General features: G+C 36.0%; 1 protein-coding gene across 1 annotated transcript; it reads right to left on the reverse strand.

Annotated features, from left to right (window-relative positions):
* Positions 1 to 5,816: 5,816 nt before the first annotated feature.
* LOC121418541 (tetratricopeptide repeat protein 13-like) lies at positions 5,817 to 46,804 on the reverse strand. The gene is made up of 18 exons (XM_041612463.1): positions 46,324 to 46,804; positions 36,724 to 36,851; positions 34,538 to 34,613; positions 33,834 to 33,970; positions 28,967 to 29,059; positions 28,300 to 28,416; positions 26,410 to 26,520; positions 24,265 to 24,347; positions 23,376 to 23,517; positions 22,290 to 22,458; positions 20,224 to 20,380; positions 19,650 to 19,913; positions 18,781 to 18,954; positions 16,137 to 16,340; positions 15,501 to 15,645; positions 13,128 to 13,207; positions 12,487 to 12,645; positions 5,817 to 6,884 (listed from the first exon to the last, which is right to left on the reverse strand). Exons 1-18 carry the CDS (start codon positions 46,793 to 46,795, stop codon positions 6,770 to 6,772), a joined length of 2,826 nt encoding a protein of 941 aa, XP_041468397.1. The 5' UTR covers positions 46,796 to 46,804; the 3' UTR covers positions 5,817 to 6,769.
* Between the last annotated feature and the right edge of the window lie 15,125 nt (positions 46,805 to 61,929).

Consider the following 61,929-nt stretch of genomic DNA (forward strand, 5'->3'; position numbering starts at 1 on the left):
CTTCCCTGGATGGATAGTACAGGGAGGTATGGGAAGAGAGCACAATCAGTGGATTAACAGCTTTTCTTGTAGAAGGGAGGGGTAGAGGGGAGGGTAGCTGGTTGGAAGGAATGGTGGTTTTGTTCAAGGGTGAATGTTTTCATTTACAAAAATGGCAAGAGGGAGGGGGGTAAAGGAAATTTCTGTGAGCATGGTCCCCCTCCCCCTCAGAAAAAAGGTAAATGTTGCCCCTAGCAACATAATCACTTGGAAAGTCGATGCATTGTCTCATACTATTTGGCTACACAAAATATCATTATTAAAGCACTTTCGTTGTGGCAAGTTGTATACCATGCACAACAGTGTCCAGTGCCCTTCTCTTCACACTGAAAAATAGGTCTCTCAGAAGTGATGTCATATTTTGTGTGATTTTATCAAGAAGAGCCCAGCTCAGACTAGGCTGCTGGCCATTTTGTGAGGGGTGGGGTTTGCTCCATTGAATTAAGGTCATGGTATGGTATCTTGTATACTTGAATGTATCTTTCTAGCTGCTGGTCATTTTTTTTTTGGGGGGGAGTCACTTTTCTTTGATAATCCATGAAAAATTGCTTTCCAGTTCTGCTTATTTGTGTACATTCAGTATCCATATTCTGTGAAACATGGTATGACCCCCTATTTTTTAAATCCCTTGACCAAAGTTGAACTGAATACTGAAGTATTAAAAGCAATTATTTTAAACTGATTTTCATTGTGTGAGTGTTATTTTCCTTTGCCTCTATTCCAAAGCTAGAATAAAAAAAAACACAAGTCAACAAATACCTTCCTTTTCATTTTATTGTGCTTCGAACAAAATATTATTCAAAGTAAACATTCTGATGCAAAGGAATGGAAGTGCATGAAAGACGTAACCAAAACAAAACCCTTTGATACCACATCAATAAATAGATTTTACACTGTCAATGCTGAAAGCACATTAGATGGAATGCTAAAACAAAAATACAGAGAAATGTAGCTTATATTCTAATCATTACTCAACACAAATGTGAAATTCTAAGATTTGAAGTCCCAACGTCTCTACTGAAAGGGTTGAAAATTGAAGGTTCGGGTGCAAAAACCATGTCACATGAAAATTCAGACATTTTATTTCAAAAAATAAAATGTGCATTAGTACTGTGTTAACATAATAAATTCTTATCAGACTGACTCAAATCTCTATTCTGACCTCTCATTAAATTGGCTTAATGTGGTTAAATTTCAATCAAGTACAAGACTGCTTTGAAATTTTGAATGATTTTTCTTTGCTGTTTTGTATTTTGTAATTTGTATTTTACATCCTCCACATTTTAACTGTTTCAAGGAATACACATTCATACAATCTAGTAAGGATTTAGAATAGTAGCATATACTATTTGAGGGATTTACCAAAACTTATTTTAAGCTTAGACCAGACTTTAGATTACAGAAATAATTTTCAAATGCATTTCTTAAGGCCCCCATTCCAAGGTGAGAAATTTGAAGGTTCTTTCAAAGAACAAAAATTGGCAAGGTCTTACAGCAGTCTCCAAGATCACTTATATTTGTCATCTCTGTGGAATGGCCCAGAAAGACCCCTCAGAGAACTCCAAAAAATAGATCGGTACTTCTGGCTAGTCTTTTTATGCAACAAGTGATCTTTTAGAATTCTGTCCATGGACTTTCCCTGGTCTTTCAATGATCTCTCATGAGTCTTACAGTGATCTCCGCAAAAATATTGAGACTGCCGAAAGATCATGGATAGACTAATAAGAACTAAAAGAATGCTGAAAGACCATCAAAAGGCCATTTTCCTGTAAGACCGCTGAAAGACGGTTTTGAAATGTTTAAAAAAGTTGTGGAGATCACGGAATCCATGAAGACCACTGAAAGATTCATCAGGAATTGTGAAAGACCTCAGAGATCTTTGAAAGTTCATTGAAAGACCTTTGAAAGATCAAGCAACTTTCATGGTTCTACAGCAGTCTTTCAGAGCAAGAGGGCTTGCTCTCTGTGGAATGGGGGTTTAAGAATGTTGATTACAAACATGTGCAAGTAGATCTCTCAAAACATCTAAGGATTATAATACTTATACTTCATAGGTACATGCATGTGCAAATACTTGTGCAAGGAAGAGAGTAATTGAATATGGCAAGAAGTTTCTCATAACCCATCGATACATGTACATACAAGCAAAATTTTAGTACTGGATTTATTAGATTGAGGGTTTGCATTTGAGCTGACAACGTAAATGCTTGCTTGAGATTGAATTGCAGAAAAAAATTGGTCTTTGAGATGTTTCCATCCTGTTATTCTCTACATTTATGAAAATTATACATTCTTTCTTGTTGTCTAGAAAGGTACAACGAAAATAAATTACAAATTATTCTGAAGTAGAGTTTAATTTAAACTCTAGCTTCAAGTTATGGTTCAAGTATGGATAGCCAATAGTGGCATAAATTTCAATGAATCAGTTCATTTCTTCTCTCAAATCATTCTTTTAACTGTTTCAGAAGGATCAATAAGGAGGATCATAAAAGTGTAATATCCCTCCCTAGTGTTATTTAATAAAATAAAAGGGAATTACTTTGAAAGGGTACAGTATCATTACAGGGCAAGAATTGCAGTCTTTAGATAACTCTGTATTATAAAAATAATGATGGCACCAATGTAAGTTGAGCATTTCAGCTTAGGGCAAAGTAAAATTTGAAGAAAAAAAAATTAACACAAGTTTCCCAAATTATCTTCAAAGGAACATTTGTGATTATCTAAGTCCCTCTGAGTTTAAATGACATACTGTAACCAATCAATAGTTCATTTGTGATTGGATGAATCAGTCACATAGATCCATTGAACATGTATTCAAAACATTTTTTAAAAGCAATGGAAACCAGCGGCCCCGTGTAGCACACCAGCTTGAGCCTGGTTGGGTTCCTGACCCAAAATGCAACATTGATCTGTGTAGTCTTGTGATACAGACCCACTAATTCTCTATTCAATACTTTCATATTGCAATGATTATGGCAACGAGTTGCAGCCAGGAGAGAGAAAACTTCTTGGCCCAAATTCACAAAGGTGGCTTTGAAAACCCACGGTTGAATCCATGGTTTATGCAGATTTCCTGTATAAATTAAACTTATATTACCACGTATATTTAAAAATGTCCAATGCTGATGCGTGCTTTTGTCACAGTGCACCAAATTGATGCCTGTTGCCATGGTTATCCATGCTATTTCATTCGAGAGTCCACTGTTTTGAATTAATGATTCTACTCTTCTAACAGTGCACTCGTGAATCAAATAGCATATCTAACCATGGCGCACTGTGACAAAAGCGTGCATCAGCATTTAAATTTGTTTTTATACACGCGCCCGATACGCACTAAATTGAGCATTCCATGAAATTTCCAAGAAATTCTGCATGAACCATAGATTCAACCGTTTTCAAAACCACCTTTGTGAATTCTGGCCCTTGTATTTTAACCTCATTGTTATACAAGTATATTCCATTGATTTTGTACACTCCATCGCACAACTAATGTTTGGTTGGTAATCACTGTTGTTCCATATATGCACCAGTTCCATTGGAAGCAGATTATATATCAAAACACATACAAGTCACTTGAAAGATCAGTTGAAGGAGTTGATTATAACATCATAAATATAAATAAATGAAATATAGACAAATAAAAAACAGTAATAAATAACCTTTGCCAGTCTTGCAAAAGGAGAAACAAATTCTTTTCCAAAGTGACCTCTAGGCTTAACCCTGTAACCTGATGTCATTCTCATCTAATCTCTGAAGCATGTTAAATATAGATTACATCCATATTATCTTAACCTCAAGTCTTTTCAAAGTGATATCATCCATTTATATGAAAAAAAAAAGTGAGATAAAGCAATTATATAGCAAACCTACATGAATCCGAGTCCTGATCTTGTTCGACTTAAATCTAATTAGCATAAATTGCTTTTGAGTTGAAAACGCAGCCCACTAGCATAAAAAATAAGGCCAGCATGCAGCATAAAGATTAGCTATCGGATAACCAATAATAAAGTTATTGAAGTTTAAATTGTAGCAATATTTTGTAAAAACAGTCTTAATGAATATTCATTAGGTGGGCTGATGATGTCACATCCCCACTTTCCGATCATTATTTCATACTTGTGTGAATAATATGTCTCCCTTATAACAAAATAATTTGCAGCAATAAATATTTAATGCAGTAAATCAGCTGTAAATCCAATTTTTCTAGTTCTTGTAGGAAAAAAATTGAATAAACCTAATTTCATATCATAAAATAAAAAAGAGCAAGTGGGGATGTGACATCATCAGCCCACCTAATGAATATTCATTACCACTGTTTTTACAAAACATTGCTAAACTTTAAAGTTCAATAACTTTGTTATTTGTTATCCGATTTTGATGAAATTTTCGTCATTTTGCTCAGTGAAATCTAAGCTATAAATACTTTCAGCCCGGACAATCCCTTTAATGTCAAGTAATATTAATCAAGCCCAAATAAACTAAGTCATGATTCCTGAAAAGCAGCACCTAAAGTCACTTTCTGCTATGCTGGGAGACAAAATTATGAATCAAACATGATGGATATTGCAATTTAGCGTAATTACAAAAGATTTATCTTGACATGATAGTACTTAATTTTGAAAAAGCATGGAAGCATTTACAATTTGAACAAGAAATAGTCACATTTTTTTGCAATAAGACTATAACTATTAAGGGACAAGTATCTTAAAAGATTAAACATCTCGAAGTATAACACATTCTCATATGAGATGACAGCTGGGTGAAATAATACTCACATTTTCTTTCTTGTGCTTCAAATATGTTTTTACAAAATCAATCTTGCATGATTTTTCCAGATCAATATTAAACACTAACTTGCCATAAATATAGACCCTGTAAAGATTTTATTGTAATAATACAATGTATATCTGTGATTTGAAAGTACAGAATAGTACATACATGGAATGTATGGAATAGAACATTATTTCAAATATAAGTTCATGAAATTCTTACTTCTGAATTGAATTCTTATATTTAGGAATAAACCATTTCAAGGTTTTGAAAGCAAAAGGTATCCGACATATTCTAAAAAATTCCTTTACAAATGAGAATGAGAGATGACAAATATTGACAAAGGAATATCCTACGATACTACGATTTGAATTTTGCTATAGCATACTAAAAATAACATTCCTGTCTGTTTTACATTCTTAACGTTAAATTTATTATTTCCAGATATATTTCAATAATCTACAGCCAAATAACCAGAGTGATGTTTAAAGGACAAGTCCACCCCAACAAAAACTTGACTGGAATAAAAAGAGAAAAATCTAAAAAGCATAACACTGAAAATTTCATCAAAATCGAATGTAAAATAAGAAACTTATGACATTTTTTAAAGTTTCGCTTCATTTCACAAAACAATTATACCGGTATGCACATCACGGTCGGTATGCAAATGAGGGAATTGATGACATCACTCACTATTTCTTTTGTATTTTATCATATGAAATATGAAATATTTTGATTTTCTCGTCACTGTCATGTGGAATAAAGTTTCATTCCCTGAACACTTGGAATTCCATTATTTTAACATTTGTGGTTCAGGCAACGAGGTCAAATTGTCAAATTCATAAAAATTGAAATATTGTATAATTCAAACAATAAAAAACAAAATAAATAGTGACATCATCAACTCTCTCATTTGGATGTAACTGACTCTTTCATATAACTATTTTGTGAAATGTCATAACTTTCTTATTTTACATCCGATTTTGATGAAATTTTCAGCATTGTGCTTGTCTGATTTTCTTCTATTGATTCAAATCAACAATTTTCTGAGGTGGACTTGACCTTTAAGTGAATGGTATGTTTCAGTGATTAGATATGTGACATTTCACACTTCACATGTTAACACCTCTTCAAATAATTTGTTAGAAACCATGATGATATGGCAAGTATATTAGGAACCAATAGCAACAAATAGAAATAGCACCTCTAGTACCCTTCAAGTTTTCAGGAAAGACGCAGACAACTTCAAAAAGGATTTCTAAAATAGAACCCTCCACCTTATGCTAGGCTAAAAGCACAAAATAAATAATGCAAAAATATACACAGTATAAAATCAAGGCCTTCGGACTTGACAATTTCAGAATTTAAAATATATTCAGGAAAAAACACATGCCCCACTCTCTCTCTCGGAGCAAGGAAATTGCACTTCTTGGTATTGATTTCTTAAACATATTCCATTATTCAAAAAAGTGATTCTAATTCATTTAAATACTTTTTAAAAAGTTCAAATATAGTTTGATATTTATATCAAGGTCCTATTATTAAGTCAAACTAGTCACATGTATTTCAATGCAAGTATCTTGATTCATAAAAACACAGATTAAGAATATCTTTGATGAAAGGTGTTTGTTTGGAAAGAGTAATACACTAAATTCCCAAACTCGGATACAATAAATGATTTGTTACAAAATAAGTAACTCAAGGACACATTCATTATGAAAAAACAATGCTGATAGATATACTTTTAATGATGATCTAATGAGTTGTGCATTCGAGAGACAATCTGCCCCATATATAAATAAGGTTGCAAAGACTTGATTCCTGCCGGTATTAAAACCTTATGGATGGTATCCTTATAATCTATCCACTCCCAAGAATAGCTGACGACCATCTGACTTTAACTTGATGCATGCTTCGTGAATACCACCCCTAAGAGCTTGGCAGGTCCGACACCTGCAGTTTATTGCCCACCGGCAGTGCAAAATGACGCTCCCACGTTGAGAGCTTCTAACATAGAACGTAGAGTAGGAAACGCTTCTGAGACCTGAGGTACGTCTGCTAGGTTGAAGGAAGACCTGATAATGATGAAGGATATTAAAAGAGATAGAGAAAGAGAAGTATGGTGATGGAGTGAGAGAGGGAGAGAGGGGTGGTGAAAGGATACGATATGGGGGTGAGAGAGAGGGGGAGAATAAGAGAAGGAAAAAGATGGGATAGTGAGTGACAGATAGAAGGGGTGAGAAGAGAGGGAGAAAGGGAAAGAGAAGGTGGATAGATGGAGGGAGGGGGGGAGAGAAATTTTAAAAAAGATAGGAAGATACAGGCAGAGATAGAGCAGGAGGAAAGTAAACAATTTATTATTCATTTTCATGCAATAGCAGTTCATGAGTACAATCCGAAATTCAAATTGATTCTAATATAACTATTCTGAAATAACGGCACAATTCATATAATCAAAGTTTCATTTCAACCTAGAGTAAAAAAAATGATTGCGTCAAAGTTCTAGTTAAACATATGTCCAATGTACATCCATTGATATTATTGAAATTGTTTCAGGAATTGATATGTAATGTATTGGTTCCCTCTCAACTTTTTATTTAACGGTCTTTAGAAACTGTCTCCCCTTTAACAGCAAATATTGTGTGATGTTGTCAACCGGGCTGATACTAAAGCGATCATCAGCTGCAGCAACTATATTCTGCTATAAATAAATTTCATTGACAATATTGTTAACCCTACCCAGCACTGCCAATGTGACTCAAAATAACTAAATGACTGATCAGAATGCTCAGTAGTGAGCATATTATTTACTAACAAGCTATACTTACCTATACCATCTCATCAAATTGCTATTCGTTACCCTGACTCGAATAGCCACCGGTTAAAAAACTCCCCGAAAGAGGCTAACTGCAATCAGGTAGCCTGGGAAACCCGTCACAGGACGAGACCCATAAAACCCCCTCGCCACATATAAGCCTCCTCTTTCGTTGCCAAGGAGGGGCGAGGTCTGCTGGGGAGGACGGGTGGGGAGCTATAGGTAAGTATAGCTTGTTAGTAAATAATATGCTCACTACTGAGCATTCTGATTTACTACACTGCGCTATACTTACCTATACCATCTCATCAAATTGCTAGAATAGCCCGGAAAAACTGGAGGAGGGGCAGAAACGAGACCCTTTCCAGACAAGTTAGCATAACAAAGATAAAGAAACTGATTTACTATAAAAATGGAGTAGTCTCCCAACTGGAGAAGCTACTCTTGGAATAAAGGGATAAGAATCATCAACCACGTTAATGAAATGTTTATCAACTGGAAAAAGCCTAGGAAAAATTAGGACAAGACAAGAACCGCCAAGACAAAACCTGTGTCTTGGCTATTACATCAAATAAGTAATAAGATACAAAGGTATTGAATAGGTCCAATAGGATGCCTGGAGGATCTCCTCCAAAGAGGTACCCTGAAAAAGCGCCCAAGATGCTGCTATGCCCCGTGAATCGTGGGCTCTAAAGGATCCTGATAAAATGGCATTTTCTCCATCTGACCTGATCCCCTGCACTAACCATCGAGAAATTGTAATTGGATTAACAGGGCTGTGAGGTTCTATTGAACTAATGAACAGTTGGTGGGAAGTGAGAATTTAAGGCACGTACGGGACAACATAACCTATCTTCGGAAACTGACGAGAGATTTTAAAATCACATTGTTCACCCCAGGACTTGAACCTGGGACTCCAAGGACGCTAGTCAAGTGCGTTATCCATTCAGCCACGATATCCCCCTAATGGCTGGAAGAACAACATCACAGGATTTAGGTGTTTCTTTTTCTTAGCTAGGAAATCAGGTCTAGGGATCAAGCGGACTCTGTCCTCCCAACGAATATGACCCGGTCTCACCGTGAGTGCATGAAGCAAACTACGTCTTTGACCTGAAGCTATAGTCAACAAGAAGGCTGTCTTAATGGAAAGATCAAGAAGGGAGCAATTATGTATGGGTTTAAAGGGGGATTTGGCTAGGGCACCGAAGGACTCTTGGCAGGTTCCAATTGGGGAAGAGTCTTCGGCTGGGAGGAATCTGTTAAGAAGAAGGATCTTGTTAGTCTGGTAAGGACAGCTGAATTGAGGTAGTCTCCCTATTATAGAAGCCCGAATGAATGGCTGCTATGGCCGACCGGTAACCCCTTATAAAAGAGACTGATAAACCTTCGTCAAATAATAAAGGAAATAAATCTGCTATCTGACTTAAAGAGGCAGAAATTGGATCAATTTGTAAACTGCCACACCATCCGAAGTATCTCTGGAGTCTAGAATCATGAGTGTTCTAATTATGATGTATATTCATGCATTCATTGTTTTCTTAAAATTTCAGTGAGCTTCTCTTGTTTACAAATGACATTATGCAAATTTCCTGTAGAAAAAATTTATGACACTGATGGATTTCAATATAGTTACGATTAATTGGACGATTGATTGGATCAATCGTAACTCTTTGTAAGACAGGGCCCTGGTTTGAGAACAAACCTGTCATATCATAAGATATAACCTTTCTGGTGGAATCCCCAACAAATCTAGAATTGTCTTTTCTATCCTTTTCAAATAGTTATTTTGGATGGAAACCTCTTTACACAGCACTTGCTCAACCCTTTTGATAGTTGTTGGATTGCTGCAAGGTCCATAGCGACTTTTTGATATCATACAAAGGACTTCTAGATCCAAACATCGAGGGCTTCATGATCAAACCAATGACATTTGCAGAGTAATGAATATCGTACAGATGATGTGGAGCATGTGGCCCTGTGGATTAATCTTCCAACTTTGTAACAGAGGGTCGTGGGCTCGTATCCCAGTCATGGCATAATTACCTTCAGCAAAATTTTTTTTTCTTTTTTTATCCACATTGCACAGCACTCAATCCAAGAGAGATGAATGGGTACCTGGCAGGACTTTATTCCTCGAAAACCCAGGGTAATAATATCCAGGTCTTTGGACATAATGTGATATGTGCTAAACAAGAACTGCATTATTATCATTAACCAATTCCTAATGAAAGTTGAAGGCAAAATATATGAGATACCATATTGGCCTTCAATTTAATGTAGGAAAAAAATTGACCACCCCTTGTACACTTTCAGAACCAGTTAGTTGGATCAGTTGGTAGAATGTACTTCTCGCAAACAGGTGTGGGGGGGTATTTGCTACCACCCTGTTCGGCGTTCAACATTTAGAGTATAGAGCCTCATCGGTCTGGAGCTGCACAGTGGCTGCCAGGCTCACGATAAATTGGGTAAAAAGAATTTTGGAATATTTCTAAACTCAGATTTCTATTACAAACAATAAAATATTATCTTAATCACAATCCCTGATTGAGAACTCTGGGATTGTATGGGGAATCTTTATCATTGGAACACACAGTAGATTTATGTCATAAACATTTCCAAGGAGAAGCTGATATCATTGTGGCAAGTGGTAGAAACTGATGGACAATAGCAGCAATTCTTAAGGGTTCACCACCCTCAGGCCTTGGTTTGAGATCTCAAGACTGTCTGAGCATCCAAAGACCACTCCATAAACACCTCAGTCCTCAATATCACATATTGCTGTGGACTTGGAACAGATTTCAAATAATGAAATGCAAAGAAATAGTCTTCTCCCTACTGGGAAGGTGGGGATGGGCTAGTGTTAGATTGTCATAAGTCCCGGTTATGAGTGGGGGCCCTGAAGGGATGCACAAAAAAAGTCTTGAGCGGCAAACCGATAATAGTTCGAGACTTCTTTACTGATGGATATAAGCCGAGAGTGTTGCTTATCTAGGAGCGGACGTCCCGAAAGCAGGATCTATATACGGAGCGTCCATCTTGATCGCAGACGGACAAGTTCAGGCTAGGCGGCTGCGCTGGAACATTGACTTCTCTAGCTTGCTCTCGCTACTGGTATACTGTTTTCGGCCCGAAGATGAGGGCAGTATTTAGAATGCCTGTTCCCACTAGTCGGAGTATCGCGTTTGAGTAAGCCAGAACTCTCTCGTACCCCTAATGGTGATTCTCTTCGATCGAATCCCATTTGCTGGGCAGCTTTCAGGGAATGCAAGGAGCTGCTATAACTTGAATTTGATGGGGGGAAATCGCCCCCAATCTCTTCTGATGAATTGGGTCGGTGGTAAACGAATTCCGAATCAGATTCTCCCACGATGGAAAACTCCTTTTATCTACAGCTAGTACGAGGCGAGTTATCATTAGCCCCAACTCCGCGATCTGTATGAGGCGATCTAGGCCTCTCTCTACGTCTAGAACATAGAATTATGGTCTAGAATGAGTCGAGTTTTCATAAGCCCATTGTCTCGGGCGGCTCGGGGTCGGGATGGGTCGATTGCAGCGCCCGATGGGGAGGATCGCCTGCAAGGCTTCCAAGATCCAACTACTACAATTGTTAATTCCTTTTTAATATTATTATTATTTTTTTAAACCGCATGTACGTAGAATAGATCTTAATTCCACAGCACTGTATAAACTCCTGCACAATTCTACAAGTACGATGATACACCAACCTGGTGGACTGTACTATAGATAACGGATGATGATGACCCGTCTCGGCGGGGTCTGGCAATGAATGGACTGACCGGTCACAATCCCGGGCCAGTCGAATCTTCTTATAAAATATAGGGGTTGTAGTGGGTCGTTAATTCGAGCCTGATTGTCATTAGAGCACGAGTGGTCATCGCGAGGCTTCTTCTTGCCCGCCCTACTCTTTGATGAGGAGCTACCCCGATCGGAAGGAGTGTAAACAGCCTCTTCCGATTTATCCGTACCCTTGTCTACCTCCCGCCTAAGGGGCTGGGTGTCTGATTGTGTAGTGTCATTAGCCGGCGTTGTCTTGGCCGGGTTATAAGTGTTAGACTTCTTATTCTTTGGCTTTATCTTGGCCGCCTTATCTTATTATTTCTCGGCTTTGTCTTGACCGAGATAATGGCCCTCGGCTTTGTCTTGACCGAGTTGATCTCCCCTTTATTGAGATCTTTTGGGTTGGGGGAGGCTTGGGAATTAATAATGTTTATGTCAGTTATTTCTTCAGACATCGTGATTCATAAAAAAATTGCGCGGTGGCTAAACGTTTCGAGTGTACTCAACGACGTCGCGGTAACGAAAGAGGCTTATATGTGGCGAGGGGGTTTTATGGGTCTTGTCCCGTGACGGGTTTCCCAGGCTACCTGATTGCAGTTAGCCTCTTTCGGGGAGTTTTTTACCGGTGGCTATTCGAGTCAGGGTAACGAATAGCAATTTGATGAGATGGTATAGGTAAGTATAGCGCAGTGTAGTAAATTAAATTTGACAATTTTGTGACACTTAAAATTGTACATCTATATCTATACTTTCAACCCTCAACCGAGAGTGGCATAGACAAATTAAACCTGAATATCATTGACAAGTTTAAATGTCGATTCTTATCGCAGGGATTGGAATAATCCAAGGTCATTGAAGGCCATGGCCTTGTTGCCCATCTCGTTGGCATTGGAGATTAATTGTGCCTTTTTTTTATTCTTCCCATTTGTTCTTTTATATAGATATGTGCCTTATTGAAAAGTGGCCTTGCCTTGAAAAAATCTAATTTTAGGCCTTCACATCAGCAATTCCCTTCAGTTGTCATTTTGATATTGATAGTATAGATTTCATTTTGGTATTCTTACCTTTTGATATTCATCCAACTTTGACCCCACGAAGCGAAGGTCTGAGGGGTACCGGACAGCAAAGCCTCCATCTCAACCAGCTTGCCCTTCGGTATCTGACTTGTGACCTCTCGACCCAACGCCATCACCAAACCAAGCACAATGGTGTATGCTACAGAACTGTATTAATGAATGTCAAAAAAGAAGTGTTAGAATTGTCGGAGAGCACATCTTCCATCATTTTCATGCCACTGATTTCCTACAACTGAATTGCACCATTAAATTGTGATAACCTGCTCATACGTTGCACCTAGGATGAAAAAGAAACATGTACATGTATCTCAAAAAGAGAAAACATTTTTCAAAGATATAATAATATTATATAATATCATGATGGTTTTATTTGCAAAAAAAATACTGAATTTTGATGAACATTCACATGAATGGGGGAAAAAACACCCAGGAAGAAAGATAATCAAATTAATGCAAAGACTTTCAAGATGTATGTGACTGAAAAATCATCATTTACTTAATCTCCTAGGAATGTATTCTGCAGGGCCACGGTCTTACAAAGAGTTGCCCATAAGCAAAGTTTGAAATTTGTTTTATCAAGTGAATCTTCAGGTGTCATAACCAGTTTTCATTTTATGTGAATAGTATACCTTGTTCCTCTTGATATAGGCATGAGGTTATACACATAGTAGATCATAGAGAGCACCAGATTGACGATAGACTCGTGATCCTGAAAAATATATAATCAAGAAATAATACATGATGGAACATTCTCTGAACTCTAGTTTAACATAGGCCATGGTTTACATCTCTGCTAAAATTATGGAAAGCTTAATGTGTCAAAATTTTGTTTCATTACATGTTTCATCATGCTATAATGGCAAAGAAAACTAATTTAGCCACCATTCCTTGACAGCATGGGCGGAAATCCCAAGGGGGACAGGGAAACGTGTCCCCCCTACCAAAAAAAGTAGGGGGGAAATAAAATCAAATGTCCCCCCTACTATTTTTGGTATTGTATGATGGAAAGAAATACACCATTGAAAACCGAAATAAAGCGTGTATTTTGGTCGAAATGACCCCACAATTGACGTGATAAGTTTTTTTTTTGCTTGTCAAATCTTCCAGCCCCTTGTGCCCCCTACCTTTGGAGAGAGATTTCCGCCATAGCTTGACAGTTCTGAATGATCTGAGTAACAGCTGAGTGTCACAATTGGCTATCCATAACTGAACCACAATTTTAGACAAGCCGCAAACTTAAAATAGATGTAATACATTTCAAACGTAAAATAGCCACAATGTATTGAATATACAACTTTATGATAACATAAATTTCATATAAAATTTAGGGGAAAATAGAAGAGGAAAAAAAGATCCCAAAATAAGAGTAGAACAAATTTTATTTGCTTTTATAATGCCAACACTTACATAATCCGGCATCTTCAAGTCAACCAATAATTACCTTGACTTTAGCAGAGCATGGTCAACATTTCAGGGCAGAGATTCTTCATCCTTTTAATAAATAATTCCAAGATAACCAGATCGTTTTCATACTACGGCAAAAATTCCCTTTATCTGCAATTTCAAAGGGCCTTTAAGATAGCAATGATGGGCTTCATTACATGTTTTTAATAGATTTAATCAGGCTTGTTCCCTGGGAGATCCAGCAAGCAAGAAACACAACAAGTGGAATGCCTCTGGCCGTCTCACCTGCATCACGCGGTTCAATATAGCAGCAGTGCTGACTTTGAATACTACTCTAACTCGCACAAGATGTTCAGTGATACATGGTTACTCTTATGTCCACTTTTTATGAACTAGACCAATAAACTAACAGAGATATGATGGTTATTCAACAAAAAACCCCAACATGGCCAAAGTTCATTGACCTTACATGACCTTTGACCTTGATCATGTGACCTGAAACTCGAACAGGATGTTCAGTGATACTTGATTACTCTTGTGTACAAGTTTCATGAATCAGATCCATAAACTTTCATTTAGGATGGTAATTCAACAGATACACCCAATTCGGCCAAAGTTCATTGACCTTTGACCTTGGTCATGTGACCTGAAACGCGCACAGGATGTTCAGTGATACTTGATTACTCTAATGTCCAAGTTTAATGAACTAGACCAATAAACTATCAAAGTTATGATGGTAATTCAACAGATACCCCCGATTCGGCCAAAGTTCATTGACCCTAAATGACCTTTGACCTTAATCATGAGACCTGAAACTGGCACAAAGTTTTCAGTGATGCTTGATTACTATTATGTCCAAGTTTCATGAATCAGATCCATAAACTTTCAAAGTTATGATGGGAATTCAACAGATATCCCCAATTCGGCCAAAGTTCATTGACCCTAAATGACCTTTGACCTTGGTCATGTGACGTGAAACTCATGCAGGATGTTCAGTGATACTTGATTAACCTTATGTCCAAGTTTCATGAACTAGGTCCATATATTTTCTAAGTTATGATGACATTTCAAAAACTTAACCTCAGGTTAAGATTTCAATGTTGATTCCTCCAACATGGTCTAAGTTCATTGACCCTAAATGACCTTTGACCTTGGTCATGTGACATGAAACTCTAGTAGGACGTTCAGTAATACTTGATTAACCTTATGGCCAAGTTTTATTAACTAGGTCCATATACTTTCTAAGTTATGACGTCATTTCAAAAACTTAACCTCAGGTTAAGATTTGATGTTGACGCCGCTGCTGCCGTCGCCGCCGCCGGAAAAGCGGCGCCTATAGTCTCACTTTGCTTCGCAGGTGACACAAAAACTGCTGAGAAAACCTGAATTGACTGCCATAACCTAAACTGGGTACCAGAACAGCAAGAGGCAAATTTATAAAAATAGTCTTCCCCGAAAATGCTTGTGAATTCCAACCGTAAACCTTTTGGTTTCTATCATTCTGGGAATGTTTCCTGAAACTACCCAATATGCTCTGATCCAATCAGAAGCAAGGATTTCAGTAGCTTATAACATTCATCAGTGAAAGGTATCCTTACCATTTCTTTAGAGGTGACAGGCCCCCCTCTCTTGCTATGCATCTCTTCAGACAAGAGAGCCCAGATGTAATCTATTTCTGTATGGTAATGCTCTGTCCGACGTTTGGTCGTCATTGTGTCAATAGAAAATATTACATTAGCAGCACTGCAAAGAAAGAATGAAAAGAATCTTGTTTTTTTATTGACCAAAATTGACCTGTGACCTTGACACGGCGAATTTTATTTCATCTGACTTTACTGTAGAAACTTGATAGAATTATATCCACTTCGGAAAAAGAACTTATAATCAGAAAACAAAAAATAACAAACTTTGGGACATGTGTTGAGACAACATAGGCTTAGTTTGTTGACTCTGAATAACCTTTGACCTTAATTTTAGGAATACGAAACTGATGTCGAATAATTTTAGCAAGATTTTATTACCCTAATATCCAAGTTTAACCTCATAATCTGGCTTGAAAAACAATGTCAACAATGTAACATAAGTTGAAATTTTCACTGACAACCCCACCACTATTAACACAAATGTAGGAAAAGTAGCACCAATCTATCACCTGCAGTGCAGTTAAGAGAAGACAATATATTAAAAAATCATTTTATAACAAAAGAATATAGGAGCAGAATATGCAAACTTACACTTCCCCACTGAGAGAAAATACGGCACCCTCAAGTTTGGCATTTCTATTTTGAAAGCTGTCTAGCCGTGTTGAAATCATAAACCCTGGTAATCTGTCGTTGGACATCTTGAGTTTGTTTACCAGGAAGACCAGACCCTCGCATGAAGCAACTTTATCTAGGTTTGCCAGCAATCTTTCCTCTCCCCGATCTGCTTTGGTCATACTTTATAGAGGAAAAGAAAAGAAAAAGGCAAAGTGGGAGCCATATTTAGGATTTTAGCTCTTTTTGACCAATCACAGAAGAAGAAGAACAGGAATGAGACATCATGCTAGCTTGAAGTCCAGTGCTCTACTGCCTGATCTGGACAGGGCATCATTCATTACTCAAAAGGACACTTGGTTGTCTTTGCACAAGGAACTAATACACAGAATATTCAAATGAGTTCAGAGTAACAATACAAAGTAATATATGCATGAAGAAGGTCCAATCAGAGAGAGCCTTACTTTCATGACCTAGCCAACCAGGGAAGAGGACAGTAATTAAAACAGCTGAAGAGGAGATCAAAAGATGAGGAATTCCATAACAAAAGGAAAGGTCATGCAAGGTACGAAAGGAATGGAGAATAGATGAGGATAACAAAAGGAATGAGGATAAAAAAGGCAAGAAGGATGATGGGGGCTGGTGGCAAAGGAAAGAGGAATGTAAATGAAGGTTATTTGGGGGAGCAATGTTCTATAAATGTGAAAAGGACTTATAAAGACTGAAGAGGTTAACTCTGGCCTAGTGTTCAATGCACAAATCAAAGGATCATTAACCCTGATCTAATTAACATAAATACTACAAATACAAACAAGTTCCCCACAGCAGTATATAAGAATACAGGATCTTTGATATGAATATTTTTTAAAGGTTTTATTGCAAAACATAAACATTTTGTACATGTATATTGGTTTATGGGTTATATATGGGAACTGTCAATGAATATTATGTCTTTGGGACTTAGCTTGGCAAGAATTCAACTGAAAATGAGGAAAAAGACCTTAAACACCCTGACCGGTGTAAAAACAATCATATATCAAAGGAAAGGTAATGATTCATAGAATACAAATATACCAAAAATATTACACATATCTCCTTCCATTTCTTAAAAATATTAAATAAAAATCAAAGAAGTTGCTCCTCCAAAGTACGCTTCGATTGAGCGCCCCACGTCGCCTGGAAATGATGATGTCATGTTGTGTCTGGAGGGTTGCGATTCCATAGGTTTGTGTACAAAAGCATGGGTATGTTCTTCCATTTCTATGTTATGAATCCATTTTTTTTTTCGTTTTCAGATGAAAATGGCACTCACAATTATTCACTGTTCAAATGGATGGAAACCTACAACTATTCACTACCTTATTTGTGATTTCTTTGTTTGACTCTTATTGGGCCTAAATTGCTATGTCAGGAAAAGTTGTTATACATAATCTGAATGCAGATAGAATTGAAATCTACGCCAAATAAGCAGGAAATAAAACATGGCAAAAACTAGTTCAAAACTGTAGATTTCATAATTTAAGCGTGTAGGAAAAAATATATGTGATATCACTCTGTGATGGAAGTGAAGAAAATGAAATGCGTAATCTGGAAAGCAAAAAAATAACCCATTTTTTCTGTGTACAAACCTATGGAATCACTACGCTTCTTACACAAAGTGACATCACGGTCTCGAGGCATTTGAAAAGCACAATAAAGCCTTTTTTCTAATCCGGGTTCGAAGCCCGATAATTGGAATATTTTTAAGCAAAATACTCAGCTGGGAAGGGGTGAAAATGAATAAAGCTCACATTGCTGTATTTAGTAGCTTATAAGCTTTCGATTGGTATATAATTTTTCAATTTCATTTTGGGGTCCAGTCTGGGTCTTTAAAGCATATTTACAAGTAAACCAATTGCTAGCCACATATGCTTGGATAGCTATTGCTCTACCATGAATTCTTACACTTAAGTGCTACATCTAGCTTACACAAATTCTAAACACTTTCCAGTTCTTAACATACACAAGGCAAAAGCAATTTTGTGTCTCGCAAACTTATGAAAATAACCAGAAGTATCGTGATTTGCGAGGGCATGCAAGAGAATTATATCAAAACTTCATTGTGAAATGACTGGGATGGAATAACACTTGTCATAAGAGCCTTCATGTTGACCTGAAAATGACCTTTGACCTCCAACTGCAGCATAATAGGCAGGTCGCCTAAGTACATCTACCATCTAAGTTTTGTTGAAAAGTAACTTACAGTTGCGGAGTTAGGTGTCATAAGAGAGTCTTGCATGTAAACTTTAACATTGACCTGAAAATGACCTTTGAACTTACCATGTGACCTCAGACTGCAGCATTACATGCAGGTCCCCAAAGTCCATCTACCATCCAAGTTTGGTTGAAAAGCAACTTACGGTTGTGGAGTTAGGGGTCATTAAAGGTTTGTGACGGATGGACGACGGATGACATTTGGATTCCTAAGTCTCGCCTTCACCTCTGGTGGGCGAGACAAAAATCACATTTTTGTCTATTCTCAAGACTTTCGGACCAAAATTGAAATCTTCCCTTCATTAAATCAAGTCTGGGAGGTAATGTTACATGATAAAATATTTGATGAGCGTGACAATATAATTCTTACCCATGTTGATATATCATTCTTTTAGTGAGGTTGAAGACAGTATCGAAATAGTTGGCAAAACGTATATTGAGAAGTTGACCTCGGACTATGTTTATATGACTGTTATATCCAGCTTGGTAGCTTGATGAAGGCATCTGATCCAACCATAAAACTGGTTGGTCAGGATCAACATACCTAATAAAAGAAAGGAGAAAGAGAGGAAAGGAAGGCAAGATGGAAAACAGAAAGAAATATAGAATTGAGCGATGGGTGACTCTTAAAAGGATCAAATCATTTTCACACATAAAGGGGAGGAAAGAAGATCAAAGATTCATAAATAAACTATTACCTACAACAACATGAATTTATCAACCTTTGAATATGAAAAAATAATTGCTGTCATGGAAACGTTTTCATATATATACTTCGAACCCTGATTAACCTGTTGAAAAGAAAATAGTGAATCATAAAATCTACCACTGAAACATGAATGAATCAATATCTTCTTTCATGTATTCCGCATTTACATTTTTGAATTTCTTTACAACCAGATTTATCTGACCATGCATGTATGAAATAGTTGATGACATTACCCATGACAACTATTTCATTCATGATACTCTAACCTTTCCTGGTGCCTGTTTCATAAAGACTTATTATAATAACAAATGCACAATTTTTATAACAAGTCTACTGTAAGCCAATCAAAATGAATGATTTCATTAGCTTTAAACTGTTATTGCAAATTTGTTATGATAACCAGTTTTATGAAACAGGGCCCTGGTAGAGGACTTCAAGGAAAAGGATAAGTGAGCTTGCATAGCAACCTCTCATGCAGCAATCATCTTTTAACTATGAACGTTTATCATGGTAATGTGAACAACCCTCACCTTCTCCATTTGATAGCCACATCCATCATATCCTTCCATCCAAACCTATTCCCATTGCCGTTTCTAAAGCTTCGCCCCTGTCTCCAGTAAAGCTGCATAGTCTGTGCTACCTCAAGAGATCCTAGACCAATGGCAAGCTGCATGCGTTCGTTGGGCAGGAAGCCATCTGCATCGTATTGTGACAGTCGCCCGATGATCGATGCACGGCAGATCAGGTCGCGTGCAGCGGGTGAGAGGTCATGGGATTCTAGTTCATCAATATCGCTGTAAAAAAAAAGATAAACAGGAGATAAGATTTCGCCTAAAAGGAGAGATTGAATCAATTTAAAATTGATGAATTTCCCCTCTACGCCAATCTAAAATCAAAATCATATCATTAAAACACATATCATGTTGACATTCTTTGATAAAAAGAGAGCCATTAGCCTTCATTCAAGTCTGAGAAGGCAGCATCGTCAAAGTTTCAACCAATTTTATATTTAAGAAATGTAATTATATCCTGTTAACATTTAGCAGAGAGACTAGCAATCAATTTAGAGTTGCCATCTCAGAAGTCTTGGAACTTTTACTCTACCTTATATCTGGGCTCAAACCAGGCATTTCTTTGTACCCCTCCGACTGGAATGGAAGATTCTTGACCCATCTGTCTTTCATTGTACCATCTAGATCCTGGTCCATACTATATTCACTGAAAGGGGTGTCCAAATGAGCATGCAGGTATCTGGACAACTCTAGCAAATGATGCAAGATGGTAAGATGCATTCAATTCAAAAGGAAAATAAAGTCATCTATCAAGGCCCATACTTCAAGTAATTGCCATTGCTTTCAAGTATTGACCAATAGTACATTCATTATAATGGAAATAATTAAATAGATTACGTGTGGTCGTGTGGTCCAGTGCATTGGACTCATAATCGCAAGGTTGTGAGTTCGAATCCCAACTCTGCCATTGTCTCCACTTTGATAAAAAGGCTCAAGAGTGATATCTGTCGTATATTACGTCAGCCACTATGACTGATTAACCTAGACGTTAAATGTTTCCAAGTTAATTGGTTATATATCAGCTTGGCGTTTACCAGCAAAAAATGCTGTCCTGCCGAGTTCCTACGGGAGTTACCACAAACAGAAACAGAAACAGTAAGCTACTATATAAGTGTTCATCATTCTGTTCATTCCATTATATAAATAATTAATGTGTATGAGTGCAATGGATAGAATACTTAATGAGGTGAAAGATGAAACGATCCATTTAACTCGGCTACGCCTTGTTGAATGGATCGTTCAATTCATCTTTCGCCAAATGAAGTATTCTGTCCATTGCACGAATGAAAAGAACGTTCATTAATTGGTTTATATGACACCTAAAAATGATATTCGTTTCCATATGAAATTCATTAATTTCAATGCAAAATGTGCTCATGCAGTGCAAGCTCGGTGTATTGGTCATCGCGTACATACAGCAATGGCGCTGTAAACACGGGTGGTGCCTGCAATGGACAATATCGTATGGATCCAATATTGCATGGTTGGTGACGTCATTGTAAAATGGGCTGAATGACTGATATCAAACAACCAATCAAATGACCCTAAGGATCTATCTAGGTGTCATATAATCAATATTAATATTACTGAAGTGCAAATTGTCATGCATGAAAGTGATATGATCAGCTTTAGCAATATCTATAACATTCACAGATATGCTACATTCCATTCTTATGATCTTGCTACAGGATTAGTCAAAAGTCAATCACTTAACAAAGCTGAGTTTCTCCATAATCATCGCTCATGGTGATGGCACTTTTGCGCAACACTAATAATATATGCAACAATTTGAACAATGGGCAATAGCGGCTGCAAAAGCATATCTTTATCAGCAATCATTTAAATATCAGTCTTTCTACTGATTAAAAAGCACAGTTTGTTATATTTCATATCATTCTATTTCAAATGAAGAAGACACAATACTTTACATCTCTTCCTTTGATCAGCTTTCTTAAGGACATGATGAATTGTATATGGTTTTAATCTTTTGAAAATCTGCTCAAAACCTTTCTATTTAAATCTCTATGTACCTTGAGCACCCTTAAGGGTGGATTTGGCGCTTTATAAGTTACATCCTCATCAACATGATCATCATCATCATCAACATCATCATCATCAACATCACCACAATCACCAGCCTCATCATCATCATCACCATCACCATCATCACCTTCACCATCACCATCACAATCATTATCATCATCACCATCACCATCATCATCATCATCCCCATCATCATCATCCCCATCATCATCATCACCATCATCACCTTCACCATCACCATCACAATCATTATCATCATCACCATCACCATCATCATCATCATCCCCATCATCATCATCCCCATCATCATCATCACCATCATCACCTTCACCATCACCATCACAGTCATTATCATCATCACCATCACCATCATCATCATCATCCCCATCATCATCATCACCATCACCATCATCATCAAAATTATCATCATCATTGTTGGTGCTTCTGCTGCTGCTGTTGTTGTTGGTGGTGGTGGTGGTGTTATTATTCTTATCATCATCATCATCATTCAGATTACATAACACCCATGCAGAAATGATCATCTCTCCTACTCACCTCTGATATATTTGACCTGTTCATACTCCAGGAAATCAGCCGTGATGTGTTTCTGTATCATGAGCTTGGTGATGGTTCTCACAGCATCGTAATACTTCCCTATGGAAACCAGGCAAAGACCTTTCATGTACCGGCATACCTCGTTGGTTGGATACACTTTCAAGCAATACTTCAAAGTCAAAGAGAAAGGATGGGAAAATTAATCATATGATATATGTGGTAGACTATGATGGTTATTAAGAGGAATTTTGAATAGATAAAATAGTAATAGAAAGATCATGGGCCTATTGCATACAAATTACTATTGTGGTAACTTTTTCTTCCAATGGCAACTACCGTGGCAACAATGCTCAACAGCTAATCGAATTTAGGAATTCCATGCAACTTTAATTTGATGGAAAAGAGAGGTAAAGATACCACAATAGTAATTTTAATGCAACATGGCCCTCCATTAATTCTGATGTCATGAAGGACATACATGTATCTTTCCATAAGTCGGCAAATGCATAGCCAAACAAATAATAACAATCAATCCAATATGATATCGACCCAATGGAAATTTACCAATCGGTGGAGCTCAAACGACTGAAACAAAAATAAATTGCTCCCAATAAAAATTTTCTCATTTCATCACTGATAGAGAAACATCTCTTTAATACACCATATAAGATTATAGTATCTCAATATCTTAGGCATCCTAGTAACCAATCAAAGTATCAACACGTTACAGCGCAAACTGATATAGATGCATCTTACATGTTCTCTTACATCTTCACAAACCTTACACCCTGGAACATCAACATCCTCCTTACCTTTTACACTCAGCATATGAACACCTTACTCCACAATGACCATTACCTTACACACACCAAACATAGAAACACCTTACTCTATAAAGCATCAAAATCTTACACACACCTGCATTTAACATACAAAGCACCGGTATCTTAATACACACACCTAAATGTAACATGTTACACCTTACTCCACAAAGCACCATTATCTTACACACACCTAGCATATAAACACCTTATTCTACAAAGCACCAATTCTGACATAGACCTAACAAATGAACGTGTTCAATACCTGGAAGTCTTTGAGTGCTTCCTTGGGTTTTCCTGCATGATAGTGCAATGACCCTCTCTGCTGTATAGACTGTACATGATGTGGACTGTAGTGGAGAGCCTTGTTAAAGCTATCCAAGGCATTGTCATAATCACCTAGCTCCCTGAGTCAATTAAATAACATCAAAATAAAACAGATCAAATTGCAATCTCCTCAACTTATTTATTTCCTTAACCAAATGACATCCACACAAAACAGATAGAATAGCACTCTCCCTAATTTATCTTACTAAATGAGAAGATGAATGGCAGATAATCCAGAATTGAAATTTGACAACAAAATCAGATACTGAATTTACCTATGTTTAATGAAAAGACAGATAACAAAGAACAACAGTTCAAAAACTCTTATCAGAAACAATTTATTCAGAAAAGAGCATATAAACTATTTGATAGTAATAGAAACAAAATTGAAGTTCAAAATGTGGTTTAATCCCTGCAAACCAGGAAGGGGGATTCATAATTAGTTATGAAATTGATTGAATCCATTTAATTCATTTTGCTAAAAAGATATTTACAAAGTATAACACACACAATTATCACATAATATGCCAATATAAAAATACATGAAAATATGAAATGAAATAAGAGAACTTAAAGAAAGGCCTTTAAGGCTTTGTGGATAAAAGTTCCCTCAAATACATTAACTAAATTCTACATTGCATAACAGGCATATCAAAATCTTTTGCATTTTGAAAATCATAAACAAAAATAATAATTAATACAAATTTTAAAAGGAGAATACAAATTTTGCGGAGAACACCACTATGCCAGGTAGAAAGGCACTATAGCCCCCTTCTTCAAACAGGAACAATTTCATTTCATCATTCAAGGTCATATATTGTTCTTACCTGTACGCACGAGCTAAACTTCTTAATACTTCAACATAATCAGGTTTTAATTCTAAGGCTTTCTTGAATATTCTCACAGCTTCCTAATAAAAGAACAGAAAAGAGATATATATACAAATTAATTGATAATTCAGACAATAAACTAGCTCGAGTGTTGCACATCGCTATGTAAACGGAATGATCACTTTTTCATGTACACAGTCTATGGGGAAACAGAATTTCCATTTTCAGACATGCTGAAACAGAATTTAAGATTTTCTGAAACAGAAAAGGCAATTTTTTTAAACAGAAAATCGCTGTCCCTACATTACCTACTGTATATAACCTCCACATTTCCAGTATAGAGAAATAAAAAGATAAAAATAAATAGGAAGAGAAAGAAAAAGATAACAACAGAGATAGACAGGCAAACAGACAGACAGACAGACAGACAGACATAGAAAGGCTGAGAGAGAAAAAGAGACAGACATATAAATGCAGACAGACATAATGAAGGATAGATATATGGGGTGGTATTCTGATAGCCATGGTTCAGTTATACACAACACTATTATGAAGTGCCAATTGTCAACTTATTCGCCAATGAAAAATTATTCTTATCCTGCTGCAAAGAGTTTTCAAATAATTAATTGAGTTGTAAAATGGGAAGAATATGAAATACAAAAGTATAATGAGTTTCAATGAATTAATTGGTATATCATAATTGCCATGAATATGAAGAAATATAATGAAGCCAGTCTACAATAGAAGTGTGGTTTTGAAATTCTAGTTTAGACTAGGGTTAAACCTAGGCTTAATTAGCAGAATACCTGCTGGGTGGTATAAATAATTCATACAGAGGAATAATGAATAACCATAGACTTACAAATTAATAGATAATACTAGACATACATGTACAGTTCAGATGCACACTTCATACATTGTGTGTCCTTGTTCTAGATATAAAACCATCAACAGGCCTTTCAAATTGGCATAACCTTCAGCACTTTTCATCTTTATATTTCCATCTTTTCATCATAATGGAAAGCGCATATACCAGGGACCACATATTCATAAAACCGTTAATGAGTCTACTAATCACCTAATTGTGTATTGTGGTCGATACCATTGGCTGCTAGACTAGACTCATTCAGGATTTATGAATAGGGCCCCCGGTGATTACTAGGTTTGATTCCCGATAGAGTTCATAATGTCATGTATAAAACAGGAAGAGGAATATCCCTTACACAATAGAAACTTCAGCATACTCCTTTCAGTATTAACAAAATAATTTGTGATCATGAACATCAACACACACATTTATTCTATTCTTAAAACTGAAACCTTGGTAAACAAGAAAAAATAATGAAATAAACACTAAGACTGTACATGAAAGAAAAATCAATTCTGTACTAAACATTGAACATAGGAAAATTGCAATGTATGTGCATTTCCTCTTTTCTTGAAATTAAAATCCTATCTATTGAATAGTGTTATTTTGCTAATAATATACAAAGGATTAGAGCTCTCATATCTTTATCATTTCAGCCACATTTCCATAGAATATCTCTTCATGTAATTTTTATTTCTCTCATGTCTATTTCATCTCTTACAGTATACCGATCTCTAATTTCCTGCACAAGAAAAAAATAAAAATAGGGTATTCCTGAAACTTGGGAAATCCGGATCATTTTCAGGTAATTTTTGGGAAATGAAAAAATTCCAGGAAAAGTACAATTAAATGTAACAACTTTCAATATTCATGTTATATTCAAAGAATCGTTTGCCACATACGTAGTACTCATACTCAAAACTCAAAATTTTCTGCTCGCATTTTGTAATTTTGTCGCTATTTTGAAAACAGAAAAGGTTGAATTCCATGATTTTGGTCACTTGGACCAAGTTTGGGCTCGCTTTGATAATATCTGATTTTAGTTGAAAAATAAAAATTGAAGAATTCCAGGAAATGTCTATGAATTTCAGGAAATTTGAGATTCAGTTTTGGGAAATTTGTTTTGGATCTGTGGAAACACTGCTCTAAAGTGCTAATGGCATTGCTAATCATTATTACTCTGCAAGGCTTTATAAACACATCATCCCATTACAAAGTCTTCTCCTAATTAATAAAAGACATGGCACAATGAATGTAATACTCCCGATACATACATGTAATTTTCCTTGATGATATAAAGATATTGCCAGTAGATGAACAACGTCTATCTGTGTCTGATCTTTTTGAACTGATTCCATCAAATCCTTGGTTGCTGCAACATATTTCTATGAGGAAGTTGGAAACAAAACATAAAATATTGAAAAATAATAAAAGACTGCAATAATTTTTTTTCTGCAAATTGATAAGAATGCAATGATTGTTTCAGTAGGCAGATATAACTAAAATGGTAGGGATTTTTAACAGAAGTCTTTTTGATAAAAGCTGTAATAATAATAACGCAGTCCTTGTATAGCGCATATCACATTATGTCATAACGTCCCTATGCGCTTCCAAAGGACTTATTACCCTGGCTGTAGCCTCGCAGCCTTTACAGCATGGTGGCATTTCAAGGAATAAATTCCTGCCAGGTACCCATTCATCTCACCTGGGTTGAGTGCAGCACAACATGGATGAATTCCTTGCTGAATGTTGAGATTTGAACCCATGACCCTTTTAAAGTCAGAAAACTAATACACTAGGCCATAACACTCTACATGTGTAAATCCCCAGGGAGGGGATATTGTGCATACAATGAATGTGGGTGTTGTATTGTGCATACTATGTATAAGGGCATATCTGTAAAGCATTTTAGAGATATTATAGGTCTACTGATATAATAACTGCTATATAAAAGGGGAATATTACTATAGGCCCTATCATTAATGAAGGCAAGGACTTTGGCAGAGATTTCTGAGATGTTCAATGATATAGAAGACTGCAAAAATTTTTGTTTGCTCAAAACAACCACTATAAGAGTCCACTATAAATGGGCAATACATGTTTGTTTTGAGTAGGAATCATCAACATTTAAATAAGAAGGTTAGTACTGGGAGAGAGGGCTCTTGGGCTATTTAAGAACTTCGAAAGCTGAAATGAAATTGAGTTCATAATACAATCTTGACATTACTTAATTAGAATATATTCAGTTTATTAGAGAAAATTTGATCCCCAAATGCATGACATATCATAAAAGCAAACCTTGTCTCTTTAACAACAGCCCCATCCAATTACCAGGGCAATCATATAAATTATATTTCCCACATTATTAATGAAAGCATTATTTTTCGCTGAGCTTGTTGGCAACAAAACATCTTTCTATCCTTTTTTCACATTACCAATGTTCCATTCAAATTGCCATCTTACAATACCCTGTAACATAGTCCTTCATCTCATAATTAAATGTAATTTACATCATTACTTTCCACAAGACCTGGAGAATAACTAAACTTCCTATACATGAATACCAATCAAAGAAATTTTGCCAATTGGAAGAAAATGTAGCCTCTATCAAATTTTTTGATAGGTACACTAAAAGTATGACTCCATCTCACCAATCACCCAGTCCCTACATTGGCTGCCTGTTGATAAAAGAATCAACTTCAAAATTCTTTTACTAATACATCTTTCAATTTATTCTCTCTTCCCCACATATCTTATTATTATTATTATTATCTCCACAGCTCTATCTCAAAATATCAGCTTTTAGTCTCCGCTCTTCATCTGATTGCTCCAGACACCTAGAACATAACACAAATGGGGGGACCATGCATTCTCTGTTATAGGACAAAAGTTATGGAATCAATTGCATATCCAATAACGCCAAATTTCATCAACAGAAAAATTCAAGTCCCAGTTGAAAACTTGTTTGATCTCCAATTAACAGTTTAATAGTGTGTTTATTCAGGAGAATTCATATTCTATTCTTTTTGTTTTCTATTGTTGTTGTGTGCTGTGTTTATTTTTCTTGAAGCGCCATGAGCACCGAAAGGTGGACCTGTGCGCAATATAAGTAGCCACCATTATTATTATTATCATTATTATTATTAATATCAAATACGACATACCTCCTCTTTGAACATCATGTAACCTCGGTACTTGTATAGTTTGGCTGTAGGCCGTAAGTCAAGTGCTTTTGATATATCGCCATATGCTTCTCGATTCCTTCCTTGTGTTGAAAAGACCTGCCCAGAGACAGAATAAAATATCATTTATCATTATCATTATTACATGTACATTACACTTGCACTGTTATCATATTGCTATTATCATTGCATGCTCTGGTAAATATTTTGTGCATACATGTTTAAAGAATTACATATCTGCCAACGCTGACAGCCAAGAAGTATAAAGAGCCAATTGCTTTAGAAACTACTAGAAATAGGAACATCCTTCTATTTTTTTTTCTAGATCACTTCACAGAAATTATAACAGAGTAGCAACATTCAGGTTGAAATAGCAATTTTCCCTCCCCAAAATAGAAATGTTCCCACTCAATAGGAACACAAGGTAAGTACGCAGTAATATGTCTGGCAATAATTTGACAAAGGAAGCAAATGATGCTGACTTCTAACAAGAAATACTGCACAATCTCAAGGAGACTTCCTAACTACATGTTCTGTGTACAACAGTTGAAAAACAGCTTTCATAACTATTGCCGAGCCAAATCAATGTCGCTATTATTAGGTTTTATAAAGTGGAAATAAGAAATGAGGTTCCAATCACGTCGCTTACCTCCGCTCTCTTTTCCCATCCGATTGGATCTTTAGGACTGAGTTCAATTACCCTGGTGTAGTCTTGTAAAGCCAGTGCAGCATTCATGGGGTGCTGAGAATCAAAATCATAAAGAAATAGTATTCAACATATCATGGATAATTTGATTCATTTTATTCAAACACATTAAGAAGCCCTTTGATCAGCCCCTTCACTGGTTTTCAGAGAGGTCATGCAATATACAAACATACAAAGAATAACAAATCGTAACAAAGTACCAAAGAGGGTGGATGAAACAAAACAGAAACAAAATCAAAACAGAAAAACAAAAACACAATTGTAACAAAAATACAAGGTTTTCAATTTCAATAATACAAATTAAAAAAAAATGTGGGAAATGAAATTATAGTTTTGATGAGCAAATGGGGTCAAAAATCAATCACAATAGGTTGCAAGACCTATGATTGACTATAGGACCTAAAATTGAATTAATTGAAACAGGAGTACAATTATAACCATCACAGAAGCAAACTTATGTCCCTACCCACCTTCCCACTCCTACATCTCTCAATCTTGGGTATCTTAATTCCTCGTTCGTTTCCCATTTTTCTCTCTTTGCTTTTATTTGGGGGGGGTGAGAGGGAGAGGGTATTTCCCTTTTTATTCACATCCTGTTTTGTGCTTGTATTCTATCTCTCTCATCTCCTTTCTTCCCCTCTCACTGTCTCTTGTCCTTGTTCTGCATGACTTGTGTACCTCCCATACCGTAACTGTATCCTTTGGGGTTGTCTTCCTTTCAGTAATACGCTTTCGTGCGTTCATTTTTCCCCAATTATGGCATTTTTTATTCGTTCAGCATCTACATCATAGAATACACATCTTTGTAGCTCATTTAAGTAGATCATTGAGCACTTAATCAAAATGAAAAAGATGCTATACTAATTCTATGTATATGTATATCATTATTATTATTATCATTATTATTATTATCATTATCATTATCAGTAGTAGTAGTAGTAGTAGCAGCAGAAGCAGTAGAAGTAGTAGTAGCAGTAGTAGCAGTAGCAGTAGTAGTAGTAGTAGCAGTAGTAGTAGTAGTAGCAGTAGCAGTAGTAGTAGCAGTAGCAGTAGCAGTAGCAGTAGCAGTAGCAGTAGCAGTAGCAGTAGCAGTAGCAGTAGCAGTAGCAGTAGCAGTAGCAGTAGCAGCAGCAGCAGCAGCAGCAGCAGCAGCAGCAGCAGCAGCAGTAGCAGTAGCAGTAGCAGTAGCAGTAGCAGTAGCAGTAGCAGTAGCAGTAGCAGTAGCAGTAGCAGTAGCAGTAGCAGTAGCAGTAGCAGTAGTAGTAGTAGTAGTAGTAGTAGTAGTAGTAGTAGTAGTATCATCTATTATCATTATTTGTGTGTAGTAAAATGAATGAATACCATACACAGTATAATGTATGGCTACATTAAATAAATTCATCATCGCCTTCACCCCTGGCAAGTGACCTGCAAATGCCCTGCACTAAAGTAATATTGAGTAAGATCAGCACATGGATGAATGAAGCACCCCCCCCCCCCTTTCTTCACTTTTATGTATTCAAATATAAAGGGGAAGAGGAATCAGTAAAATATTGAATGCTCACTAGGATTTTGTGTTCTTTCTTTTTACCACTTGAATGTATTGTATTTTCCAGACAGCTTTGTCCCTTGTTCTTTATATAGATTGTTAATGCAACATATTAAGAGCACATACAACACTCTAAAGCCAGGGTAATAATGGTAATGAGTGCCCTGAGCGTGGGAAGTGGGAATCGAGTGCTTAATGAATTGCATTCTCGTTATTACTATTATACTCTCAATATCCAATCACTTTTCAGGTCATTATGCCTGACTGTTTCCACAAAATATTGCTAAACTTTACGGCCCATATTCTAAAATTAGGTTTAACATTAATAAACCATGGTCTAACTCTGTGCTAAAATTATGGGAGCCAAAAACTCAATTTCTGCTTATATTGCATATTTCTTATATTTACTATTTTGCTTCCCTTTTCTTTTTTAACGAAGATATTTCAGTCATCATTCTGAGACTATTATAAATGATTTGAGTGTCATAAGAATTGATAAATGATACATGTACTATTTCTCGAGATTTGTGGCCCAATGGCTCTTCATAGTTAAACCACAACTTTACACCAGGGTTTGATTTAAACCAGAGTCATTAACTATATTTGTTATTAGATTTGGATTAAACTTTCAGAATTTTATTTGGTTAATTTCACTCTATTTACATGTAATTAGATATACAAGTAATTATTTTCAGCCCAGAGTATCCCTTTCACAGAGTATCAAGGCAATAGCCTTGGATTTATTCAAGCCCTGTACATTAATTTTCCTTCTACCAGACAGTCACACACATTGTGATGCATTCATGACCCAGGGGTAGTAAATGGGTGGCTTACATGAATATTTCTTAAGATGCTTGCGCAATGTGCTATTACCAGACTAAGGACGGCTATTACAAGTAGCAACTTCAGGACTCTTTACAGTGGATAACAGTGCTTAATACATTACTTTGTTAATCAATTATACTTTGAATGAAATAAATCAATCTTAATATATGCAAAAAAATGATGAACAAGATTGAGTTTGAACAACACACACTATGTCATTTTCAATTAAGTTTTAATAGGTCTGTGTGGTAAAATTTTAATTTTTATTTCATTGAATTTTTAGCATCACCATCCGCAATCTGATCAAAACATGTGATGGTGGTGATTTTTACCTAATTGCTAAGAAAGCAAGAATGCTTGTAAGCAAGCAACCAGAGGCTCGACGGCTTAAGGTCCTCTCCGAAGGACCTGGTACTGAGGATTAATGCCTTACCAAAGGGCACTAGCGCACCAAATGGGAATCGAACCCGGGTCACCGGAATACGAATCCCCCGCTCTACCGACTGAGCTATCTTTTTACAGATCGGTGTCAGGGGGTATAAAACTTGCTCGAATTGCTTGCTTCTAACAAAATTTCCATCAGCAAACAAATTAATAAAAACATTAGAAAAATTGTATTAACCCAATACAGTACTCTTGTTGATAAAAAATTAGATACAATACTCATTCGCATGCCAGGTGTTTTTGTTAAGTAATATTAACATATAGTGGTGAACAGCTGGACTCTTTCTCACAGCTGTGCACGGTGAATCATGGTAAACAATAGTAATCATAAACCTATCTAGTAGTATACATGTACTTGTTGACTGGTGATTCACCTATTCATTCAAACAATACTACTGTTTACAAATGTTGGGATACATGTATCTAGAATTCTATTTACTAGGGCTTTTTTAATATTATTATATAAATGAATACATAGATAGGAATGCACATTAAAGACAGTTAACCTAATAAAATTAACAACATAATGGTTCAGAAGCACTGTCCATGAGTTGATATTTGGATAAAAATTCCTAACTGTGAAACGGAAATAAGTGTAGAAATTAAAATTCCTGTTGTGAGGACCGCTTAAAAAGTCTATTGTGTACAGAGTTTAATGCATTATGACCCATGGGCAGAAAAATCATTTGATATGGTTCTTTATTTTGTTCCTGATGGCTATTTAAAAAATTTCAAGGTCTAATCGCCCTTCGCACCCACCTATCTTTTTTTTTCACTGCAGGAAAATCATTAGGCCTAGGAAACAAAGCAAATTCCTTGTGACATTCTGTGTACCTGGGGCCCGTTTCATAAAGGACTTGCAACTGTTGTAACTTTGCCATTATGACAACTATCATGGAAAACTTCATTCTGATTGGCTGCTGAGCTCTGTTACCATAGTAGTTGCCATTATGGCAAAGTTACAACAGATGCAAGTCCTTTATGAAACGGGGGCCCCTGGTCAGTAAGGTATACTAATGCACCAAGTACTGCGAGCCTCCAGGAGAGTTTCAAAATATTGCAAGAATTTTTATTTTATTTTATTTTTATTTTTTGGGGGGGCGAGTATTCAGGCACCAAGTACACACACGGTATGTATTTACTATTACTCCCATTCACATACATGTAAACTCCCCTGCTTAACAACATGGATAGGAAATTTAGGGATAAACACACTAAAAGTCAAAAGTTATTACAGCACTTTGAAATCAGCATAGCAATTCCCTATAAAAACAAAACTTCCCTAATGCTCAATTACAAGAGTAGAGAAAATAAGATATCGCTGGTATATTAATTTGGTTCATCCTACTTCCACCCAGACACATACACATAGAAGATTTGCACTATCCATCTTTTCAGTGCAAGTGTGACATTCACAGTGCTTTCACTTTGAAGAAAAATTCTCAAACCCTGGGAAGTCTGAATCATCTCCAGATAATCTTGGGGAAATGAAAATATTTCAAGAAATTACGAGAAATAAAAAAATTAAAACCACACAATAATTGAAATGTAACAAGTTACAATATTCATGCTATTTTATTGAATTATCTGCCTCGTTATGGGGCTCAAAATTTGTCTACAAAGGTGCAAAAGAGATTTAGTCCCTACTTTAGAAGTGTGTGTACAAAAGAGGTCTTTTTTGGGTCACTAGGCCTGAGTTCAGTCTTGCTGCATTATTCTAAGATTTTTTTATAAAAACAAACTTAAAGATTCCAAGAAATGATGATAATAATAATAATAGCTGGATTTGATATTGTTCCATTTGCCTGAGGATACAAAGCGCATGCTATTATTAACCAGGCTTTATGAGCTGCGCTGCTCATTTAGGCGCTCAAGCATGAGACTAATGAGGCTAAATTTTAGAAAACTGGGATTCAGAATCTGGAAATTTGTATTTGAGCTGTGGAAACAATGGTTATTCACTCCCCCAAAAAAAAAATAAACAAAATAAAATTGGAAGAGCATGTATCTTACCTGAATGCCTCTTCTTGCATATCCCACTGCTCTAGCGTGATACGCCCCAACAAACTTAGGATTTTGCTTGATGAGGGCAGATAGAATGTCAATGGCCATCTCCTCTCTCCCAGTATTCATCATTGTAAGGGCAAATGCTGTCATGTAAAATACAAGAGAAACAGTACAAACCTATTTAAAACTGAAAAATATATTTTTTTGAAAAAGAGAAAAAATATGTAGGTGTTTGTCAAATAATTTTTATCATCCCATCTAAAAGAATAGCTGTTATATCATTATTTCCTCCCCCCCTTACCTGTTCAGGAAAAAACATGAATAGATCTATCATTACATACTCATATCTCTAATCTGGTGGAAGTAAAAATAAAATCAAAGGCACAAAACTCTCAAGCCCGTATTCTGAACTCTGGTTTCAATTAAACCTTGGTTTAAAGTCATGATGTAACTGTGGAAAGCCAATTGGGGAACAAAGCCCAAATAGTACACATTCAATTCATTAGCTCACATGCCACCTAAATTATTCTTAATAGTCTGGGAATGATAACTGAAGTATTTTTCTTCCTAATGAAAGTAATTTAGGAAACAAAATAGTAATCCTAAGAAACATACAATATAAACATAATTTTTGAATATTTGGCTCCCCATAATTTTAGCACAGAATAAGTTAAACCCGACTTCAGAATATAGGCCTCAGTCTTTAATACCTAGCTTATAGTCCAATTCTTCATCACCACATGGGAATGGCAGCATCTTCTTTTCATGTACTACCTTGGCATAATCCTGCAAGAAAAAAAACCCAGGATAGGTCAATAATACAAGACTGGAGTCCATTTAGATAATGACATCCTAGCTTTAATAAAATTATAGGCCTATATCTAATGTTGTATTCTTGGGAACATTTGTTTGTGCATCACTTTTTTCTAATCAGGGCACCTATGAAAAATGAATGCTTTAATCTAATAAACTTCATGATTAATTTTTAGTTTACACATGGTATCAAATTTGAAACCACAAATAAACAGAAAACTCTTTTAAAAAGACAATCTGTGAGTATGATATCTTTGTTTTCATTGAATTTATGAATGTATTGATTTTGTCTCCCTCTTATGTTACGATATCACCCAATTTGGTGCAGGCAGCCATATTTGTTTACACCTTAACCCTTCTATGGCTGGAGCATCACAGAGGGACAAGGGGCAAGCTGGGCAAAGAAGTAAATATGGCAGCAACAAACAGGATAATATCATTAGAGGCAACCAAATTTAACTGAGAAAAAATTCTAGCAGATATTTCCTTCAATTTGTCTTTGGTCCAACTGATGATGTATATTCATGCATTCATTTTTTTCTTGAAAATTCAGTGCGCTTCTCTGCATACAAAGGACATGGTGCAAATTTTTCATAGAAAAAAATTATGACACTGATGGATTTCCATAGAGTTACGATTGATGGGATCAATTGTAACTTTTTTGTAAAACGGGGCCCTGATCAACCTCATATGTATGGAAATCCATCAGTGTCATATTTTTTTGTCATTTTTTTTCTTTAAGTACAAACAGCATCAATCTAGAAAGTATTTTGAATAATCATCATCTTAAATGCTGACGTTGCTAGCATTCCATAGTTGTGATTGATTGGATCAATTGCCACTCTTTTTAAGACGGGGCTCTGTTCTATCAAAATCGAGAAAAATTGTCTTTCAATTATTTTTTTTTTGGTACACTACTACGACCAGATAGAAATGGTCAAGAACCTATGTGTTACATGTATACCTCGGTCACATTTGCTCTGCGGCGGCTGTACGGCAGGTCAAAAAAAGCCGTTTTATTCATTTCTTTTTCAAACCATCTATATGCAGCTGGTCCAAATAATGTTAAAACAGCGGTTTTTGACTTGCCATACGGCTGCCGTAGAGCAAATGTGACCAAGGTAATACTGCAAAGAATCAGAATTTGTATGATTTACTTTTTCAGAGTATTTCAAAGTAAAGATTTCACATGAAGAGTAGGATATTCATCATTCAGATCTTGCAGTGCAGTGTGGTTGAATATAGTAACACCTGTGTGCAGTATATTAGTGTACACAGATGGGAGAGATACTATACAAAGAGCTAATGAATAGATGTACATAGTACACGTCGCACAAACGGTTTGGTGAATAGATTGATAGCATGAATTGTGTACGTATGTATCCATTCATAAACTATGAAATATACATGGTTGAATTGTAACTATCCCGACATGGTTCACCGAATATAATCATTTAAAAACTAAAGAATTTCATCAGAACAAAGGTCAGTTTTGGTGAACTATTAGAGAGCTGTGCAGTTTGTAACTGAGTACTTTGAAGTGTGAGGATGGTCTGTGTAGGATCAGTGAGTCTGAATGTGTACATGCGACTACATGAATTTGTCCATATACAGATAATTTTTCCTCTAAGTCAAATATATTGGGACCCCAAACCTCTGTTCGCCTTTAACAGAATTTCAAATTAGAAGAGTTACATAACACATGCTTTGCAGAGTGTGGTCTAAAGATTTGGTTTGACTTAGGCAATATGGGAGATCAAAAGAAATATTTCCACCGTAGGCTTATGTGATAGGATTTCAAATTAGAGGAGTTATAAATAACACACATTTTGCATAATGTTGTCTTAAAACTGCTTCAATTTGGGCAATATGGAAGATCAAACATGCTTAGTTACCTGTAATTGGAATGTAGATATGCTGCAAAATTTTTCAAAAAACATTCATGTACACTAATATGCACATGCTTACATGTAGTTTTATGCAGGGATATAAAAGGACGATTTGTATTGACAGGAATTGCATATCAAGGAAACAAAATAATTAATTGCAGATAATCTGATGAATATGAATGTGTTGACTTTACCTTTACACTTTCAATGTAAATTTGATTGTCCTCTCCAAGTCCAGCTAATATGGGAAGTTTAGACCCACACAATCCTAACCCAAGTAGATCCTCTCCATCCTCACTTATTCCCATTGGATCTCCAGCCTCTGTAAACAAAACAAAATATTTATTTCATATCAGTAATTATCAAATTGCTCTTGCAAGTACCCCCCCCCCCTCATTATATCAAAGGAGAAAAAGATAAAGATCAATCTTATTTGTTTTGGGGGGAAGAGGCAAATATGTCATTTCAGATGAAATGGCATATAATAATGAAGGCAAAAGCGATTTTGTGTCTCACCCACTTCTGAAAATAACCAGAAATATTGTGATTTGCGAGGGCACACAACAGAATTTTATCGAAACTTCATGTGAAATGACTAGGATGGAATAACGCTTGTCATAAAAGCCTTGCATGTTAACTTTAATGTTGACCTCTGACCTTACCATGTGACCTCCGACTGCAGCATATGATGCACGTCCCCGAAGTCCATCTACCATCCAAGTTTTGTTGAAAAGTAACTTGCGGTTGCGGAGTCAGGTGTCATACGAAAGTTTTGCATGTAAACTTTAACGTTGACTTGAAAATGACCTTTGATCTTACCATGTGACCTCCGACTGCAGCCTAACATGCAGGTCCCTAAAGTCCATCTACCATCCAAGTTTGGTTGAAAAGTAACTTACGGTTGCGGAGTTAGGTGTCATAAGAGTCTTGCATGTAAACTTTAAAATTGACCTGAAAATGACCTTTGACCTTACCATGTGACCTCTGACTGCAGCATATTATGCAGGTCCCCCAAGTCTATCTACCATCCAAGTTTTGTTGAAAAGCGACTTATGGTTGCAGAGTTAGGTGTCATTAGAAAGTCTTGCATTTAGACTTTAACGTTGACCTGAAAATGACCTTTGACCCTAACATGTGACCTCCAACTACAGAGTAACATGCAGGTCCCCCAAGTCCATCTACCATCCAAGTTTGGTTGAAAAGCGACTTACAGTTGCGGAGTTATGTATAAAGTTATGACAATTCCATAAATACCCCCAACATTACCAAAAGTTTGCTGCCCCTAAATAACCTTTGACCTTGGCCATGTGACCTGAAACTAGCACATGATATTCAAGGATACTTGATAGCTCGTATGTCTAAGTTTCATAAACTAGATCTATAAAATTTCAAAGTTATGATGGCAATTCCTCAAATAACACCAACATGGCCAAAGTTTGTTGATCCAAAGTGACCTTTGACATTGGTCATGTAACTGAAACTGGCACATGATATTCAGGGATACATCATTGCTCTTATGTCCAAGTTTCATGAACTAAATCCATAAACTTTTAAAGTTATGATGACAAGTTCTCAGATAACCCCAACATGGCTTAAGTTCATTGACCCTATGACCTTTGACCTGAAACTCAGGCAAGATTTACAGTAATACACTATTACCCTCATGTCCAAGTTTCATGAACTAGATCCATAAACTTTCTAAGTTAAATGACATTTCAAAAACTTAACCTTGGTTAAGATTTCAATGTTGATTCCCCCAACATGGTCCAAGTTCATTGACCCTAGGCTTTGACCTTGTTTGACCTTAGTCGTGTAACCTGAAACTATAACAGCATGTTTAGTAATACTTGATTACCCTTATGTTCAAGTTTCATGAACTAGGTCCATATACATGTACTTTCTAAGTTATGTACTTATGTTGACATTTCAAAAACTTAGCCTTGGTTAAGATTTCAATGTTGAGATGCTGCTGCCGTCAGAATAGCGGCACCTATAGTGAAGGATCTAGGTTGAATTTTGTTTTACAATAATTACTTTAAATACTGTAGTCATTATAGATCAAATGGTGTACTGAATTGAAAAACCCCTAATCCTAGTAGATACTTCATTACTTACTTTCTAACAGTACATACACATGTTTTCATGGAGGAAATTCAATGATTTCCATTAAATAAATTTAAATTGTATTAAAATTACCAAAAAATACCTCATCAGGGAAATGGCTTTAATTTGGCTAATAAAGTGCAAAGCACTATAGTGTATATGCTTCAGTGAATATAATGATGAGTTACCCATTAAGAATATTATTTTTTAATCTAATCAAATTCATTCTGATGTTAAGCTCAATCCAACATGTAAAACAACAAAACAATATCCCTCCAATCCACACAGACATCAAATGCGATGGAAAATTTCAATTATCTTTTTTTACACATGTATGTCATTAAAGTTAAAAATACCAATATATCACAAAACTCTGCAAATAATACATGAGCAATTCCAGCAAAGTAGCAAAGCACTCAGCTAATTAAGATCAATAATTCACTATATTGGTACTCAGAGAGAGAGAGGGGGGGGGAGAAACAGTGGGAGCCTGGATAGTCTGGGAACCTACACTGCTAATCACTGGAGTATAACCTGGGGTGTTTCAACATAGTAAAGCTGAACTGTGCTGGACTTAATGCAACTGGTTTTTAATTCAAAGGACAAGTCTACAAATACCCCAACAAAAAGTTGATTTGAACAAGCCAAAAGCAATTTTGTGTCTCACCCACTTATGAAAAATAACCAGAAATATTGTGATTTGCGAGGGCACGCAAGAGAATTATATTGAAACTTCATTGTGAAATGACTGGGATGGAATAACACTTGTCATAAGAGCCTTGCACGTAAACTTTAATGATGACCTGAAAATGACCTTTGACCTTACCATGTGAGCTCCGACTGCAGCATAACATGCAGGTCGCCTAAGTACATCTACCATCCAAGCTTTGTTGAAAAGTAACTTACGGTTGCTGAGTTAGGTGTCATAAGAGAGTCTTTCATGTAAACTTTAACATTGACCTCATAATGACCTTAGACCTAACCATGTGACCTCTGACTGCAGTATAACATGCACGTTTCCCAAGTCTATCTAACATCCAAATTTGGTTGAAAAGTGACTTATGGTTGCGGAGTTAGGTGTCATAAAGAGTGTCTTGCATGTAAACTTTAACATTGACCTGAATATGACCTTTGACCTTATCATGTGACCTCTGACTGCAGCATAACATGCAGGTCCCCCAAATCCACCTACCATCCAAGTTTGGTTGAAATGCGACTTACGGTTGCGGAGTTCGGTGTCATAAGAGAGTCTTGGATGTAAACTTTAACGTTGACCTGAAAATGACCTTTGACCTTATCATGTGACCTCCCACTGCAGCATAACATGCAGGTCCCCCAAGTCCATCTACCATCCAAGTTTGGTTGAAAAGCGACTTACGGTTGCGGAGTTAGGTGTCCTGCATGTAAACTTTAACGTTGACCTGAAAATGACCTTTGACCTTACCATATGACCTCCCACTGCAGCATAACATGCAGGTTCCCCAAGTCCATCTACCTCCAAGTTTGGTTGAAAAGCGACTTACGGTTGTGGAGTTAGGTGTCATAAGAGAGTCTTGCATGTAAACTTTTAACATTGACCTGAAAATGACCTTTGACCTTACTATGTGACCTCCGACTGCAGCATAACATGCAGGTCCCCCAAGTCCATCTACCATCCAAGTTTGGTTGAAAAGCGACTCACGGTTGTGGAGTTATGTGTCATTACAGGTTTGTGACGGACGGACGACATTTGGCCTAAGTCTCACCTCTGGTGGGCGAGACAATACAATGAGAAAAATCAAACAAGCATAACACTGAAAATTTCATCAAAATCGAATGTGAAATAAAAAAAGTTATGACATTTTTAAGTTTCGCTCAATTTCACAAAACAGATATGCACATGCTGGTCGGTATGCAAATGAGGAGACTGCTGACGTCATCCACTCACTATTTTTGTATTTTATTATCCTCATTGTCACAACAATTAATTCCTCCCTGAACTTGAAGTTGGTCCTTATTGTCAAATCAGCAAAAAATGTAATATTGTATATAATTGAAACACAAAAAAAAGAAATAGTGAATGGGGGACATCATCGAATGTCTCATTTGCATGCCACAGAGATGTGCATACAGTATTATTGTGAAAAACAAGGGAAGGTTTAAAATGTCATAACTTTTTTACTTTCCATCCCATTTTGATGAAACTTTCAGCATTATGCTAGTTTGATTTTTATCTATTTATTCAAATCAAAATTTTTCTGGGGTGGACTTGACCTTTAATGATATTGCCATGCATCTTGAACTCGCCCCATTTGTGTTACATCACTCAAATCTAATGATAGAGCACATTTCGTTGTTAAAATGATCATAACTTTGAAATTATTTACCCTATCCCTATCCATACAAAAGTATACTTTTTCTCTAAGAAAATTTCATGAGGATTTCAAAAATAGCATTATAATGAGGTACATGTACATGTACATGTAGGAGCTACTGCTCACATCTTATGAGTGAAAATGTTTGACTTTTTAGGACCCCCATTATACTTTTTTCAAACATCCTTTTTTTCCATCTTTGCCCATATCATTAATTATTTAACATATTTGTATTGCTCAAGAAATCTCCTTTATTATATAACTTATGGGGAATCATTCATTTCATCAAGATAAGTTTATATATGTAAATTTAAAATGATTTTTTTAAATAATTCTATACTTTATATTTCTAAAAATAATAATCAATTAATGATTGTAGGGTGCGTACAGAGGTGTATTGATAAATAACTGTTATTCAGCTGTAAAATGATACTAAAATCAAAGGTAAACCCCTTGAAAACTAAAGTTATTCAAGTTTATAAAATGTACCACTACCACCATCCCTCAATTTCCCTAGTTTATTTGTGATATAAAATGCAGCATCACAAATTGATATGCATATAAACTGATCCTGTTTACCAGTATCCTAATTTACAGTTTATACTTTTAATAGCTTTCAAATGACACCAATTTCACAACAATATGACCTCCATTTGGATGAAAAAATTACATCATAATGAGTTCCTGTGCAAGAAATTTTTGGTGATTTTATACACAGGTTTGGGAGGTTTTCTCAAGTAATTGTTAAATTACGATTAATTAATTGAAATGAATTGTGAAAAAGAGAAATATCATTATACTAGTCACATCAAGCTTTAAAATGAAACTAAAATCAAATCTCTAACCTCTTGTATACCAAAGTTATTCATGTTTGAAATATTAAATGTGTCTCTGCTATAGACTTTGTATGTACTGCTTCCCCATACCCCCTCCGCTCCCCCCCCCCCCCCCCATCCAGCACCACTATTTCTTTTGTATTTTATTATATGAAATATGAAGTACATGTAGGGCCTATTCAAATTTTCTCCCCATTTTCCTATGAAACAAAGTATTATTTCTCCCTTGTCATTTGGTATTACCATGTTGTTATATTTTTTGGTTCAGTAAAGTTGGTGTTGGTCCTTAAATGTCAAATTGGTAAAAATTGAGGTATATTGTATAATTCAAAGAAAAACAAAAGAAAAAGTGAGTGGTGGACATCATCGACTCCCTCACTTGCATGTCTCTGATTTGTGCATATAACTGTTTTGTGAAAAAAATTATAAGCAAAAGTTTAAAATGTCATAACTTTCTTATTCTACATCTGATTTTGATGAAAGTTTCAGCATTATGCTTGTTTGATTTTTCTCTATTGATTGAAATCAATATTTTTCTGGGATGGACTTGACCCTTTAATAAACAACTAACTTTCATACATGGTTGACACAGTGGTTACACTCCAGCCTAATATGTACATTCACTTGTTTGATTTAATCTATCAGACTTTGCACAAATCTCTTGTAAACAAATATTGTGTATCAAATTCAATTCTTAAATCTACAAAACCTGTTGAATATATAGGCCTAGAAAAATACATACAAACTTAAAATCAATTTAATTATATTGTTTACACTAGGTAATGATGGTATAATTGCATATTTTCAAAACTACTCATTAAAATAATGTATTCATAATATATTGTGGGGGTGGGGGGCTTTTTCAACAAACAGGGAAATAAAAACCTTGTGCATTTAATACTAAAATTATGGAATCATTTTACACCATTTCACCAAAATAGCTTCTATTTAATGGATTACTCTTTTAGTACTGGTAGTGTAAGTTTGTGAGTTATAACCAAGGGTAGGTGCTGAGGGTGAGACCCTCATTTTTCATCCCTAAATTCCAATTTTAGTTCGAAAGCATGACCATTTCAACATGATGCCGCCTTGTATGCGTCTCATAGCTAAGCTACGTACAAAGAACAAGATGGCTGCGTAAACATCGGCAAGATTTTTTCTGTCTTCTCATAATACATGTGTACATTTCTCATTTTTTTAATGAATATTTGTTTAAATTAATGAAAACAATAATGTGTATGTCGGAAATGAAGTTCTAACATTTAGCCCATAAATTTACATGGTTTACATGTACATTTAGGGCTAGATCTTTTACAGGGAAATCTTGGGGGCGAAAATTTCAATTTTAACTGTCGTATAAAAATCTCTGGCTCCATGGAGAGCAAGCACACATTAGTAAATGATTTTTAATCTCTACTAGGAGCCTCCTGGCTACATGTAGGATAGGTGGGTGGGTACATTTAAATCAGCGTAGATGGAAACTTTTGTTGTTTTATTTATTTGTTACTTTGTGACTTCACACCAATATTCAACCCCAATTTCTTGACCGCATGCTGCATAGTCATAGACAGTGGCCGAAGTTAAGAAAGCTATTTTGGGCAAGATCTTTCATTACTTTTAAATATAATATCATTTATAGGCACCTACTCATCTTATGTGAAAAATACGCATGACGAAAATTTTGCGTTTAAGAGCAGTATACCCCAAGTTTCCCTTATCATCAAATCTCTTCTCAAAACCCTATTGCCCTCAAGCATGATAATTTAAGTATAGAAACACCTGTTTCTTGACCTCGGTCCGAAGATAATACACCCCAGCATCAACGGTCACAGCAGGGGGCCACACACGATGGATTGCAATGTGTGTTCTGGTGAGTGCATGGAGTTCCATGTATACACGCGTTGATAGAAACTTTTTTCTTCCTTTCTTTCTTTCTTTCTCTCTCTCTTCCTTCCTTCCTTTCTTTCGTTAAGACTGTATCGTTGCGCGAGTGAACGGCATGCATCCCATATTTTCTTACGGACAGAAACTAGATGGGATGCATCGCGGTCCTTGCATGCTAAGCATACCGTAATTTTTATTCGGCATAATTTCCTTATTTCGAGGTCGATTTTCTTCGTTCGAAATTGAAAATGGACTAGTATTGGATGTCTGAATGTAATATGCCTTTGAAAACGTGATTAATATCGAATACAATAATTTCATTCCGAAGATCCTTCTACAGGCAGACAAGTCTTACGTAATAGCACAGCTGTTGTTTATCATTTCGTCCTTGGCTCAACGCTCGTTTAGCTGGCCCGTGGTGGTGAAATCGAGACAAGGGGATTACCTGGCCAAGATGGGTTTATCGGGGTTGGAAAAGTTGTTTGAGATTTCCCAAACGCAAAACGGGGTATGCGACCGCAGTTTGCAGTCCGAAGTGAGGTCGAGAATCAAACGGGAAATTTTCGTAATGGGTGGACACAACATTCAACATCAAACTTACGTTAACTTAAGTTTAACATTGGATCTGACTAGCAAGCCTTTTATTAACCGGGCGCAATTTTGCACCCAGTTTGAAGGGTTTTGCGCCTGGTTCCTCCGAAAACTAGTATGCTCGAGCGCCAGAAAAAAATCACAAATTGGCGCTCGTTACACTACAGCAAAAATTCCCAGTTGACCCCGCCGTATACGACGACTGACGTAGCATATTTTTTCCGCTATTTTCCTTCATATACACACAGACACACACAAAAATCAACACACAGCCGGCCTGGCAGCCTGCCACTTATATCGCCACCGCGCAACTACATGTAGCTTAGAACATGCACACCCCGACTACAGTTTTTGGTTCTGTATCTTCTCCCAAAGAACTGTAAAATTTCACATTTTACACCAATGAAATGCTCTTATTATGTCCATATTTCCTAAAAAATGGTGTAACTCTGTCATTTGTGAGTAATCAAAAAAGTAATTATAACTCCTTTCTTGATCTCAAACGATCAGGTTTCAAGTGACATCGTCTGCATCAACACACACAAGTTGAACACACACTAAAATACATTGGGGAGTACATCACAGTCCCATATATATGCATTTGTGTGGGGAGCTGTGTGCTACTAATGTTGGTTTCATACAAAACTAGATCTAGGTATCAGTTTGAGCAAAAATAAAATATTATTTTTCGTTTTATTTCCTTTTTCTTCCTTTCCTTCCATCTTCATATCTTTCAATTAATTCTTCCATCAATTCTTTTCTGCCTTTCTTTTCTCTCTTTTTGTCTTTCTAACTTCCTTTCTTCATCCTTTCATCAATCTTTAATTCTTTCCTTTTTTTCTTCACTCAGTTTGATCCTGTAATTCTTTCTTTCCTAATTTTCTTTGATTCTTTCTTTTACTTTTATTCTTTCCATTTTTCTTTCCTTCTTTTCATCTTCTTTCCAGATTCATTCAATTTTCTTCCTTGTCTGTTTCTCCTTCATCCATTCTTTCCCATCCCCTAATTCTAATGCTTTCCATTATATCTTTTCCCCCTTTTCTCCTTCCATCCTACCTTTATTTATTTTCCTTTCCCCACCTTTTGGTTTTTTTTCCTTTCATTTCATTTTCTTGCTTTATTTGCAGGATTTCCTTCCCTCCTTTCCTTATCGTTTCTTTCTTTGCCTGTTCATTCAATTTTTCTTTATTTTTTGCTTCAGACTCTTTCCCATTAACTTTCATTCATCTTCCCTTTTTATTTCCTTCATTCTCATTTATTTCTCCCTTTCATCCCTTCTTCCATCCATCCATTCTTTCTTTTTCTATACTTTCATTTTACTTCCTTTCCTTCTTCCTCCTCTTTCTTTCTACCTTTTTTCCTTTTGTTTCTTTCATTATATGTTCTTTCTCTCTCCCTTTCTTTTTTCTTTTTCTTTCTTTCCTTTTCTATCTTTATTTTCTTCACTTTGGTCATGATAGACAAAATTAAAATATAATTACAAGGTACACCAGTAGTCATCTTTGAATTTGAAAAAAAAACAGTCTCCTTCTGCTACTTCTCCTCCCCCTTTTTCTTCTCCTCCTTCATCTTAATACAGTTTTTAGTTTTGATGCACAGTCGACAGTTAAGAAGCGTCCGATGAATTTAAAAAAAATAAAAATTGACTCCCGGTTCTATGAATGTGGCTCCTGGGGGGCGTTTCATCAATATTTTTGTCCGACAAGTTGTCAGATCTGACATCTTTCCTTGATTATGATTGGCCGAGAGTCACTGTTACTATAGTAACTGTCGGATAAAATGGGACTTTTCATAAAACGCTCCCCTGGTCATCCAAAAAATAAAGGGGAACAGGAGCCACGGTCAACGCCTCGCCGAGTTAATAAAAAGCTTGCTGACTTAGTCTTGAGGATGCAATGATGATTTTTTTTATAAGCTGTCATATAAAAAACATCATCCTTATTGCATCCTCAAGCTATTGCTGACTAGTTTCTAGATATACTCCCCCCCCCCTTCCTGAAATTAGATCAATTGAAGAACTACTTACGCCCTTCGACGCACCCTGGAAGAAGTGATATGCCATCTAGAGCAATGCCTTGAGAAGCAAGCAATACAGTGTGCCGAACTCCCTCAGCTCCTTCCACTGAGACCTTCTCAAACTCGCTCAGCCACTTCTGCAGCTCATGAGTAGCTATCGGTGTCGCGTCGATGTCTATCACCGGACCTCTCGGCATCTGGTACTTCGGTGGGTTGGAGCATTGCTCGTTGGGAGCTGGTACTGGTACCACCTTGTTACCGTCTAAATGGAGGTGGAGATTTATATGAACAGGTGGTTCCGTGCTTCCATGTTGTTGGCTTGCAAACGATATCTTTATAGCAGACGATTCTGAGGCGAAAGCGACCAATATAAACAACATTTTTGCAACATATTGCACACCGTGATCCTCCCGACTAGACGCCATTGTTAATTGACTGCAAATGATACCACAACGAATTCTTCGGAACTGTATTTTACACATTCGCTATATTATGTGCGCGCGCATATATTCATGCAACACGTGTCGCAGGCCAGCCGAGGTATGGTAATAAACAAATGCATCTTCGAGACGGCGGAAAAGACATTACGTAATCGGGTATTCTTGTTATCAAAGGCTGATGTGAAATCACTTTTGCCTGGATGCCTCGAGATGAAGTAGGCATCATAGGGGGCGGTTAATCAGGGAATGGGAGGGATGATAAAAGAAGATATAGGCCCTATCAAAATGTGAAATCACTTTTGTATGGATGCATCTAGATGTAAATGTAATAGCATCATTGATAGGGGACGGTGATAAAAAAAGATATACGTCGCACAGTACATGGATTCGAGACGGAGGAAAAGACATAACGTAACAATGATCAGTGGCGGATCCAGAGGGGGGCGCCCCGGGCGCGCGCCCCCCCTATTTTCGCCGGATTTTTTTTTTTTTTGGATGGTTATATTTACTGGATTGGTACAATGTAGTCAATTTCAAGGGCTAGATCTAGTCAAAACTATATTTTAACTTACGCTCATGGCCTTTGTGTTCGCACAAATGCACCTCTGTCATACTGTATTGCAATATGTAAATTCCGGAATTCCAGGGCGCGCAAGTCGATTGGTTGGAAAGTTGCACCACTTGTAATCGGGAGTTGCAGTGCAGTGACCAGTGTGAAGATGTTGGATTGGATATCATTTTTTCCCGAAATTTTGTGTTTTTTGTAACATGCGTTTGTCCGTCTTTATGGCAAATACATGTAAATTGTAAGTAACAGATCGCGAGAGAAAGTGTCAACGATGCGAATGATAATGTCTATCCCCGAGATTATTCTTCACTCAAAGATGAAGCCCTATATCGGGCGCCACGTGCGCAGCATTATCATTCTGCCTTGGTCATGTACGTTTTCACTGAAATGTATAGGTCAGACATATTTTTATTTAATGTAAACTAACTTTTACACTTTCTGGTAGATTCAGAGGCATATTATCCAGGGCGCCCCAACTAAGTTTCGCCGAAGCAATCATTCCAACGAATTATCAAGGAGCAAAATTGTATATTCTCAATCACCAGTCGACCCCACTCCGCGTTTGCTGTGTATAGGCAGCTATATGTCATCGTAAGGAGCGAAGATTTTATGTGACGGGGGGGGGGGGGGGGGAGAATAAAAATACTTTCGTGCTGGGGAAAAACGTCCCGAGGACACAATGTGTATTGTTAAAAAGTAGAAATTGTGACATTAACCCCCCCCCGTACCCCATTTTTAATGTTTGATAATCTATAGGTTTGCTGATTACAATATATCTTTAAAAAAAATTGCCAGCAAAATCGAAAACGTAAACAATAAAAATGATGAGAATCCCCTTAAGAAGCATTATATTACTTTGAGGTTGTGCAGAATGACTGGATTATTGAAGATGATTTGAAAATAACACGAGGGAAAAGGTTGATTAACAGAAGATGATGTCGTTTTTTTCTGTAGTTTGTAACAATTTACTGTGCATTTTGGGGAAAAAAGAACAAAATTTTATGCATGTTGCCATACGACTAAACAATTCTCGTTTGAAACACACAATGTAAATACACAAATGACAATAATCAGAATGGATTATTCGGAACTTATCGATTACAAGTCTCAGTTTCGTATCATTTAAATTTGACGTTTCAATCACACGATGCAAGCAAGTGAAGAGCCTTTGCCAAATGTATGTTTTGAATGACCGCTTATACGGTGTGTGACTGGAAACCAGCTCCTAAATGAGTCAGTATGTGTCTTTTATTCATGAAGTTACAGTGATTTAAGTGTGCATTTTTCTTCTAAAGGTGCTCTCAAAATACGACTTTTGGACATGATTTTTTGAAAAGGTCCTTGCCGTGGGAGGGGGGTATCCCCCTCCCACACCCTCCCCCGCTCGGTCGCTTCGCTCCCTCGCCGCTGGCGCCCCCCTATTTCAAAATCCTGGATCCGCCCCTGATGATGTTCCCCTCCCCCATCGATAATCTTCTACACTGACGCTCAATTAACTGAGAGTAGAAGGGTAGTTTTTCCTTGCTTTTCTCAAAAGAATGAAAACCTAAACGAGATGGATTTGCTTCTCTCCAAGCTCATTTTTCTTTCGCTCTTTGCGCGGGGAAAATTACGATACTAGCTGGGGGGCAGGGGTGGCAGGCTATACACCCCCCCCCCCCCGACCTGGCAGAGTCACCGGGAAAAATAAACGAGAAAAGAAAGGGGAGAAGGTTAGGGAGAAAAGGAAGAAAAGTGGAGTAGCCGTGGTCCGGGGCCGTGGTTTAGTGGTTCTGACTCTCGCCTTGTAAACAGGGGTCGTGAGTTCGAATCCCACCGAGATCTGGCGTCCTTTGGCAAAATGTAATGCCACTCTCGACCCAGGTGGTAAAAGGGTACCGCGATATAGGTCACTGCTTCTTGCCCAGTACTGAAGTGTGCGCCTCATATTGGCGACTGACTGGAATACTCCCCAGGGAGTTGAGGATGTGCACACATTAGTGTGCGGGAATGACTGATTGAATCCGATGATCGGGGGGAAAGTGAAAAGAACTTGCAAAGAAAAAAAACATGAAAAGGGAAAACGGAAGGAACTTGAAGGAGGGAAAGAAGAACATGTGAGCAAGAAACTGAATAAATCATTCAGCAATACTAAGACTGCATGATATTAGTATAAAGAGGGAACTAAATTAAAAGATGACGAAATGGTTGTAAAAGCGGATCGAGGGAAATGAACTTAGAATGGAATGAGCCAATGAAAAGCAAAGTTGGAAAATGAAGAAAAGGGACAGTAACAAAACACTAAGAGAAAAACTTAATAAGACGAATGGGTTGCCGAGGATTGAAAATAAAGAAAGGGAAGAAAGAGATGGGTGGCATAACAGTGGCGTACGCAGGGGGTGGTTACAGGGGTTCATCAATCCCCCTAAAATTTTATGATACCCAACCGCCCCAACAATTTGCTTGAAGGCCTTTTTTTTTGCTTGTCTCTTTTTTTTTTGGAGGGGGGAGGGGTACGAAACAACGTAAAACTCATTCAGCTTGAAAAAAAAGTCCTTAGCCAAAGGCTAGACATATCCCCCTGTATAGCTTATATCATGTCCCTATATACCTATAAAATAAAGCCTTACGTTGGCAAGAGTTAACCTTTCAAAATTAATTCTGGCTTCGTGGATGAGGCAATATGGCTCAATGAGCCTATTAATAGTATTAGGAAAAGAGGAAGTCATCATATAACCTATATATATATATAATATATATATATATATATATATATATATATATATATATATATATATATAGTAAATAGTGGTAGTAAAATACGAGCTGTGATTGGCTGGATTTGTACCACGTGACCTCCCTTCAAAAAGTTATATTGTACATATGTACAATATAACTTTCGATTTTTGGATGGCAAAATCCATGATGGGGGGCTTAGATTAAGGGATCTATTTAGTATAATAAATAGTGAACGTTCTATCATACAATATTACTGGACTATATGAACTCCAAATATAAAATTATCCCTCGTGCAAGCCTATTTCACCTCGGCCTTCGGCCTCGGTGAAATAAACCTGCACTCGGGATAATTTTATATTTGTCGTACATATAATCCAGTATATTGTACAATAGATTGTACACTATTTATATATAATATATATATATATATATATATATATATATATGTATGTATATATATATATATATGATTACGTATATCTATTACAAACTATATATAAGGAAGTATCGGTCTATATACCGATCTTTTGCATCGATGCAGGTATAATTTATTGTCCAATCATGTGCACATTTTATTTACATGTAAGGCCTACCTTAAATACAAGTTGAATGAAATAAAGTTTAGTGTCAAAAAACGAATGACACAAAGGCGCAGATCCACTTTAACGGGGTGCAAATTTGCCTAAAAAGGGGTCATCTCTAGTACAGGGTGCGCAATAAATGCATTCAACATGCTGCGCCATTAGATTGTCCAATTTTACGGGGTGCACCAGCACATTTCCCCCGCCCGAACCTTTGATCCACCTCTGATGTCTTCTGAAAATACATATGAAAGTTTTTTTCTTTATTAATGGATGATGCGAGTCAAGCCACAACTTGAGATTCTAACTCGGCTATGTGGGAGAGCCTTGCATTGCCTTACAGTACTATATTTATTAAATCTAGGACAATAATCTAATTTCTTATCAATATCGTCTATGATTAATAGCTGACTAGCATTCCTAGTTTGTAAGAACCTATGTTCATTTTTGTAATTTTATTCCTTCTTCCCATCACCCTACTCTTGTGAAAATTAGTTCTATTTGCAAACAACACAAAACTCAACTAGCGAAAAATAAAGTGCTATCCAAGTTACTTTCGTATTTTTAGCCTTAGAATTTATTTTTTTATAACGAGAGCAGGAAAAATTTCCAGTCTGACCATTTGAGTGTGAAATGTATACATTTTCATTATCATGTTTGTGATATAAAGTTACTTTTTATTTCCTACAATTGTCATGGTAGCCATGTACGAACGGATTTTTTAACCGCACTTTAATAAATTCAAATCAATGTCTTTGTTCTCCTCTGAATTGCAAACAAAGCTTATGAACACCTTTGCGTGAATATTTTAATTGTATTCATCTTATCCAGTGTCAAATAATCATTGGAATTTGGTTTAAAAAATACACATAAAATCTTAATATAACCAATATAAATGTGAAAGCTGAAAGAGTTATCCTGATAATCAAATTAATAGATGACAAAGGAAGCAATCTGGGGTGGGGGTCTCTCAGCCCCTTCTTTGACCCCCCCCCCCCCCCCCGCCAACTAGAAGGAGCTATAGGATGGGGCTCAAAGTGCATGGAATGTGTTAATATTGGCATTTGAGCAAATTGTCCACACACACACACTCTCTCTCTTTCATGCACATACAACCACTCACACACACATTTCTTTTCAAATTAATGATTTTTCATGTTAAGGGGAAAACCACTTAAATAGTCTACATACATTCATACCAATTATGACAAATTTTGAAGATCTATAAACACCACTTACATTCAATTTTATCAGAAGTCTCAACATCCAATTTCTAATGATGCAATAAGAAACGTAAAAATTAAAATTTTGCTAAAATATGCCAGTTGTACAAATATGGCAGTGCCCACACTCTGCTCTGTATGGAGAGTTGGGTTAATGTCTTCAGTATGCGGTCATCATGACGATGCAAATTCTTAAATGTTTGGAATTTGACATTTTATGATATGAGAACTGTATTTGGAACTTGACCCTAAATATTTTGAAACTTTGAAACAGAGGGTTGTTCATTTTCAAATACATTGTGTACTGTTCTTTTAATTTAAATCGAGTCTAATCCTAGAATGTATAGGCAAACATTAAAATATCAGAAAAACAATACATAAAATCAAAATAATAAATGCCATTACTAGTTGTATGTTGCTGGTGAGATGATTGATACAGTAATATTATTTTGCAGCCCATTTGTTTAGACGGGGAATAGGGTAACAATACTGACTGGCATAAAATGAAGAAAAAAAAACATAACCTGATACAACTCTTATTTAGGGCAAGGGTAGTGGAGCATTGTGGCCCAGTGGATTAGTCTTCGGACTTTGAAACAGAGGGTTGTGGGTTTAAATCCAAACTATGGCATAATTTCCTTCAGCAAGGAATTCATCCACTGTGTGCTGCACTCCACGCAGGTGATGTAAATGGGTACTGGCAGGAAGTAATTCCTCAAAAAGTGGTGTGCGCCTTAATCGGTTGCCTTGCTTTGAAGGGCATTTATTAAAGCGCCATGAGCACCGAAAGGGGGACATGTAGCTACCATTTTTATTATTATTATTGATATTTGCCCTTGAGGCCTGTCTGACAGAGAGTTGCAATTGATCTGATTAATCACAGCTATGAAAAGCCAATCATAACTATGGAAAGCCAGCAATCACAACATAATAATGTGTATATGTCTGTTAAAAACTTTCTTTGAATACGAATTATACTCCAGCATGCGTCAGTGACTTAATGATTCCACAGTCCTTCATTTTCATGAATGAAGGATTATGAGGTTGTTGGATTTCCATAGTTCACCTTGATTGGATCAATCATAAGTATTAATTAGACAGGGCCCAGACTGGGCAACATACCTCACATTATGGCCCGTATACTGAAGTCGGGTTTAACTCTGGTTTTAAGTTGTGGTTTAACTATGGAACGCCATTTGTTACATAAATCTATAACAGTAGAGGTTCAATGCATCAGCTCATTTGACTCCCAAAACATTATTAACTGCCTGAAAAGGATCAGTATGACAGTTGTCTTCACCATTAAAGAATTAGTAAAGAGCACAGTAAACATGAGAAGCATTTACTGGAAACAAAATCTTGAAATGTTTGGCTTCCCATAATTTTAGCACAGAGTTAGACCATGGTCTATGTTAAAACCGACTTAAGAATACAGGCCTATGTGGTCTGTGTCAATCAAGTGGTTTTTTTTTAATATCCAAAGATTTCTTTTGCCCTCACCCTTATTACACTCCCTCATTTATCCCTATCCCATCTTTTCACTCACACACATGCAACCATTGTAAGCAACCAGAACTTTCACGACATCAACTACTGCAACAACAAGCTAACAAAGATCATCAAATACTTCTTTTCATATATTTTTGTACAAAATCTGCCAACTTCACATCTTTTAATATCCTTATTTCAATTCAATATTTTTTTTGTTGTTGTCTGCTTCTGTTTACAAATCATTAATATATCTATATATAATCATATTAAATGATAATAAAATGACAGGAATGATATACATGTGAGGTTCGATAATAATACATATATGTATAGATATATAGATATATTACAAACTGGAACAAATATACACAAATAAGTAAAAAAGAAAATGCTGTACATACAGTAGTACAAACTTATCATGTTTTAAAACATAATTATAAATGAAGCAAAATTATACATTCAAACATATTTTTTTTCCTAATATGTACTGACGTTTTTTTTCTCATATTACATGTTTTATTTTTGGTAAAGTTGCTGTAGTAATGTGTATCCAGCACGAATAGAGTACTTCAAACAAACCTATTTTTACAGAGACATTACATTGTCTGTATTGCATTAGTACGAACAATAAATACAAATCTGAAATCTAAAATATAACATAACATAAACCTTATAAACTACAGAGACAAAAAAAAATCTTTTTGGCTTGAAAGAATACTATGTGTTTCTAAAAATTGTAAAAGATAAATACCAGAAAAAGTGATGTAAAAACCTGGGTCTTGATAATCACTTGCATCTTTTAACTTGAAAATCAACATTCCTTGTGGGAATTTACTTTTTATCAACTTGGAGTCAAAAGGGCCAAAATACTTATTTTCCCCCAAAAAAAGTAAAATAAGACATCTTCTGTGGGTCACAAGATCTTGGATATTATATCAATCTACCAAACTAACTTTGTAGTGTGTAAATATATCTAGAATTAAAAAAAAATCATATTGGAATTAACTAATGAAACTACCCCCAAAAATGAATACCATCTATAAAAAGAAAAAATACAAGAAAGACAAATACAAAGTACTAATATTACTCATATCATCCTCTTACTTTACCCTGCAAAGTGATTTTTTTTAATTCAATGCTAATTTAATATTGTTAGCGAATGAAAATTAATGAATACATTGTAGAGTATCATAAACTTGTTATTTAAGTGAATACAGAACTGAATTCATTACTTCATATGCAGTAAGGAAAAAAACAACGAAAACACAGGCACAAAAAATAATAAAACATAAATCAAATGTACCTCGTTACTATTAAGACAGCAAAACTTAACCTCTTATTGTAAGTGTGTGGAAACTGGAAAGTAAAACTACCCTTTATAGATACCATACTGTTTTATTTGAGCAAATGACCCCAACATATTTGATCACACACTCACACACAAATGCCTTAACTGCCTTCCATATAGGCAACATACAAACCGAAGCTAAAACACATTAAAGGAATACAGTCTTTAACAGCAGTGAATACAAGCCTTTATAAGATTATAAGGCCAACACACCATACATTAATCATAAAGTCAAAGTTTACAAAAGAAAAAAAAACAACATCAATCAAACATCAAAACAACCAGGCGGACAAAGATTCATAATTTCAATTTTTTTCAAATTGTAAAGGTCTTCATGATAAGCAGGTTATCATCCTGTCATAAAAAATATATATATTTGTCTGTTCATTTCAAAAGTGCTATATATACAGACACGGTTCAGTTCGCAAATCATAATTTTGACTCTGGAAAGTCTTGAAAACAACACAATTTCTGATGGAATGGAATTCAAAGGAATAAGAATCAATTGTGAAACAATGCAATGTGGAGTGATGAGAGATGAAGTTGCACAGGAAATTAAAATGGATGAATACTAAACAAATAACATTTCATCACTAATTAGTACTTTTAGGCTCAGTACGTTACATCACACATGTATACAGAATTATACTTATCAATATATTATTATCCTTTCAAATAGCATAATTATTTGTCTCTTTAATAAGTATTTCATTGGACAATACTAAACTCTAAACTTATTACAATGATGTCTCATCATTTCACCAAAAAACACTGTCCTACTGAAAAAATAATTTTTCTAAAATTGTTGCAATTTGATTGCTGCAACTATAAAAAAATGAGTAGTCAAGATCTAAAATGGAAGCGAAAAGTTATAAAGATTACTTATAAATATTTGGTAGATGATTTAGAAGTGAAAATTGGGATTGCCTTAATATGTCAGAATTGTACTTAATAAAAAGTTGCAAACATTTCTGCACTTCGTTATTCACGAAACCCAAAATTGTAAGGAACAAATGATAGTTAAAATTATCAGGGTTATTATAGATGTTAACTTTTTTTCAATCTAATATGAATACATGTGCATAAAAAAGATGCATTTTGAGATAATACATTTGATGACTTTTGAAAGGAAACCAGTGAATTTTGACAGTGTATTCTATATTTTACATGCAATAAAAAAAATCAGCAGAGCAGATTGACTTTAACAGACATACTTTGGTCTCACATAGACAACTGTGCTACTAACAAATAAAAAGTTAGCATACCGGTATTCATCGAGCTAACAATCTGCTCTAATCACCATTGAGGCAATATGTAAGTAGCAGTGTCCTGTGAAGCTCACCACACACTACATGATCTGACCGTGACAAATTTTTTTTACAAGTTCAAAGAAGTAATAGTGTCCATTTTGAAATTCAGAGAAGTGATATTATCCTATTTGAAGTTCACGACAATGATAGGTATACTAAAATCAACATTTGGCCTTGCTGCAAGCCTAGAAGTTGGAGTGAAGTCTGAATCGGCTTCAAGTTACAGCCGATGATGATGTCATTTCGATTTGAAATCGATTTTTATTTTATTCCAATTGGGACGCTCAAAATAGACTGAAATGTCACTTTTGGTATTGGTAAGACTATTCAGAACTTTGATTGTTCGCATCAAATGCTATTGTAATTTGTTTGAAAGTCAGATCGCCATGGATCATGCAGAGTGTGTCGGGCTTAAGAGAACCGAGTGGCCAGGTGAACCTGCAAGGCTATATTTAAGATGCATTATTCATTAACAGGACTTGTGTTATGGTACAAGAAGGAGATACGTAAGTGAAGAATAGCAATGGTCTGATCACTAATGCAGCAGTGTATTTTGCAGCAAGTCTACACCCAAGCTGGGCTAAGCAGGCAGGATATACCACAATTTCTTCTCCACTGATAAAGGTTGGACCAAACTTCTGGGGAGGGTTTCACGAAACATCTTTGGGGTGATTTTCACCGACAAATTTGCTCTGAGCCAATCAGATTAGACAGTTTCAGTAGCTTACAACAAAACGGTCTTTGAAAATCACTGCAGAAAACATTCCCATGGTGTTTAGCTGGATGATACATTTCAGATTTATCAGAACTCAAATCATTTCAAATTGATCATAATTACAATTTTCCACACACAAAAATCAAAGGTCACACGTATGATGAAAAAAACCCCACCTCACAGGACCTGAATACAACATAAGTCACATGACTAATCACATGACTGTTTTATGAATAACCACTACAAACCTTAATATATCTGCACCATCCAAAAATCAATGCCGTGTATTTGTTAAAGACAAGCAACTTTGAGTCAGTAATCACACCACAAGCAGCAAAAATTACAATGATACTATTCCTTGATGTTTGGCATCCTGAACAATCTTCACACAAAACAATCGATATATTACAAACGGAAAACACCCGAATGCAAGAGCGGCATATTTCAAATAAATAACCTTTTAGACCTTCCGTACAGATTTTGTTAAAAGAGTCTCTTCATTTACAATATTACATAAACATTAAATAGAACATGAATCAGTCACATTTTACTACCAACTTGATTTTCCAACAACTTGTTGATCAAATGGGTGTTTCTAAAAGCTGTCTGTAATGAAACGTTTCACCAAACCAATAATTTTAATGAGGGAGGCCAAATGAGTGTGTGAATTAAAGGTGGAATTTTAAAACAACGAATTGGATTGATAACAAATCATTTTCACTGCAACGTATTTCTTTGAATTAAAATATTTGAAATAAATTCATAGCATAACTTAATCTGAAGTAGAACACTTGGCTTGGCTGTGAAAATCTTTTAAAAAAGACTGCATTTTCCTTCTTTTTTTTTTTTGGGGGGGGGTAGCATTATATAACTAGTACTATTCTATTCCTATATTAAGAATTGTACTTTGGGTTTAACTAGGGATTTTGCACCAAAATTACCTAAAAATTGAATATGGAAATTTCGAAAACAAATGCATCATCTAAAAGGGCATTGCAAATAAAAAAAAATAAATTCCAAATAAGAATTTAGGTCCAAATGCATTTAAATGTTGTGAATCTAAATGTAAGTTTGCTTGTATTCTGGAAAAAAAAGGACTTTGATCTCCTCCAATATACAAATATGCCAGGCTTTGAAGTATAGTAGGAATTATTCATCCGAGGTTGGACTAGCATTACTATTTTTCCATGAGGGGCCGAGGGAGAAATACTAATTTTTCTTCAGTGGGTGTTTCATTTTCAACATCATCGTAAAATAGTGAGAATATGTTTGGTCACATGATGCTATTTAAACCAATCAGCATACATGATTTAATTTACGTAGGATATAATAGAATTTATCTACTAATTTTTTTATTTTTTTTCAAATTGATATTTGCATCAATATGAAATAAGTTCCTAACAATATCCCACTGGAATCTTTTTCTAGATCAGTGCAGATGTTCAAATACTTCATTCAACTTCTTTATCAAAATTCTGACTGACCTGCTTATCTCCTCAATTGTTCAACAGTTTCACATCTTTTCTCTCTTTCTGAAAAAAATCATGGAAATCAACAGATAACTGATGTCACAAGATGGCGCCGTTTCCATTCTGTATTGAGAAAATACTGGACAAGATTGTACAGACTATAAATACATAACTTGGATACGACTTTGTTCATGGAAAAAAATTGGAACTTTATAAAATGTTGCCAACTTTGTAAGGTTTGCATACACCAAAGCAATACTGAAAAGGGCAAGTGCAAACCATTGTGATGTGTCACGCTCTTGCTCACATCAGATATGATCTGATGAGGAGAATATAATACTATTTCTCAACCCAATCTACTCCATCAAATCATTAACATTTCCAGGCCCAATAACACAACCTTTGCAATCAATTGCAAATTTAAAATAAGGATTTTGATTGGATGATAGAAAGTAAGTTAAGCGAAAAAAACATCTTGATTAACCACAGATGTTCTGTTACCGATTACATACATGTGCAACACGCAACGGTGATGTGAGCAGAGATCGACATTCACACAGAATTGCTTTTCAAAACTTGGAATAGGCTTTTCTGAGCTCAGTGGTCACATTGACTTTTGGCAATTGCAAGAGACCATAAATTCAGGATAACTAGTTGGAATTCTTGAAACAAAACACTGTACAAACTTAATTTCAGACAGGATTCTGAATTTTTAGTTCCTAAATGCAGATCTAATTGAATGGCAACTGCGCGTGAACTATAGATGCATCTTCATGTTTAGCTAATTTTGCAAAAATACAGGAAATTGAAGATAAATAACATGATGCTTCCATCCTACATTCACAATGATCTTGATAACATCTTGCTTGTTATTGTCTTGTTAGTACCAAAATTAAGAACCATTTAACACTTGTGCTAACCATACCATTCCTATCATCCCACTTCTGTACATGATATTTAAAAAAAACATTTCAATATTCGTTTCACATTTCATGTTCATCTGTTTAGTACTGCTGCCCTAGTACTCCTCACAATTATCTAAGTTTGATTGAATCTTCATAATACACTACACTGAATGGTACACCTTTGGCCAGTATTGTATATTTCTGATTAATTCGCTTGTGTTGCCTGCAGCACTTGTTTATACAACCTGAGTTTATCACACCACAGAGGCCAAATTCTTGAAAGCAATCCAACTTAAGCTATTTGACTGTTTAATAATAATATAGGATTTGTACAGCGCACGTATCAACCTTGCTAGGTGCTCAAGGCGCTCTTATATTACACCGCGAAGCTAGTGTACCGATTCTGGTGCACACAGCTTTTTGAGGAATTACTTCCTGCCAGTACCAATTTGCCTCACCTGGGTCAAGTGCAGCAAAGTTTGGATAAATTTCTTGCTGGAGGAAAAAACGCCATGGCTAGGATTTGAACTCACGACCCTTTAATCATTTAAACCTTTTATCATTTGAATGGTTTAAGCCACTGATCAATATTAATGTTCTGGTTTATTTTCGAAGCGCTTAAAGACATACATTGTATGTATCTATTAACATTTATCATCAAACCGATTCATCGGATCTAATCATTAATTCCTGCACACAACGTATGCACATTATCCACTCCCTGGGGAGTAATATGGCCAGTCATCAATGAGGTGCACGTAATACCCGACAGCTACAAGGAAATTTCACATCCTATCGGATACCCATCAAGCACCCGGGTGTAGAGTGGCAAAGTGTGGATCAACGCCTTGCCAAAGGACACTAGGCTGTGATGAGATTCGAACACACAACCCTCTGATTACACAGGGTGAGTCAAAACCACTACACTTCAGCTCTTCCCTTAATGGAATGGCTCAGTTCCATAGAACAGAATAAATTAATATCACACAGTTCTTGAAGAGAGTGGGTTTTATATTTCAAAGATATTATAAGAAATCAGAGGACAAAAGTGATTTATTCAGTGTAATAGCGTATAGCGTAGCTCCTACATACCGCAAGTAACTTTGCGCAGTACAACCGCAACTTAGTTACGCAAGAGACAATGCCATATTCACAATTTTACACTACGACAAATGTCAATAAACTGATGATTTTTTTTATTATTTGACAATGTTAAGAGCAATAGGCATGTAACATGTAGTTGGATTGCTTCCAAAAATATTGGCCATTTTGGAAAAAAATGATTCTCGACAACAATGCAGCAAAAACTGATATCCTACAGAATGAGAGAGGACTTGATCTGTCTCTATTCACGCCAGATATTAGTCAACCATCTCTCCCTTGCGTTGAAAGTATAGGGTTTCCAAACATTGCTTACAAGCATGCAATAGTTTGAAGTAAGATTGGATGGCAAGATTTCATTGGATGAGTGCCCTCTATTATTGGTCTGATACTTGGTCTAAAATAATTCAGGATATTTCTTCAGATTTTTTTAATGTGGACTTTTACAACTTTTACTACCACTGCTGCTACTACTACTATTACCACTACTACTACTACTACTACTACCACTACTACCACCACTACTGCTAATACTGCTTCTACTATTCCTTCTTCTCTTCTTATAACTATGACTTAAATGAGAGGAACACAGGTTCAATTCCCAGCCAGTGTTGATTCTGTCGGCAAGAAATTCATTCGTATTTTGCTGCGTTCAAGCCCCCCCCCCAAGAGTGAAATGGATACATTTATTCTGAGATATGGCTTATTTGAAATATACTGTTCATAAGAATCCTCTCATGATACCAAGGTCTCGTTAAAATAACTGAGCAGGTCGGTCATCATTTAAGATCCAGAGGGAGATTAAATGCAATACTTACATCTTCTGCTCACAATTTCAATTGGAAATGGATTTCAGAACCACCCAGTCAAATAAAGTATCTAATTTTGTTTTATTATTACTTCAGCACTATGAGAACTAAAGAATAGCTTAAACAACAAAAATATTCAATTTCATAACACTAAAATAAAAAAAAGAGATTTCATTTTTCTTGCATTGCTTTCTAGAAGAAAAAAAAAACTTTAATTAGATATACTACTACTGCAGCACCTTCAATTATTTAAAAAGTAAAGGCAACTCATAATGCAATACATAAATCCCTGCAAAAATGTTTACATACAACTATCCTATGACCATATAAACTTAAATTAATTATTTTTCTATGATAAAATTAGATATTTCCCATTCACTATCAATAATTGAAAGAATTCACCTAACATTTGGCTCAGACAAATAAAAATATCCACCCCTACTTCCCGAAATAAGTTCTCGATAACTTGATATCAAGAAATAATCTTTTTGTCTTAAAAATACTGCCAACAATTTCATGGCAATTAAATGACAGAAAATGTACCAAAACAAAAGGAAACATACTTTTGAGCTTAACTTTTTCAGCAAAACAGATAAAATGTATCTTCTATATGTAACAAGGATACAATTCTTTATATAAACTCTATTTCAAGCTGGGAACTTCTCAAGAAAATATTAGGATAACTTCATAAGGAAATTTTTCAATCAGATTGTAGCTTTCTGAAATAAGACATTGGTTATTAATTCTTAGACGGGTGGTGAGACACATTCTGTCTCTAAAGATATGTTGCTGTTTTTTATATCCAGGTTGACAAACGTTTAATATCTAATAAATCAAATATTCAGGAAAGTGAAACTGAAACAATATGGAAAAACAATTTATTCAGAGAGATTGCTTCAAGATGGTATAGTGGCTTCTTGTATTAACAAGTGGAGCAC

The sequence above is a fragment of the Lytechinus variegatus genome, chromosome 7 (genome assembly GCF_018143015.1).
Source record: "Lytechinus variegatus isolate NC3 chromosome 7, Lvar_3.0, whole genome shotgun sequence".
NCBI classification, from domain to species: Eukaryota; Metazoa; Echinodermata; class Echinoidea; order Temnopleuroida; family Toxopneustidae; genus Lytechinus; species Lytechinus variegatus.

Coding starts and splice junctions, on each gene's coding strand:
- LOC121418541 (XM_041612463.1), bottom strand. CDS start 46,795: ATGTGTAAAATACAGTTCCGAAGAATTCGTTGTGGTATCATTTGCAGT. Junction 18,955..19,649: donor GTGGCTATCAAATGGAGAAG/GTGAGGGTTGTT, acceptor TTCTTTTATTAG/GTATGTTGATCCTGACCAAC. Junction 12,646..13,127: donor CCTATATCAAGAGGAACAAG/GTATACTATTCA, acceptor TCATTAATACAG/TTCTGTAGCATACACCATTG.